The 72,089-nt window shown below is 42.0% G+C and overlaps 1 protein-coding gene across 1 annotated transcript; it reads left to right on the plus strand.

Moving 5' to 3' along the window:
• Window positions 1-28,301: 28,301 nt before the first annotated feature.
• LOC147442142 (uncharacterized) lies at window positions 28,302-56,852 on the plus strand. Its single transcript, XM_086529596.1, has 4 exons — window positions 28,302-28,714; window positions 29,533-29,617; window positions 29,914-30,011; window positions 56,409-56,852. Exons 1-4 carry the CDS (start codon window positions 28,517-28,519, stop codon window positions 56,634-56,636), a joined length of 609 nt encoding a protein of 202 aa, XP_086385722.1. The 5' UTR covers window positions 28,302-28,516; the 3' UTR covers window positions 56,637-56,852.
• Window positions 56,853-72,089: the final 15,237 nt, after the last annotated feature.

Raw genomic sequence — 72,089 nt, forward strand, 5'->3', positions numbered from 1 at the left:
CTTCCTGTTCTCATTGATATGTTCTTGATTTCTGTTTGAACAGGCAATGTGAGTTCCTCCTCAAAGATTGCATTTTTAGCTGCTTCTTGAGCTTGAGCTCAAGTCATCACGTTTAAAGGAATGGCGGGTTCTACCTCATATCTGCTTGAAGAAGGTATCACGCCTACAACATTCATTGTTGCTTATCCCTTATAGTTTGGATTTTTAGCACAGTGTTGGTGTAGATGGTTTATCCCACAACGTTCACAGAATACAAGTAAGTCTATTTGTGGACCCTTGTTTGGATAACTCTATGCCTAATGATCACCTCCACATTCATAGCATGGACCTTCTTGTTTTACAGTTGGTGATCTAGCTAATGGTTGTTCTTGCCTAGTAAGAATGTTCTTTGAACCATACTTTTGATTGGCTATGAATATGAGCGTATTTGCATCCAAGGAGTACTGGTTTTTCACGTGTTGTGGCACATGTGCTGGTTGAGCGTAGATGACTACTACTCTACCATCATTCAAAAGATGTGGTTGCTACCCTAGCATTTGTTGCGTCTTTGTTTGAGTGCTACACCATGGAGTGGGATGATCCCCTCCACAAGTATTACATCTCCTCAAATGAGGTTGTCGTACATCTAGGTTTTGTTTGTAGCCTTGGTTTATTCTTCTAATCACCCCCACAACCACTTGATCAATGATTGGTTCCCAAGGAGTTTCAACATCTCTCTTTCTTGTTGATTTGCTCTTCGAAGATGAGGCACTACTAGTCATGTTGTCTGTATCTTCACTCACCTCTCCATAGGCCTTGCAATTGTCAACTAGATATAGAGCTTCTCTAGTGACTTGATCAAATGCCGTGCATCCTTTCAAATATAGGTTCTTTTTGAGAGTTTCATTACTCAAGCCTTCTATGAAGAGAAATGACAATCTCTCATCTTGCGGTAGCTCTCTCACAGGACATCTCTCGATGTACTATTTGAAGCAAAGCAAAGCTTCCTTCACTCTCTCGTTCTTTTTCTGCCTGAAAGCGTAGATATGGGGCACTGTGTTATGTTTGATTCCCATTTTCGAGAACTCCTCCATAAATTCATGCAAGAGTTGAGTTATGTTGGGAAAATCATCTCTATTTAGTGGTTGGAACCACGTCAAAGCCGTTCCTTCCAATGTTAACCCAAATCCCTCATACTGAGTATGGAAATCTGCAATCTGTTTAGCTCTCGACACTTGTTTGAAGAGTGAGACGTGAGAATATGGATCCCCTGACCCATTGTACTTTGTCTTTACACATTGATCCACTTCATATGGTCTTAATCGTTGTGGTTCAATCACTAGTCTAACCAATTTGTGGTCTCGTGGAAAGACGTCTCTCGTTAGGTCCTCTCGTCTTGGAGAAAATCCTGGTGGAATCCTCTTAGACATGTGCTTTGGCATCATTTTTGGTTGAAAGTAAGTAGAAATTGGAGTACCCTTGTATGTATATCATTCTAAATCAATTGGATCAACAAGTATATACTCACGTCCACACTTATCTACCATCAAAACTTGCACTCCATGAGCATCTGTATACATGAATGCATAAAGATTCTTATGGGTGGTCAACTCTCGAGCATAGGGCTCTACACACTTGTAGAAGATATATGGATCTCTATCTGTGAACCTATACAAGCCCTCATGTGTGAAATCTGTAAGCATTCTCATGGATTCATTGGCTTTGATGAATCTCACATTCGGTTTGTTGTCAGAGGATGCTTCTCCTCTAGGTATTCTCCCAATCCCCATGTTGTTGGCATTGCAGCGTTTTTCATGTCTCTGAGTGAAGTAGAGAACCCTGGTGGTGGATGATTTATCATGGTCAAGGCTCACTTAAAACTCTCAAGATAGTCTCTTACAAGGCCACTTTGGCTTAGTACAACTTATTCCTTTTTGTCCCTGGTAAAGTCTCTCAAAAGTAAGGAATTTGTGACTTTTTGGTCTCTAGAAATTAGTTTTGGGTACCCTAAAAGTTTGGAATTAGGAAACCTAGAAAAATTCAACTCTATTGCCCATAAGCTTTCTTCCTGGCTATACCTGACTCAATTTGGAGTTGTCTATTAAAAGTTCCCTGGCCCTCTATCAGATATTATCTCTAGAAGTGTGCCAAAATGGCAACAAGTGTGCTCAAATATGAACTTCGCCACTTCTTGGGCTGTAATGCGTGTGGTGGCTGCTGCTTCCGCCCATCGGGTCATGTAGTCTACACCAACTAGAATGTACAGTTTACCGAATTGGGCCCTTGGTAAAGGCCCAATTTCATCTATTCCCCACTTCTCAAATGGGCCATATGAGATGATAGGAGTCTGTGGCTCATAGGTAAGCGTTCGATCACTGAATACTTGACAAGCTCTGCATGTTTCACACCAATGATGCACATCCATGTTCAAGCTAGGCCAAGAGAATCCTGCCTGTAGAATCTTCTTGCTAGTAATATCTAGAGCAAAGTGGCCACCGCAAACACCATTATGGCAACTTGAGATTACCTCTGTGATTTCATTGGAGATTGGCACTCACTTGAGGATATGGTCTTTGCCCTTGTAGTACAAGGTGCTGTTTATAAGGCGGTATCTTATTGTCTTTCGGACAAGCCATTGTTTCTAGCCCTTGGTATACCCTTCAGGACATTCTCCTGTATCTAAGAAGTTGATGATACCAGGCATAGCATCGCTACCCTGAAAGAGGGGCAGCTTCAATTTGATTGCTCCTATGGGAACATCTTGTATTCTTTCCTTGGCTAGCGCATCTGCTTCTTGATTTTCTGCCCTAGGGACATGAAATAACTGCACTGCTTCAAACTTTCTTAAAAGATCTTTAAATTGGCATAATTGGCCAAGCAAAACCTGATTTTTACAAACCCAAGTGCCATTTATTTGCTTTATCAAGAGCATGGCATCGCCAAACACATTTAGGCCATTCTTCTAATCCAAGAATTAGGGTCGTGTGCTCTGTTTCGTTGTTGTAGTGGGAGTGTAGTAATTGCCAATAGAGAAGACCTTTTCCCTTTGCTCATTGAAAATGATGATGCCAGCTGCAGCTTGGTCCACTGTTCTTTTGTCAGCTCCATCAAAGAAAAGAGAGTGAGCTCCTTTTAGCTTAGAAACTTCCACCATTGGTGTCACTCCTTTGCCTTTTGTGTTGATCTTTAGCTTCTTCTCACAGTGACAATGAGTAAGAATACCTGCTAGACTAGCTCTGGTGGAGTTGCATAGCGTAATCAAACTCTTGTAATCTAACGAGCCACTTAGAGATTCTAGATTAGAAATCCATGTGTTGCATTACATATGGAAAGACTTCTTCCATTGTTAGAATTACAAAGGGTCTAGGCAATAAATAAGAGCGAAACTTTGTAGTGGCAAACATCAATGCACGCACCATGTGCTCTACCATGGTGAATCCTTTTTCTGATGGGATCATGACACGACTAGAGAAGAAGATAGGACGCATGAAAGAGGTTTGGGGGTCCTTTTGCATTAGTACGGCTACAAGTGTATCACTTCCTACACTGGGGTTAACATAAAATGGCTCGTCCCATCTAGGGGGTGCAGTGGTGGGAAGTGAAGCCAAGATCTGTTTCACTTTGCTGAACTGTTGCTCATTTTCTTCACTCCATAGGAAGATATCTCTATGGGTGATTTGTTGTAAAGGGAGAACCACTTGAGAGAGCAAGTGAATGAACCTGCTCAAGTACCTTACCTTCTGAAGGAAAGAGACCAATTGTTTAGCTGTTGTGGTTGATGACAAAGATACTAAATCTTGAACCTTGCTTGGGTAAGCCTCAATTACTTTGGCTGAAATTACACAATCGAGAAGAGTGACCTTGCTTTCACTAATGTGACACTTATCTACGTTAAATTGGCCACCCAAGGTTTGCAGCCTAGCTAGACCATCATAGACCTTGCTCAAATGGAGGGAGCGAGAGCTGTAGATACAAAAATCATCTATAAAAACCCATAGTGACTTACCAAAGTATGGTTGGAAGACAAAAATTACATAGCATTCGAATGTGGCCGGAGCGCTGGTGAGGCCAAAAGGCATCACGCTGTAAGCAAAACATCCCCATGGTGTTATGAAGGTTGTCTTTTTCTGGTCTTCTTTTGCAATGCTAATCTGGAAGTAGCTCGAGTAGTCATGACATATTGTGTAGCGCTCATGACATGCTACCTCGTTAAGAATCTCGTCTTGGAATGGGAGGGAAAAATGATCCCTCTTTGCTGCTGCATTGAAAGGTTTGTAGTCTACACAAACTCTCCACTTACCGTTCTTCTTTGGCGTGACCACCAGTGGAGAGACCCACTCCGAGTCTTCGACGGGGTAAATGAAACCTGTCTGTAGCAAATTCCTTACCTCTTTGAGCAATGCCTCTTGCTGAACTACCCCAAACCTTTAAGCTTTTGAACTACATGCTTACTTCCTTCCTTGAGTCTTATGCGGTGTTGCACCACTGTGATGCCTATGATCTTGTCATAACCATCAATGAGAACTGTGGTGAAGTTACCCAACATAGAGATGTATTCTTCTCTCTCTTCACTAGCTAACTCACTGGAGAGCATTCGATGTAACTATCTGTATCCACCAAGGGTTGCGAACCTGATGGTCCCTCTTGGTCGTCCGGTGGTGCTTTAGATTGTGTCAATCTCTTTGGATCTCTGAGGATGACACCCATCACTTTGATGTTATTGTTGTTCTCTTCAATTGTTCTCGTCTCTTCTCCCGAGATGGTCGCACTGGTGAATTCATATTCCGATGCCTCCAAGATCATGTTGCATTGTTTACCAGTCTTCATGTCATAGAATATGGGCTTTCTCTTAGCATCCTTCATCTGGATCATTCTGGTACTCCATTCCTGCTTAGCCTCCATAGCCATGAGCCATGGCCTTCCGAGAATGATAGGGTAGCCCTCCCCTTTGTGTGGCATGACAAAAATGTCTACCTCCACTTCTGTGTTGAATGGCTTCACCTTGACTGCATTCACAATGCCTATGCATTTCACTTTGATGCTATTTGACATTTTAGCTTGGCAGGGTGCCGGCCTACTTAGCTCTAGGCTTAGATGGTGCATCATTTTCTCACTCGTGAAGCATATTTGTGCGCCACCATCTATGTAAATGTTTGAGATGTGCTACCCCTTTATGTGGGCATCCATGATAGGTAGGATGTCATCTAGATTCCTCCCAGAGATACTTACTAGTACTTACTATCTTCGTCCATTGTCTCCTCATCCTTGGTGCAAGATGGATTAATTGGGGCCAGGTTATTTTTGAACCCTATATCAAAACATCTTGAACTAGGTCATATGGTTTAGCATACTCGCCCAGCGAAAAATCCACGATGTCGATCTTCCGCCAAGGCTTAGACGCATGCTTGTTAGACTCTCCTTTTCCTTTCATCTTTTCCTCCCTTTAAGAGGCTTCTTCGTGCCTAGCACACTTTACTCCCATGGCACCTACTTCTTCTACTTTTCCTTTTCCTTTGTCCTTCTCTTTGACACGCTCTCCTACCTTCGCCTTTCCCTTAGCTTCAAGACTGATGACACTTACAACTTGGTTTCCAGTAGGTGGTGGGGTAGAGGTAGAATTAGAGGTTGCGGTGGTGGTGGTGGTTGTACGGGCTGTGAAAGGATTTGGACCAGTGGAATCGGCTCTGGTTTCCTTGGCGGTGGTGGCCTCACCCTTGGTGGAGAAATCTGATTCTACCTTACTCCTATATTGAAATTTTGCCTTCTTGGATGAAGACATGCCATGGCCGTCCTCTCCACAGTTGTAACAATGGTAGTCCTGATTCTATCTTCGCTGCCCTCTTCCTTGCTCTGGATTTCTGGCAGGTGCATGCACTTGCTGCACCATATTTACTGAAAGATTCTCTAACTGGTTGGTGATTCGGTTGAGCAAGTCTTGTTGATCTTCAGCCGGTTCTTCTGGCTGATTCCTTAGTCGGGCCCTACTCGGTTTCTCATTGGTAGTTCTGGCTTGTAGACACAATTTCTTATCTTTAAGGCAGGCTACTTCAACTCCTACCTCATACGTAGCAGGAAACCTTCCTTTCACCTTCTCTTTAAGAATTGGCCATAAACCAGTCACAAACCGGTCTTTCTTTAGGAAATCGAGTGCCCCTTCGCCCTCCCTCAGCGATGCAACCCATCATCCCCATAAATCCACAAACTTCAATTTGTATACTGCATATTCAACCATACTTCCTTGCTTCAACTCCATCAGTAATTTCCCTAATTTCTTTGATGTGGTGTCTTCTCCAAAGCGCCTTAGAAATGATGCTCTTAGCAGGTTCCACCTCTCCTTGGTGGCTTGCACCAAGGCGTTGTACCATGATCTTGCTTTCGCTTTCATTAATAGTGGAAAAATACGCAGACGTGAAGCATCGTCATCCCTTCTAGAGATGACACATGCTATTTCAAGATTATCTAGGAAACCTGAAGCATCTTCCCCCACGTTACCCATGAAGGTTGGGAAGGAAACATTTGCCATTGCAAAACACGATTTTTCAAACTCTTTTTTTTTCCTTTTTTCTTTTTTTTTTCTTCTTAAACACAAGTAGCTTAGCGGCTTATAGTGGCTTCTTATAAGGTTGGGTAGATAGATCAAAACAGAATGAAAATTGAAACATTAAAGGAGTGATGGTAATCCAACACGGGGAGGATAATGGGATTTGGGGAGCTAAGTATCTCTCCTAGCGCCGCAACACCAAACAAGAACACAATCTTCTATTGATAGAAGATCTTCCTATCTACATATATATGTACGTGCATGTGCTGCACAAATTTAAACGAAAAAGTTATTGGTCCATTATCCATGATGCACAGAGTGTAGAGTACTCAGTTATACCCTTACCATGCCGATGTTGACAAGTCGGCACATCCACAGGAGGTCTTCGCCCTTCATAGGCTCCAACTTCCCTTCATTGCTCAGCACATATGGAGTGATGGCGACGTGTTTGACCACTCCTAGCCTTTTGGCTAGCAGCAGCTGCAAGTAGTTACCGTAATCGGCTCGTTGCATGAATTCCACACCATTTAATTGTAGCTCATCTTCAGCACACTGGGTTTCACCTGTGGTAGACAGTTTCTTCAGGATGAGTTGTACGAGGAGATGAGGAAGGCCCTCTACCCACCTTTCAAAACAGCGAGGACAATAGCCAAACCACTCCTCTCTAGAGCATGGGAACCTCCTTATCACCTCCACTTCGAGGTTGTCGAAGTGAATTGGCAGCACTCGCATGCCGCGAATCGATAGGTGATCTTCCGTTGCTTTACTTTGGATGACCTTCTGTTTGGCAGCCTAGGGACGGTTCTGCTTTCCAGATCTGAACTTGAAGCACTTGAGTGGCCAGGTGTTTCTTGTGATTTAGAATTGGCCTAGCCCTCCTTTTCCCTTGGCACGAGCAGCCCCTTTGGGCCACTTAGGAGCAGAGGCTACACTTTTATTTTCAGATTCCTTGGGGAAGAGAGGCTTTACTAACCTCTTTCCTTCTTTAATATGGATGATTTCTTTGTGATGGACATTGATGTAGAGAATTTCCGCTTCTCCTTCACTTCCGTTGATGGCACTCATTGATAGAGTGCGGTGGGTGACAACAATGAGAGCAGCCTGCTGCCCTCCCTCTAGTGGCTCTTGATTTACGGTTACAATGAGAGATGCAAGATGGAGAAATTACTTCTAGATGTTGAGACGACGGTGTATTCTGGCAGCAGCACTTCGATGAAGGCTCTTAGTGCTTCTTCAATTTCTTCCTCCTCCGATCTCCAATTGGAGAATTCCCGCAACCACTCGTCCATGGTCAACGATGTGCATCATTTTTAGCGTTGTAAATTGAAGGATTTCGAGAAGCCCTCCTCCGTCGGGGCACCAAATGACAAGCACAAATGCAAAACGGAGCCCAGCTCTACGCAAGCCCGTGCACGCAGAACTCGTCACGAGGAGTGAACAGGGGCACCACCTAGCTTTGAGCAGCTAGGACGCGGACAACAACGATTCAAATAACACTGACACAACATACCACGCGCACGCGTGCACACACACATATGAAAACCCTTCGGAATGTGAGGGCAAACTTTAGAGAGAGAGAGAGAGAGAGAGAGAGAGAGAGAGAGAGAGAGAGAGAGAGAGGTGAGGGTGAGAGTGTGTGTAAGTGGTGATTATGAGTGTGTGTGTGTGTGTATGGTAAGGGAGAGAGAGGGGCTAAATTTACACAGAACGAGTGAGAGAGAAAGAGGGTTGAACGAGAGAGAGAGAGAGAGAGAGAGAGAGAGAGAGAGAGAGAGATGGAGAGAGAGCGAGAGATGGAGAGAAAGGTGTGAGGGTGAGTATGTGTGTGTGTGTAAGTGTTGATAGCCGTTTTTCGGCTTTCCATAATTGCCATAGTAAGCTACCTCACCCTATCAAATCACTCAAACATTTTGGTTATCCCTACCATTTCACTGTACATAGGCGTGTGTGAGTTAGGGGACTTTTCCCATATCTTCTTAAAAACCCTCAATTAGCTAGTCACTGGGCTAGTTGAACCAAAAAAATATAAAATATAAAAATATAAGTATATTATGGCCCATTTGTGTGTAAATATTTCATTGTATATAGGGCCTAAATATAAGGATTTTTCATAATTATTTTGGTATTTATTTAAATATTTATACTTAGGTGTGTGTTATTTATGCTATGTACATTGACTCACCATTACCATATTTTTTCTTACCATTTTGCATACTCTTTATTCCATATAAAAATAATTTCATGCAAGCTTCTCTTATTTTTGGTGTAACTCCATCCCAACAAAAATCCCAAAAAACTAGTTCTATTTATGTGTTGTTCCTCTATTTCTCATCAAGCTTTGTGTGCATCTAGTCTTTAAGGCTAAGACTGAGTTGCTCAAGTTGATTTGTGCTCTTTACCTCTCTCTGGCGTGGTGAATGTTTGTGTTTGGTGTGTGTGGCTATCTTGCATTCCCCTCTCTTTGTGCGTTTGAGTATATGGAGATATCACGTGCGTCCTAGTTCGCATCTACAACTAGGTGGTGCCCCTTTTCTTGTTTGGTTTTTGGCTGTGGGTTGTTGTTGTCTCTGATTGTGCTTGCCCCCAGCCCCAATTGAGCATCACGGGAGCCTCGAAGGGTGTTTAGAGGCCGCTCTTCTTGTTGCCCGCCCCGGACCGCCTCTAATTGGTGCCCCCACGGAGAAATGACTTTGTGCTTATTGTTGTTGTATTGCATGCATGCTTAAATTTTAGCATAATCAAGTAGATTATATGAATCATGAAAACTTGTATGACCGAATTTAATTTCAAGGCAACAAAAATTGATCTAAAATAGGGTTTGGATTAGCATAACATAAGAAAGGAAAAAAACATTTTCACATAAGAATCTAGAATTCATGTTGAAAGTTTCAAAACTTTGTGTAGTTAGTTGATGTCATGAGAGAAAATGATTGTTTGGAACTAATCTTTGTGTAGTTCTAGCATTGAGAGACTATGACACGCTATACCTTTGATGATATCCCAATCTTCTTCGGAAATCTAGAAGAAGATGTTGATGATTTTCTTGTTGATTTTAGAATGGTTTGTCGTATGCTTGGTAAAAGGGATGACATTGAAAAAGGGGATTTTCTATTGCTATGCCTTAGAGGCAACGCTGAGCAATGGTTTTGGAGTATGTCTTCTCAGATTGAAGATGGGTAGACCCAAATTTCCAAAGCTTTGAAGACCAGATCCTCTAAATTTCCAACAACGGAGAAAGCATGGGATTCATTAGGGAGACTTCAACAACATGGTGAAGACTACTATTCTTATGAGGATATGTTTTCTCGTCAATGGGGAGGATATGGGTTTAGTTCTACATTTCCAGATTATGTAAGATTGGAGCAATTTATTTCGGGTTTGTCTCCTTTCCTAAAGACTAAGGTTACTTGTAGTGGACCCTCTACCTTTGAAGAAGCGGTCACTATTGCCCGAAGGAAGTTTCACAAGTACTTCTACATCAAAAATGGTTTCCATCATGCTGGAAGAACCAACCATCATGAAAGTGTTTCTATCAAGGAGTCATCTCCTTTGCCATACTTGTCTCCTTCTACTCCGACAAATGTTGAAGAAGTTACTTACATGCCAACTGATTATTCAAGTGCTAAAGTGTGTGGCCAAGACTCAAATGTGGAATCTCTTTCTTCTACCTTTATCACAAGCATGCAAAAATTGACACAAGATATCTCAAATGGCATTGATGATTCAATAATGGATACATCCAACCTTTTGGCGGAGGATCAATTTTTGGTGCGAGCAGACGAAGCTTTTGTGCAACATGACTCTTATGGAGAATGAAGACCTTGAAGGTAACCTTGATCTTATGGAATGTTCTGATAGTGTATCTTATCTAAAAGAAGAGAGTGAAGAAGAAGATGAGATCATAGGTAGGGAGATCATAGACCACATTGATCATAAAGAGATGATTGTGTACATGGAATGCCAACTCCAAAACAAAGTAGAAGAGTGTGAGTTGAATCCATGTGAGGATAATCTTCAAGAAGTGTTTGAGGATGTTGAAAAGCATTTGTATGACCCATGTATATTAAGCATGGAGGAACCTATCATGCAAGAAGCCAAAGTTTTCACAAAATCAGACAGTAATCCATCAACCGTTGAGGTGGTACTATGTGAGGAGTTACAACCTTGCCAAAGGGGGGGCTTAGAAGGCGATGAAGAACATGGGAGAGTAGTAAAAAATAAAATCATAAAAGGAAACTATCAGAGGGGTATCATTCTCTTCAATGGTGTTTTAGTGGGTGGCTCTTCATTCATGGGACAATCTCTTAGCAAGAAAGTCCAAGCTTTTGAAGCCCAAATCATCTTCACATTGGGTTTCACCTCTTCAAAGTCAACTTCTCCTCTCTTCACATATACCTTTCATCCGGGGCACCATACCTTCTTAAGTGGAAGAGGACATGAATACTTGGTGATGAACAAATGTTTCCAAACCTTCTACATTTGGTTCTTTGGTGTATGGAGGTCACACATTGTGATGCTTCTGGTCTTCATCATAGCTGAAAAACTTTTTGATTGCTACATGTGGATAGTTCATCAATCAGTATCAAAATCTATTCTCTTCCAATGTGTTGGAAGCAATAGTAACCCTCGTCTATTATCTACTTATGTGGTGAACTATTTGCAATATCTTCCAATAGCAGCTGGAATCATGGATCAAGCTTTCCTAAATCATGAAGGTCATAGAATTTTTGACCTGATGAGCCTACCTAGGTTGAATGAATTTTATGAGCTACAGTTCAGGAATTTGCTCATACAAGCTCTTGAAGATCGTAGCAGATACATCAACTTTACACAAGAGGAAGAGCAACCAATCTTTTATATCACATTCATAGTGATAGATGCAATGATGGACAACAATAGAATCTACAAGTTTCTTCAACCGAAACCGGTAAGTGATTCCATACCATACATCTCTCTTTGGGAAAGATATTTCAAGATCTTTGATCCTGGGGGGTGCTTATGGAAACTTTCTCAATGGAGGAGTTTTACTCACTCACTTCATTACATCCTGCTATTGGCTCGAGAACCTTTCATATCACACAAGGTTTTTTAATCATACAACAAAGGTTCTTCAAAAATGAGAGCAGACAAAGACAGACGTTACACAATCTACATGTTGTATGATCGGATAAATGGTACATGAATGTACCATTATCTAAGGGGGGGGCTAATGATAGCCGTTTTTCGGCTTTCCATAATTGCCATAGTAAGCTATCTCACCCTATCAAATCACTCAAACATTTTGGTTATCCCTACCATTTCACTATACATAGGCGTGTGTGAGTTAGGGGACTTTTCCCATATCTTCTTAAAAACCCTCAATTAGCTAGTCACTGGGCTAGTTGAGCCAAAAAAATATAAAATATAAAAATATAAGTATATTATGGCCCATTTGTGTGTAAATATTTCATTGTATATAGGGCCTAAATATAAGGATTTTTCATAATTATTTTGGTATTTATTTAAATATTTATACTTAGGTGTGTGTTATTTATGCTATGTACATTGACTCACCATTACCATATTTTTTCTTACCATTTTGCATACTCTTTATTCCATATAAAAATAATTTCATGCAAGGTTCTCTTATTTTTGGTGTAACTCCATCCCAACAAAAATCCCAAAAAACTAGTTCTATTTATGTGTATATTTTTTCACTATTGTGATTTTTTCCTTCCTACATCTATTCTCTATTACTCTCATAAATTAGACCACTCTTGGAGGTATTCAAAAGAATCATCCAAAGAAGGACCTCACAAGGACCTTGTCCAGTGGAAAAAACAGTCGGTTTTGCTGAATTTTTGAAGATCACATGCTCCCCGAATTTGAAAAGGTGATACAAACAAAAGTTGTAGCTCGTGAGCTAAACTTTCACCTTAAATTTTTTCATATTTTTTTGAGCTACGAGCTGTGAGCTATGATTTTATTGGTGGACCCCAATTTGCCTATGCTATGCAGCCACACTCCCTCTTCCACTTTATCATTTTCCTCTTTCACACACACTCCTCCCTCTCCTTCCCACTCCCAAACCTGCAACTCCCATGTCCTAATTCACCCTCTTCACCATTGCCACATCTCTCACACCTTCATAGCCTTCATCCTCCATTTCTACACCCTATGTGTCCCTCTTTCTCTCTACATATATGTTCATATTACCATACTCTCTTCAACTTTGTAAAGAACTTCAAAAAATCAGCAAAAATCCAAAGATAACCTCTGCAAATGAAGGCTTTTATCATGAATTTTCCAAGGTTTGAAATAACATAGCTTCATCGACACGCGCTACTTCGCCATGCTGACTGCTTCTTCTTCCGGTGCTGTAAAGAGGTGAATGTCAACTTCCCCAAAGCTTCAACCTCTCTTTACAAGCTCATCCCTTCTCTAACTTTTCTCATCATATATCTCACCATTTGGTGAATGATTTTGTAAATATTTTTTAGTGATAATTACTAACTACTAAGCACTAACCTTATTGTAAAATGCACCCTCTACTAGAGTAGGCACTCCTAAATTATTCACTCAATCCTCTCTCCTATCATCCTCAATAATTCTCTTCCCTTGAGCCCACATCCAAGTGACTCAAAGGACAAGAGAGACCCACCCTCATTAAAAAAAAAAAGCATAATCTTTTATTCCTTCAAATAAACTTGATTAGGCCTAATCCTAATCGGGGCTTCAAAAACCTATAAATAGAGCCCTTCTCTCCCTTATAAATCATCACATGATCACACTACACCACACCATTCTCAACACATAACACACCACTCTTCAAGCGTAGTTGTGTAGAGTGTGTGCATCGTGAGTGCTCTATTCCATCATTACACATAGGTGCATGGAGAAGCTTGAAGTTAGTTATGCCATCTAGAGGAGTGGAGTGTATGCCATACTCTTCACCACACTTGTAGCCTACTCTTGTGCATAAATAAGATTTATAGTTTTGGGTGCAATTGTATGCTGCAACTACGACTCTTCTCTCCAAATTGACTTGATAAGTTGGCTCATCAGGTGGTTGAAGGTATATTGTCCTTGAAGTTTGTTGTGCCATTTCATGCTTGGTGGTTTGAGGGCTTGTTTAATTGTTTTCCTAAAAGGTAAATTGTAAGAGGGTGCTCGGTGAGAGGGCTCCCGTGACCCTAAGACAATTTGTGTATTGGCAACAAGGTCAAGTTTTGTGTTGTTCCTCTATTTCTCATCAAGCTTTGTGTGCATCTAGTCTTTAAGGCTAAGACTGAGTTGCTCAAGTTGATTTGTGCTCTTTACCTCTCTCTGGCGTGGTGAATGTTTGTGTTTGGTGTGTGTGGCTATCTTGCATTCCCCTCTCTTTGTGTGTTTGAGTACAAGGAGATATCACGTTCGTCCTAGTTCGCATCTACAACTAGGTGGTGCCCCTTTTCTTGTTTGGTTTCTGGATGTGGGTTGTTGTTGTCTCTGATTGTGCTTGCCCCAGCCCCAATTGAGCATCACGGGAGCCTCGAAGGGTGTTTAGAGGCAGCTCTTCTTGTTGCCCGCCCCGGACCGCCTCAGTGTTTGTGTGTATATGTGTGTATGGAGAGAGAGAGAGAGAGAGAGAGAGAGAGAGAGAGAGAGAGAGAGAGAGTTGGTTTTTCTGATAATGGAGGAGAGAGAGAGGGAGGATGGTTGCCGAGGGAGATAGAGAGGGTGGTGCCAAGGGTGGCGGCCCCTCTGTGAGCACAAGGATAAGGAGGGGGGGGGGTGGTGACAAGCTGTAGCAAGAAATTTTTATTTTTTTATTTGTATTATAAAGCTCCCCCTCTTGGGGTTAGTTTCCACGGCTGAGGCTTTCGGAAGCCGCCGGCCATCAATGTATACTTGTTAGTGTTCAATGGTGCACCTTATATGCTACGGCATGTGCGTTATGTTCCTAAGATTGCACAAAGTTTGATTTGAGTGAGATGCTTGGGAGATGGTGGATGTCAGGTACTGCTTAGAGAGTAGTTCTTCCAGATGTGTCGCAGCTCACTAGTCATTACAAGAGGAGTCATGATTGGCTTGGTCTACCCTATGCATGTATCTGAGGTGCAAGACGGCATGGTCTCGATTACATTACAGCCATGTCAACGAAAGACTAGAAACGTATCTTTTGCGGCAGATCTCTAGAGTGTTGTGCACGACATGTCTGTAGATGCAGAGTTAGAGCGGCTATGCTCTGGCGAGACACAACAGATTGATCCTCTTAGATCCTACCACAGAGGTGAGTGATATGGAGGTCTTTGACATGCTCATGCTAGAGGCTGATATGGTGATGCTAGGACACATGGATACAATCCCTATGGACAATGAGGGAGTGACGACTATAGTACCACTTATCAACACACATTTTCCTGGTGGGAGATTGTTGGGGTAAAGGTGGTGTGCCTCTTACCTTGGTCGGATAGGCCAAAGGCGTCTGACCGTCCATCACTTGTACACATCTTATTCGTTACTAGGTAGAAGAACTCTCACACATTGTAGGTGAGTAGCTCCACCCACATCCTCTCTCTCTCTCTCTCTCTCTCTCTCTCTCTCTCTCTCTCTCTCTCTCTCTCTCTCTCTCTCTCTCTCTCTGTGTGTGTGTGTGTGTGTGTGTGTGTGTGTGTGTGTGTGTGTGTGTGTGCGTGCTTGCATACACACCGCATTTGTGCAGTAGGTTGATTATCTGCATGTGGTCATTGAGCTTGTAGACCCTTTTCATTCGCATGATATACTAACACGTTAAATATGGCATCCCTTAAAGTTTTGGGATGCAAATAAGTAATATTATCTTTCACTTCTAGGTGTAAACCTCATAGAAAATGTTGTACCTTTTGATATTCGTCAAGGTTGTCAAGTTTAAGGATGAACTCATTAGCAGGAAACATAATTGGTGAGGGATGTTGAATGTATGGAACATTCATCCCAAGCCTACCAATTTAAATTATCTTCATTGTGGGGCAGAAACTCCTTTTGGAATATGACTTGGAAATGTTCCTAGGTTGTTGGTTTTTTATTTGATTTGAGGGACATCCACCGCTTATAGGCCTTACCTTGGTTTCTAGAGATCTAAAATCATCTAGGCTTGCTCATAGCACATGAATGTCGGTCCATTTATGTAAAAATGTGTTTTTAGCATCCTTATTGTGCTCTTTATTTTTGCCCCTATACACTCACGGCTTCAAGTCCTTCATCCAAGGAGAACTCTTCAAGCTTTTGTGCCATGGAGAAATTGACCTTGACGGTGGTAGTCCACCATCAATGCCTTGACTTGCCATATTATGGCCTTGTCACCTCTTTTGACCCATTTGCATCATAAATTTAAGCATAGTCAAGTTTGCATTGATCGCCATTGAATTATGCTCCATTTGATGGAGCAAGACATTAAACTCATGCATGTCAACAAACTCGTGGTCATCGTGGAACTCATCCCGCTTCGAAGCCCGTGCATCCTCCATAACTTCCTCCGTATTCACAAGAGGTTATGATTCAAAGCCAAAGTGGTAATTTGCCAGTAAACCTTGGTGTGGTTGCATCTTGCTAGAATCCGTTGCAAAAATTAATGTTGCATAAATTTAGGCTTCAATTTGAATTTGCTCATCGCTTGCATGATTTTTTATATAAAGTAGAGGGTAAAATCATTGACAAAAAAGGGGCAAAAAATCTTGCTTTTTTTTTTTCAAAAACCTCCTATCCAGGGGCGAGGTGTCCCATTATTGGATCCGGCTTGGGAATTTTACGGTGCCTTGGAAATTTGAATGGACTTGCTGCCCTCTGTGTGAGAAGAAACCCTAAGGGTGTCCAAAAACTCTCAAGAGATTTTTAAGCGGTCTCTCCTAAGGGTATATGATGTGAAAGAAGAGGACTACGACACTGGCTTGTAGTGAAGGAAGCGTGAGAGAGAAACTCACACACACAACATGTGATAGAGGGCATCTCAAGGCATGCTTTAGAAGACAAAAGTCTTCTACATACTTGTGCATGCAGCGATTTGCATGCACGAGTGTCACTGTTCACACAAGTCCCCACACCCCTTGCTTACATGTAAGAAATTGTTCCTCTACATGGCTCTGTAATGCCTCATCTCCATGAGATCTTTGTGTATGTGTGTATGAGAGAGAAGTTAGCTTGCATGCATGCAAGCATGCAATCACTCCATGCCTCTCTTCCTTCTCCCCTTGTTTCTAAGCTCTTATACCATTGAAAGGGCAATAGGGCGTCTGAGTCTAGCTTCTCCACCCAGCTATGTCCCTTTATAGACTCCTAGTCCTCCTCATGTAGCCCGTGAACCAGTTCAACCTTAAGGCCATTCCCCCCTCCCCCCCCCCTGTTGGCCTTACCCTTCTCATGACAAGATTGATTTTATTGAGTAACCAAATTTTCCTCATGAACCAAAACATATTCTAGGCTCTCATGTTTTACGTACAAGGCATCTTGGATGCCAGCAAGTTTTATTTTAAGTGGAAGGAAACATCTGGAGAGGGTTCCACTTGGGAGAACATAGAGTAATCAAGAAAAAAAATTCCACTTTTTCTTTGAGGACAAAAACTATTTTCCAAAGGGAGATTAGTGTGAGGGGAGGGGTCCTTGGCAAAGCTTGTGCAAGGGGCTATGAGCCCACATGGCTTGCGATAGCAAGGATCTATATAAGTATAGGATAAGCAAAGAAGTAATGGCCATACAACAAGTCTTCACACTAGGTGTGTCTAAAGAGTCGTGACAAGCAAGAGCAACAATTGTGGGTTAAGTTTCTTCATCCTTCTCCCTCGTGTGTTGGCATACTCTCATTCCCTAGATTCTTAGAAGACATATGTGGTGATCTCCAAGTTTGTTGATTTTTGTGGGAGATCATGCAGTTTGAGATCACTATACAATCCTTTAGACTAAGTCTATGTAGCCACAGTCCCATTTCAGGCATGTATCAGCCTCCATTTTGGAGTTAGAGTGTTCTTGCATGGAGGAACACAAAGGTTTATGTTTTTGCAAATCTCCAATTTTGGTGTTGCCAATAGTTCGATTGGGTGTGTGTACACATATTGTGGTCATATGTTGTGACAAACACGAGCTACTTTTGGTTCGCAAAAGGTTTTATGCAACTTTATGATTTATTGCAAACATGCCTAACAATGATGGAATCAATGCTATTGTTAGTAGACAAGAACACGTGCCATGTGTGCAAGTTCAACATTATTGATTTACATACGAGTAAAAGGGATTGGAAGTAGGGAGCATAGATTGTCATGTATCGGCTGTCAGTGTTGCAAATTCCAGGATTGGCCATCTAGAAGATGCCAATTCTGCCAAGGAGGTGTGGAGGAAGTTTCTCTCACTAGATGTGATAAAAATGAAGGTGTATGCTATGTGGATTTAGGTACATCCACATGACTAGCCACGATGAATGGTTTAGGGACCTACAAACTTTGGAGAGTCCTAGATATGTTGAGATTGAGGATGATAGAACACATCCTATAGCGCATACGTGGAATGTGCCATTGCCATTGATAGATGGTAAAGTGAATTATTTTGCTTATACCCTATGTTACAAAGGAATTGGTGTTTTTCGGGCAAATGGTTAAGGTTTGCAGGTGAGGTTCAATTTTGTTGGTGAATATGTAGAAGAATACAAGAATAATCAAAGGTTCGTTGCACAAGGTGAAAAGGTGGGCATAATTTTCACTCGATGTTCCTAAGATGAAAGATGCCATGCTTGCATAAGGGACAGGTGTTGTTGTAGACATACACATTTGACAAAGCGTTTTGGACATGCAAATGTGGAAAGGTTGAAAACTATGCAAAGCTAGGAGCTCGTGACAGGTTTGCCAGTGTTTAAGTTGGCTGAAATGTGTAAGGCTTGTGAGGCTTGTCGGTTTGGAAAGTAGACCAAGGCATCATTTCCTCGTGACAAGCATGTAAGAAAATATTTGTTAGAGATAGCGTAATCTAATTTGTGGGATCGTGTGATGATGCACATTTTATGTTACTTTCATCGTTGGCCACACAACAAAGGTATAGGTGTAAAGTGAAGAAGTTTGGTCATCTTTGTCAACAAACCATAAAAATTTTGATGGGAAAATTTTAAGGATTGTAATTGAAAGCCTTGAGTCTTCAATTGTAAGCTTTCGAGGATGTAATTGTTTTTTTAGTGGAACGTTGTGTAATTTTTTCAGGAATATTTGCACTTTTTCATCTTACAAAACTTTCTATATTGACTTTAGTTCAAAAAATTGAAGTCTTTTTGACAATGTTCACTGTTGTTTTTTTAAGTTGCTCCAAAAATTGATGTTTTTTTTAGATTTTTGAGAACTTTTGGCCAAATTCAAGGTGAGGTGTATTTTTCACGATTTAGGTGTACTTTTTGATGACCAAGTGTTAAAGCTACATTGGTAGAAAAAGGGTTATGCACATACTTATGGCATTGATCAAAGATATTCAACCTTGTGGCCAAATTGGCTACTATCCATACCATTATTGTAGTTGTAATGGTATTTTATTATGACGTATATTTGTTGTATATAAGTGACAAGCAAGCTGAGAAATGGCAAGCACAATTGGTTTATGGAATATGAAATTTAAGCATAGTTTATGGACATTTTGTTAGTTGAGAGATCTTTACAATCAATAATCATTTTATGTCCAAGTGGATGGTTGTAATCATTCTGAGCATTGATTAATATCTAAAAATGAATATGTGCAAGAGGGAAATGCTCACTCTTGCATGGGGGGAGATTGTACCCAATGCCCCGCGTCTTTCTTCTTTGCCCTGAATCTCTTTTATCTACTCTCTGTGCGTGAATTATAGCACTTCACTCTAGGAAGTGCACATGCACGCAGTCTCGTGCTCTCTCTCGCTCTCTATCTCTCTGTTATGCATCCCATCAAATCTTTTGTATGCGCGATTTGTTAGGTATATAAATTTGTCAACTATGTTGCTCGTATGCTATGCTATTTTGTGCATATGTAGGGACTCCACAAAATTGGTTGCTACAGTGGTATCAAGAGCGCATCCTACGTTTTGATTCAAGATACCATGGCTATGGGGATCTTTAAAAAATTTCAGCTAAGCCTTCAAATTAGTTATGGAAATAGATGCACCGATACATGAGTAATGTAAAACACGTTTTGTGTTGTGGTGATGCATAAGAGCCATAAGAATTACCTTGTATTTTAAACAACTCTACATGGATCACTTGTGTTGTTGCAATGTAATGAAGAAGAAGAACTTGTTTATAGTTTTTGTTTGGATGGAAGTTCATTAGTTTGACTGTCTTGAAGGCTTGAATTCTTATTGAAAAAGAAAGAGGGAGAAATAGAGACAATCTCCTTCGTTGGTGAGAGTATTAATTATTAGTGTATAAGTATTGAGCATAGAATGGCATAGACATTGTAAGATTGCGTAGAAGAATAGTGTGTGGAAGTGATCATATACAAATTAGGAAGGATATGTCGAGAGAAGAAGAAATAATTTTAATGTGGTAGGAACAATCCAAAGGACTTCCAAGATATATCCACCGAGATCTATACGATAGGGCTGTTGGAATTAGGGTTGCAGAGAAACACACACAGCTTGGAGAAGATGAAGGAAGCTCAAGACACACAACTGAGAGTATATTACTTAGTGTGCAATGGAAAGATAGATTTCCCTAGAGTGATGGGCCTATATACAATGCATGGGGGAAAAAACCTCCTAAAGAGGGAAAAAATGCCCCGACGGTCCCACTACCACATGTATATGGTAACAAATCCCCCCTGGAGTGATGCCGTGAACGAGAGCTGGCACATGAGTAAAGGGAAGTGCCATGCCTTGAGGACATGATCAGTACACAAAAGGGAGTAAGCCCAAAGCTTTGCGGGAAGCTTCGAGCTTCTCACGAGACAATGCCTTTGTGAAAAGATCTGCAAGGTTGTCCTGTGTTGGCACATAAGCCAAGTTGATGTCTCCTGTTGAGAGCCTCTCCCTGACATAGTGGTAATGCACCTCAATGTGCTTTGTATGAGCATGAAAAATTGGGTTCCTCGCAACTGCCAATGCGCTCTGACTGTCAGTGTAGATAGTGTTGGCAGTGTCCTGTCCAACACCCAAATCAACCATAAGGCGTCTGAGCCATACACACTCAACCGTAGCTGTGAAGACTACCTTGTACTTAGCCTCACAACTAGAAGTGGCCACAGTAGGTTGCTTCTTGCTCAACCATGATATACATGAACTGCCAAGCATGAAACAAAAGCCACTTGTGGACACTCGTGTGTCAAAACAACCAACCCAATTTGAGTTCAAAAAAGCATGTAAGTCTGGCGGCAATGATCCCCCCTTGGGATAAAACAAGCCAAGATGTAAAGTGCCACTAATGTAGCAAAAAATCCTCTTGACAACTTGCCAATGCTTAGAACCTAGGCTATGCATAAATCTGCTGACCTGTGGGACTGCAAACTGAATATCCGGCCTCGTGTTGCATACATAAATGAGGCATCCAACATCAGTTTGGTAAAGAGTGACATCTACAGGATCACCAGCATTATGAAGACTCAATTTTAAATCTGTTTCCATGGGAGTGGCAATAGGTTTGCAATCCTCAAGTCCAAACTTACATTGCAATATCTCTGTAACTTTTATGACACAAAGCAATACCACCATCACACTGCTTAAACTATATACCCAAGTAATGATGCAACAGCCCCAAATCTTTCATCATGAAAGTAGCATTCAAATCAGCCTTAAATTCAAAAATATGTCTCTTATTTGGTCCAGTGATAAGCAAATCATCTACATAAAGAACCACAATGAGAAGTACATCACCCTCACGCTTTACATACAATGTGCTTTCTATTGGACTGTTATGAAAGCCTCGTTTGACCAAATGAGTGTCAGCTTTCTCATACCAAGCACGAGGAGATTGCTTCACCCATACAAAGCCTTCTTACATATGCACACTTTGTCCTCTTGTCCTTTCTTGACAAAACCACGAGGCTGCGTTACATAAACTTCCTCAAATATGTCACCATTCAAGAAAGCACCAAAATGAGCTGCCAATGCACATAGAAAATGTACAGTAGTCATACGACAAGTGGGAGAAAAAGTCTCTTCATAATCTATGCCTTTTTGTTGTGCATAACCCTTTGCAATAAGTTGAGCCTTATGGCAATCGATCTCACCATCCGGCTTGCGTTTCAACTTGTAAACCCACTTTGTACCAATGGCCATTTTGCAATGAGGCAAATCACATAAAGTCAATGTGTCATTTTCTATAAGTGCATTATATTTTGATTCCATGGCAGCCATCCAATTTTTTGAATTCTGTGCTTCATCAAAAGACAGAGGTTCCTCAACATCATGTAAGCTAGACACAACCAAAGCATAACAATCTGATGCATAAGATGCATGGCCAGAGCCTGAACGAGTACGACTAGACAAAGGTGCATCCAATTTACTCTCATGCAATGTATGCGCCATCCATTTTGGCATACCTCTAGCTTGCTCATTTTTAGCCCTTTCCTCATCAAGTACATCATGTACATCTGCATCAATAATAGGCTGATCTGTAACATTTTTGGAAACCCCCATAGGCTGTACATTTGCCTCATTGGAATTTATATTCGAACTTCCACCACTGAAAAGAGGCAACAAAGTGTCATATATGTCATGTGAGCTTACATTACTATCTCTAGTACATGACAACAAGGGCTGAACAAAATCTTCCACAAACACTACATCCTGTGAAACCAAAATACGCTTTGTTTGCGGATGATACAACATGTAACCTTTGCTTTCGGCACTATAACCAACAAAAATACATTTGACAGCCTTATCATCCAATTTTTTGCGTTGTGTTTGTGGCACCAAAGCATATGCCAAAAAGCCAAAAAACACGCATGTGCTCAATAGAAGGCTTTCTATCATACCATGCTTCATATGGAGTAATAGACTGCAAAACTTTTGTAGGACACCTGTTAAGTACATAAGTGGCACACATGATGGCCTCAAGCCAAAAAGAATGCGGCAAAGCTTGAATTTTGACCATACATCGTGCCGTTTCGGTAAGTGACCTGTTTTTCCTCTCAGCAACACCATTTTGCTGAGGTGTATAAGGCACTATACATTGCTGTTTTATCCCACGACTAGCTAGAAATGCATTAAATTCATGAGACATATACTCCTTCCCTCGATCGGAATGGAGGTTGCCCATACTGCATTTCGATACATTTTCAGCCATAGCCAAAAATTGTTTGAAGTACATAAAAACTTTGGACTTCGCTTTAAGCGGAAATACCCATGCATGCCTAGAGTAATCATCAATGAAAGTCACGAAGTAAAGGTAATTACCCAAGGACGGAGTTTGCATGGGCCCACAAACATTACTATGCACAAGCTGCAACCTGCATGTGGCCCTAAAGTGAACCATCCTTTGGAAACTTCGAACGCTGCATCTTACCCAAAATACAACCTTCACAAATATGTTTGACAGGTGCTTCAAGAGGCGGCAAAGAAGCAACCATATGAGATTTTTGCAAACGCAGCAAACTGGAAAAATTCAGATGCCCAAAACGTGCATGCCACAGTTTTGCATCTGAAACAACCCTTGAATCTACAATTGCATTTGCAAAATTTTGTCCACACTTGTCATACAAAGTGAGCTTATACAGCCCACAGCACAAAAGGCCAGATGCAACAATTTCATCACCCAAAATTGAGATCATGAACTGTACATCTGTCATCCACAAATTTGACTACAAGTCCAAATCTAGCAATGTGAAAACTGCCCGAAATGAGGAGAAACTGAGTGAGACTAGCACGTGCTATATAGCACAACCCACAGTAGACTATATGGGACTTGTTATACAGTAATTGGCACTTACAAAAATTTTGCACAAAATGACGAAATTGCCTGTGCAGACTTAGCTGAAGTGGAAACGGAGGTCGAAATGAGCCCGAATCAAAAATCTGAGCAGACTGAGCTCTATGAGCACTCCTGAATTTATGTCGAACTGCGAACGCTTGCCAAAGCTCACAGAAATCAAAGAAAGTGAGTAGGCGTGTGTTGGAGATGCTGGTGACTAAGCCCGGGAGGACGCAACCTGGCTCTGATACCAATTGTTGGTTGCAGAGAAATGCACACAGCTTGGAGAAGATGAAGGAAGCTCAAGGCACACAACTGAGAATATATTACTTAGTGTGCAATGGAAAGATAGATTGCCCTAGAGTGATGGGCGTAGATACAATGCACGGGGGAAAAAAACTCCTAAAGTGGGAAAAAAAGGCCCCACCGATCCTAGTGTGTCCACACGCATCACTACCACATGTATATGGTAACAAGGGCTTGAATTCAATCGGCTAGTCAAGTGGGAATTGAGATAAATAGGAATAATCCCAAGAGTTTTAATGTTGTAGTAATAATCCCAAGAGTCAAATTTATGAACCTGCCTTGAAGAGAAGAAGAACAAGGAGAAGAAGTAACATAACTTTCTATTATTATCTTTCTCTCTCTCTTTTGTGGTCAAGAACAACCCCAAGAGATCATTGTAACATGGGAGACAACCCCAAGTTAGCTCTTCCATTAATATTCCCTTGTCACCATCATGCATCGCCTAGAAAAGTGAGCAACATGTAGCATCAGACGTGTGACCTCAATAGGTGGCAGCACATCAACAACATAGAAATAGTGCCGAAATAGGTTGTGAAAAGGCCATGGCATGACAAAAAAAGAAAAAAATAGCAACAACAATAGACATAGGGTGAGCATAAAAAAAATATTGGCACAAGCGTTAGGGGGAGCAGGCGACTGGTGAGGTTGGTGAGAGAGCTCCACAATGGGTGCAACTAAACCTCCTCAAGTTCTACTCACACAAATTTCCCTCCTTATGTGACAAAGTTGCCAATATTGAAAAAGCTATCTTCTATGGCCTCCTTAGGGTTATGAAAGAAGCCATGGTTCCTCATCACCCAAATGGAATTGATTTGTAAAAGGAGACTAACCTTCTTTCAACCGGATTGGACTATCTTGTTTCCCTGTGTATTGCTTCGGATGAATTTCTCTTGGCCTCACATGGCAACCCATCATAGGGTCTGCAAACAAATGCCATGATAGCCTGAGTTTCCCACTGTCCAATGAAACCGATTATTATCGTGCAACAACGAGTGGTTTATGATCATGTAAGCATGTGCCTCTTGTGCACCTCATGACATGCATAAGGCAATGGAATCCTCACCTCAACCATCACATGGCGGTGCCACTCCTCCACCTTGCCTACCCAAAACACTCGCCTCAAGAAATGTTCCTTATTTTGAACAAACATTGTCAATCACCAACCCTTTCCTGTAATTTACTTTAGACCCATATTCTCGGGTCTCCAAATTCTTTTGGATCCCTACTTTCCACTTTAGTCTCCCACACTTCTTCTCCTCTTTTCTTTTTTTTTAAAGAACGCACGCAGCCCCCCCCCCCCCCGCCTTAAAACCCATCTTTTGCCAATAACAAATCCACAACCACACCTTTTCTTCCAAAATAGATGGGCACCCTCTTCCAAGCCTCAAATTTTGTAATACAACTCAACACATCTCTCCTTTACCTTAACTTTCCCCTAGCAAATCCCAATCACAACCACTCTTTTCCAAAACCTGTTTTGAGTGCCCACCTTATAACATGCCAAAAGCTCGCTTTCAAACAGTTACAACCAACCCCTTTTGGCAAGATCTCTCTCTCTCTCTCTCTCTCTCTCTCTCTCTCTCTCTCTCTCTCACACACACACACACACACACACACACACACACACACACACACACACACACACACACACACACACAAACAGAGATTCATGGCACTTGAATGAGTTTTTGCAAGGCTTATTCGTGATCGAAAAGGGTCTCTCTTGCTCAGTGATTACCCGCAACATTGAAGCTCACCATATCTTACACGTAAGCTCTCACTCTCATAAGCTCTCTCCAATAGCATCCTCAAATGAGCTCGTCAAAAGATAAAGCCACAACACCGTATCCCATCCTCACTATCTTGAGGACACAACTACCATCACGAAGCAATGGCATTGCACGATATCCAAACAAAGATCCTCAAAGAATATGTAGTAGGAGATGAAATCTGTTGGGGAGTTGAAGTTGAGTGCACCCTTTCAGAAGGACACACAACCATTGATTATCTAGTGCCGAATACACTACGAGTTTGGCATGAATATGTGGAGGGCCAACCAGAATTTGGGACCGACACCTAGCCACGTAGGAGAAATCAAAGTCAATAGTAAGTTTAGGCAGCACAAGTGCAGATTCTTCGATTTAAACAACACATCTAATTGGTGTTGATTTTCCAACTTAGGCAACCTTAATTAGAAAATTATAATGTAGTGGCTGGCACCACTGCTACTAGTGTGACTTTGTCAAGCGGGGTATATGATGGAAATAATTTGAATTATATTGATGTGACATTGGATTTGGTTTATGATGTTGATGGTGACATTGCTATGGATTTTGGACTTGGTATTGATGGACTTTGGATATTGAATGATGATTGTGAGCCATGATATGTGTCAATATGTTGTACATGAGTGAGTGAAGGTGATAGGAAATTTAAATTGTTTAAGTTTGTAATATTTTATTTTTATATTTATGATATGTAATTTTAACTAGTATTATTGATAATTTATGATTTGAACATTACTAGCATAGCAACGAAAGGTAGTTGCTTCCTTAACGAAGGGGAATGTAATGGTATTTAATTATGATGTATATTTGCAGTATACAAGTGGAAAGCAGACTGATAAGATGGCAATAATGGTTTATGACATATGCAATTGAAAGATAGTTTATGGACATTTTATTACTTGAGAGTTCTTTACGAGAAATAATTATTTTATGTCTAAGTGGATGGCTATGATCATTGTGAGCATTGACTGATATCTATAAATAATATGTGCAAGAGGAAAATGCTCACACTTGCACAAGGGGGAGATTGTACCCAATGCTCAAGTCTCTCTTCTTTGCTCCTCTCTCTCCTTCCCTCTCCGTGCATGTGTAGCACTCTGCTCTAGGAGGATGCATGTACATGCTCTCATGTTCTCTCTTGCTCTCTCTATCTCTCTTTGTCTCTCTTTGCTATGTATCATGTCAGATCTTGTGTATCCATCATTCGTTAGGTATGTAGATTCATCAATTGTGTTGCTGTATGCTATATATATTGCAAGGACTCCACACATTCCTCTATTGCAGCAATGGTTGAGAAAAAAGGCTAGGCGTTACATAAGATTAATGTGAAGAATGTATTCTCCCACAACGACTTGCAAGAAGAGGTGTATATGGAGCAACCACATGGATGTGAGGATGTGAGACATCTCGAGTATCTATGTAACCTCAAGAAAGCATTGTATGGGTTGAAGCAAGCACCTAGAGCTTGGCATGAGAATATTACAACCTATTTAATTACTATATGTTTTTGTATGGATGATGAGATCAATCCTTGTATCTATGGGAGAGTGAGGTAGATATTGTACTTTTTGGGCTTTGAGATCATACACATAGAAGAGGGCACATGGCTATCACAAAGGAAATATGCATTGGATATGTTGTCAAAGTATGAAATGGTTGATTGTAACCCTATTTCTACGCCCTTGGATCATAATTTAAAGGTGCAAGTTGATGTGGGTGATGTTCTTGAGCATGCCACAATGTATAGGGAGACTATGGGTAGCTTAATCTACTTGACAATCTCACAACCAGATTTGAGATACACTGTTGGGCTTGAGAGCCAATTTACGAAGCTTCATCGGAAACCACACTGGGATGTGGTCAGGTGCAAAGTGTGCTATGTGAGGCACAAACAAACTTATGATGATATGTTAATCAGGGGCTATAAAACAAAGGGGATGTACTCAACATATTTTGGTTGACATATATGCGAAGTGTGCTTTATACTTAAAAGCATAAAAGAATTCTCATGGGCTTATTGTTTGGGAGTGGTCTCTTGGAATGCATTAATTGCAAGATATGCCTTGTACAGGTGGTCCAAAACGCTCTTTGTTAGTTTCAATGGATACAAAACGAGGGCATCACTTCATATGTGGTCACCGTAGCGGTATGTGGCATTATACAAGATGATTGGGTGGGCAAATAAAGCTATGCTAAGATTATTACTTAGGGGTTGCTGATAAATATGTTGACGTGGGAAGACAAAGTGATGACGAGATTGTTAATCAGGGGCTGTTGAAAAAGACATCATGCTTGGGAATGTTTTGGTTGACACATATGCCGACTGCAATGGTGTAGTTCCTCATAGATTATGCTACTGTTTGAGCAATTGAAAATGGACAACGTCGTTCATGACTATATTTGCCTCCAATCTTGGAATACTTATTTCATCCAGCTATCACACTACATTACGCATCTCCTCTTGTGTACAAGGCCACCCACCATACTAGTTTAGGCCTTCATGAACCTCACAATTCACATGAGGGACCTATCAAGGTTGATACCACCACTTGGACTTCATTTAACACAATGTAGGTAGTGTTTATTAGTGTTGTGGCCTCGTGACATTAGGAGCAGTGTTCAGGAAAAGTGTGCCTCAGCTTAGCCTTGAGCCGGTTGAAAAACCAAATCAGTCGGTTGAAGGGAGGGAAGAAAGAGAAAATTCGCTTGGAAAATTTCAAAAAATAGAGTTAATATGCAAAAAATACTGGTTATTTTGCAAAATTTCCTCTTTGAATCTATCCTAAAGGGAGTTTGTATGTTTCTGAAAATGATTTTTCTCGAACACTATTACAAATTCTTTTGATTGTTTCAAGCCAAAGTTGAAGTTCACAGAAGCTTCAAACACCTCTCCATCTGTCTGCGTTCTCTATATGCCGCCACTTGCAGGGCGAGCTCTACGCATGGAATCGCCCGCGCGTGAAAGTTTTTGTAGGAAGCTTGCAATCTTCATTGCCACAGCCTTCTTGTTTTGAAGAAATTCTTTTGGTTTGGCGAACTCTCACCCTCGCCCTCAGCGCGCCATGAGCCGTCTCGACACAGGGATCTCCTTGTCCACTGCAAGAACATCACGAACACACAGCTATGAGCGGCGCAATTCTCTTGTCTCTGAGAGTGCAAATGCGCGTGAGGCTGGAGGAAGTGGTAACCACAAGGTCACTGTTGATGTCAAAGATGACGACGATGATGTTCAGATAATCTCCCCACGATCTGTAGCTCAGGTAATGATTGTTTCTGCATTTTTTGATGAGGATGATGTCAGGTTATTGATAAGTTTGAACCGCTCCATTATTGCTTGAATTTGAGATACTCGATACACGTGTGTGATGTGTGGCATGTTTTTGTGACACTGGCAAGGAACGAGTGTGCTGAATTTGATTAGGATCTCTGCGGTTTCTATGCTCGATGTCTGTTGCAAACTGGATTAATACTGACACATAAACTAGTATAACATGTAAAAGTGCATTCAGTGGCAAGGGGCTTTCTAGGCGGCAAAAAGAGAGCAGTGCCTACACAAGGAAACTCCAATGAAACCTTCACAACTTCACTAAGTGCAATCAAGCATTGTTTGGGGGGGTTGTTGCTATCAAGCATTGGTTGGGGTTGTTGCTATCACCTCTTCTGTGACCAGTATTTTTACTGCTGTAGTTCTGACTTTGTAGAGCAGTCGAAATGTCTGTCACCACAGCTTGGGGTGCATTCTTAGGGTTTAGAATATGGACATGTATCAGAAATGAATAGAGGCGATTGGGCTGAATGTAGGCTTCAGTCGGGTGATTGGAATCCTGGTAGCTTCATGAATGCTGGTATGTCCTTGTATCCATCAAGGGTGAATGTATGCAATTGTTTACACGGCCTTACCAGTGAACAAAAGCATTTTTAGAATTTGTTATGTAAATTTTCGTTTTTTCTATCTTTTAAACTATCTCTTTACTCTGATTTCTTTCGGCGTTCAAGCTTGCTTGTGCTGATTGCTAATGTTTAAATTCACGATGAATTATACTGTTGGCTAATTGGTCTTCAACTATTACTTCCGTAGGCAAGGATGGCTAAGCGTAATCGACGCAGAGCAGCAGCTCCTTCAAGTACTCATATGGACTTGGAGCTCTCTCTTGGATCGTCTGGTACAATGTCAGAACTTTCATTGTGAAACATTCAAGTAGATTCTAGAACAATTAGGGACTTTGATGCCTTCATAAAGGGAAAAACTAACAGGCAGGCATTTTTTCTCCACCACCTTCGTCTGTATCTTGAATATGCATTTTGTCCTCATACTTCAGGAATCAGAAAGCCATAGTTTCAACTTGTGATGTTTAATCTTGACTTTCTTATAGGGGACGTAACAATTGTACTTTATGCAATTGTGAATTGGCAAGGATTTTGTTTGTGTTTTAACCCCATGTTTCTTTTTATCTTGTAGCTGTGCCATCTCGAAAAGCTTCTACAAGAGCTTCAAGGAATGCAGTTATTGATCTGACTGTGGGTAACGATGATGAAGTGGTTCCACTGGCTTTGGGGGTGAGTCATTGTTTGTTTCTTTCTTATTGGAAATGTTTGTCCTTGTCTAAGCTATCTAGTGTTCAAAGGACAAGGAAGCATTTAAGATGATCAAGTGATTATGGGCCTTTCCTGATGTGTTTTGTCCTTGGCTTTCTATTTTCTGACATTGAGTGGAAGCTCTGGGTTGAGGTTACATTGATAATGGCAAGGTAAGCAGCAACTCGTGCCCATGCCAGGGCCAAATTGACATGGCTGCCTCTAGATTGTGATTGTTTGACCAGGCTACACAATTGACAACCAGAAAACTTGTATTTGCTGCTTTTCGTAAACAATTTTCTTCATTTTAATGAGCAATGTTTGTTTGCTTATACCTGGTTTTAAGCGAAACCATGAGCCAGCGAGATATTATATCTGCTGACCACCTAATAGGCTATACCAAGGACATAAGAATACTCCAAGTTTCCATATAAGCAGGATCCAGGGCACATAGCTCTATGATGTGCTTCACATGAATGAAAGAGGTAGTCCTTTTGATCCTCAGGGAGTGGTGACAATGTGCTGAGCGTATTGGATGACCTTGTAGTCTAAACATAGAATAGTGCATGACGCTACTCGTCTTTGGCTGATAATTCTCAGTTAGTCGATACGATATGAGCCTCATGTATCCATTAAAATGAGATTAAAGTTGTGGGACACATCTGCAGGACGCAGATGATTATTGCAAACGCTCAAGGCTGGCCAGTGATGTGCATTGCTAAAAAAACGATATCTTCTAATATATGCAAGGACTCTAATTTTCAACTTGGAATAAACATATTTACATGGGGTGAGGAATGAAAGAAAGCAACACTATGGATTGGGGAATACGAGGCAAGAGAGTTCAAGCTGCCTACTTCAACAACAATGTCTTCTTATATACGCAAGGACTCTGATTTTCAGTTTGGAATAAAAGTATTTACATGGAATGAGGAATGAAAGAAAACAACACCATGGATTGGAGAATAAGAGGCAAGAGAGTTTAAGCTGCCTACTTCTTATATATGTGTGCGTTATATGCTTTTATAAAATATAGTGTGCGTGCGCATGTGTGTTTTCTTTATATGTATGTGTGTGTGATTCAACAAACTTCAACCACCGTTTCTCTTTTCCAGGATAATTCTCTCGTTCATCCAACATTTGAAATTACTTTTGCCAACGATAACTTCTCAAAAGTTTGAGACATGTGAGCAGGCATTTGTAGGGTATTCCAAGCATTTGGTGGCTTGCCAAGACCTTAGAAGGTATTCAAGCAAGGACTTGTATACAATTCAAGGTCGAGTTTTTTCTATAGTTTCTCCCTCCCAATTCAGAAAAAGATGTCAAAATAGAGAGGGATGTGCTCTCATAAGGAGTATGAGGGAGTCATAGCCTATTTGGAGAAGTTTTGGTCCATTCACTTGAAGGTGACTCCATTATATACATGACTTGAAAAGAGAAGATCAGGAAGTTTGGAGTACTTCTACCTCCACTTTGCAAGAGCACTAAGGCGTATCTACCCTACACACTGTAGAGGATGATGGAGTACAGATGAAGGCTTGTACTTCGATGCAAGGGCCACTTAATCCGCTTGGGCTTGCGAGAATAAAGAGAAATTTTTAGTGGTTTGTGTCACAAAAGTGATGACGTGTCATGCTACCACCCAAACATAAGAGAGTGCTGATGTGGCTAGTGTACGGGCAGCGAGCATTATGCGGCACGAAACGCGGGATTTGTACGGGTAGGATGTAGCAACTTTATGGTAGCTTTTTGGGGCGTGAGTTTAAGCAGGTGATAGCTTTCGAGGGTGCCCAACTCTTGGAGCAGTTGCTTTTGTATCAATTGCTTTTAGGCCGCAACGCCTTTAAATATGAGCCATGGGGGTTAGTTATGTCAAATCAGTACATGGTTGCACATTTGCAGAGTGACTCCTTGGCAGCTGTACTCTGTGGATTGTTTAATATAAAAAGACGTATCAAAAGGGGTGCCAGACTTTGGGGCCAGTGCATCTGAAGGTGAAACTTTGCCACTTCGTGTCTTGACTACAAGTGTGATATTCACTTTCAAGTTTAAGTGTTTGCTTTTTCAGTTTAGCTGGTGATTGTTGCAGTGATTTTACCGCCTTGCTTGTTAGAGTGGTAACAGAGCTTAGGTGATTGTCCTTCTCATAACAATCTGGCCCAAAACTGTAGCAATCGATTGTTGAAGACGAAGCTTTTGAAGAAGCCTTTTACAAAAATTGCTTTTTAAAGAAGCATCTCTAATAGAAATTTCTTTTGAAGAAGAAGCCTTTTACAAAAGCTGCTTTTCAAGAAAGCTGCGTTTTAGAGAGTTTCTTTTTGGAATAAGTTTCTTTTTTGGAAGAAGTTGCTTTTCGGAAGAAGCTTCTTTTAGGGAGAAGTTGCTTTTGGGAGAAGTAGCTTTTTCAAAGAAAGAGCTTTTTTGAAGAAGGTGCTTTTTGAAGAGATTGCTTTTCTAAAGAGGTTGCTTTTCGATAAAGTTGCAAAAATCGACAAAGGAAAAGAGGACATTGAGGGGAAAACAATTCCAAACTTGGCAAGGACTACCACTAGGCTTGCAGAGTGCCTGACCAAGGGGAAGACACGAAGTAGAGGATTGAAAAGCAAACAAAGCCAAGAAAGGATGTCACGTTTGCATTGCACTTGAGCCACGTGGACAAGCTTTTATTACAGGTTACCATCTGTCTTAGGTAGCTGAGGATCTAGCCTCGCACTTTGTGAGCCTCTAGAAGGACGTGTAAAACCGGCCTGCAGCTTTCACCTAATCTATACGTTGTTTAACTTTACCTGTACTTTATGACATAAAATATTTTCACGAATATACCTGTGACTGGAATTCACCACTTTAAACAATTTATGACCAGGTAGTAGAGTGCTCTCAAGTAGACAGCGACACCCTGTTGGCCCCAAAGGTTGGGGCCCTGTCACGTGACACATCCCAACCCTATGTGTCCGTGGACAAGCTACACCACAGCAGGGTTCAGTCAGTCCGATCAAGTTTAGATTAGCAGTGATCTGGCACTTTTGTGAGTCTATTCGTAGACCGTGCATGCCCAGTCACTTAGCATAGATGCATATCCTCCGGTTGCACACAACATGATCATCAGAATTCCCATCAGAATCCATTCGCATCGGTTAGGGGAATTTTCTAGTGCATTTAGCGTATTTACCTATTTATTGGGATTTTCACTTATTATTTTTAAGTGACTTTCCTACAAAAGTAGGTAGGGCAATTTTGCTAAGTTAATATATAAGCAAACCCAAGTTAGCACTTTCTGGCAGAAGAGGCAACAGGAGCTTCCCGCTCAACAGGCAACTTCTCAGCAAGACCCTCTCCGTACCCTCGGCGAGGCCACTCCCACCAAGCCAGCGTTTTCTTCACAGACTACCTCTCCCTTCTGGGCGTTGTCCACAACCTGCCATCGCCATCCTATGCTCCTCATACCTGGCGTCTCCATTACCCATTGGCAGCAGCAGTAGAAGATCACTAACGCTAGCATCTAGTGCAAATCTGCAGCGATTTCAGCCTTTGTAAACGCAAGGAAACCCCCATGCAGTTCAGCGTTTTAATCACCAATCACTAATGCTAAGGAGTACTGCTATCCAGCGTTCTCAGCAGCGAATAGACCCCCAGATTCAGCAGCGTTTTCCTTCTCCAAAATGCCAGCAGATCTCTGTTTGATAGCGTTTTTACAGAAGGACTTTCAGCCTTGAAGAAAAGCAGTTTTCAGCCTATGAATCGATATCAGAACCACCCCATTCAGTTGCAGATGATCCCCCAAGTTTAACCAAGGAAAACGCAGCCAAAACAGTCCATTTTCAGCCTTGAAACAGTCCCAGAAATTCAGCATCTAGAAGATCTCAGATTTCAGCCCAAGTCGCCGTCATCATCACCGTCGTCGTCATCGGCATAGTCCAACTTGCATCTGTCCATTGCATCTGCATTGTACGCATTTGTGCAATCAAGTAGACCACTCTCGCCGACGAGAGTAGGGCCTTCGGAGGAGGGTTTTACAAACCTCTTGGTGTCGTATCTCTTCTCTCTCCTTCTCTAAGTCTCATTCATTTGCACGCACAATCCATTCACTTTGTTCGTGACCATAGCATTCTCCATAAGACGGAAAGCTCTCTCTTTCCCTAAGAACTAAAAGGAACCTTGAGCAATAAAGATCACTAATCTTGAGAAAATACAACATTCATTCCGCTGCACCTTACATTGGTACAGAGCTTTGGAAGTGTTCTGTATTACTCAAGGAAAGAACCACAAGAATTTTTTGCTTGTTGCGATCGCACGAACCCAAGTTTACTTGGGCGTGGCGATTCCTAATCGTGTTTTGTTGAAGAGTGACAGGAATCCCAAGAAAGAAGGGCTTGTCCAGCCTCCCCTTGTGTCTCTTTTCACTTATTGAGAGCGGACCGTGCACTTAGCGGCCGGCCAATCGACGTGAGGTGGGAAAAAGCAACCTTGGTGTGAGCGCAAGGCCGCCAAGGGGTGCGCCCGCAGAAAAGGGTAGAACTCGGGTGAAGAGAAGATCCTTCTCAACGCGATTGGCAAGCGAAAGAAAACCTCAAGAACCCCAAGAACCCAAGCCCCTCAAGAACCTCAAGAACCCTAGATTCTCACGAATCAAGGACCTCAAGAACCCAAGTTCCTCGCAAACTTCAGAACCCAAGATTGTAGTGCATGGTCGTCACCCGAAGCGGAATGGATACTTCGCATACAGGTGATGAGCATGAGAGAGGCGGCGAAGATTTTCCCCACCAGGAGACTTTTTCGACCCTCCCCCTTCGCCATCTACGCCACGAGTTGCACTCACTCCTATGGAGATGATGGTCAAATCGATGTTGGACATGATGGCACAACAACAAGAAACGAATCGAGTTGCATTGGCACAACTCGCAAGCAAAGCAGAAGCACAGGAAGCCAAGGACCGCGAGCGCGATGAAAATCGCCTTGCTCAAGAACGTGAGCGCATTGCTCTTGCCGCAAAACAAGAAGAAAATCGGCTTGCTTTCGAATGCGAGCGCGATGAACGAGAGGCTCAAAGGGAGATTCGTCATCAAGAATTTATTTCCCACATCCTAGCCTCGAAGACCGAACCACCCAAAGATCGTGGGAGTTCGTCAAGTGGCGCAAGCCACGACGCGGATTCCAACCGTTCAGTCACAGAAAAGTCGACTTTCAGTAAGTATGACGGTAAGATGGATGCTACAGTTATTGATTCTTGGTTGCATCAATTTAATGCTTATTTTGCGACAACTAAGAAGACAGGGAATAGCAAAGTTTTGACGGCAGCTATGTACCTTGCCGGTGATGCCATCAATTGGTATCACGCATGGCAAGAGGCACAGCTAGCCGCGCACCTAGAGGCAGCCGACGATTTCACGCCCCTCTTTTAGTTGGACTGATTTCCAAGACAAGCTAAAGGCGCGGTTTATGCCACCTCAGTACCTCGCACGGTTGAAGGACGATTGGCGTGCTCTTAAGCAAAATGGTGTGCCGGTTATGTCTTTTTCTAATCGTGTTTTGCAGCTAGGTATCCAACTTCGCATGTTGGATGATGAACGCAAAGAGGCTTTTCTCTTTGGATTGGACGAGTATATCAAGTACGATGTCGAGGTATTCGATTCAATCGATCTCAACAAGGCGGTAGCGATTGCTCTCGCGCAGGAGATGAAACACAACAAGGGAAAGCCTAAGGAGAACAAGACTTCCACAAGTACCTCGCAGACTCCTCAGAACGGTAAGAATGATAACTCTTCTAACCACTCTACCAACAGTATCTCATCAAAGAATTCTTCCAATGACTCTAAGGGTAAGGCTAACGCAATTGCGAAACCTAAGCTTACTCCAAATGAAAAGGTAGCACAAGGAATTGTAGGAGGTTACATCACTTTGGAAGAACAAAGCACTTATTCTAAAGAAGGTCGTTGTTTTCATTGTCACATTAAGGGTCACATAAAAAGAACATGTCCTAAGCTTGAATCGAATGAATCTAGATTCTAAAGAACCCACAGCACCCACTACATCTGTCAATGCAATGAATGATAACACGATTGTGCCCACAGTTTCTCAGGACCCTCCCATTGATGATTCTCTCATTAAATGTTACGGTCGCACGTCAGGGCACCGTTTTGTCATATTGTTTGACCCGGGTAGTATGCATGATGTGATCAGTCCCTCTCTTGTTGAGAGAGCCCGCCTCGAAGTTAGTCCGAGATCTCCTATCGAGGTCTCTGGCTTTCGTCTGGTATGGACGCTCTCATCACGAAGGAGTGCCTTGATGTGTTGTTTGCAATTCAACAGACTTCCTTCACTAGAAGATTTGTTGTTTCTCCTCTCTCAGGATGTGATATGATTTTAGGCATGAAATGGTTTCGTGAAATTAACCCTCGTGTTGATTGGGAGGCTAGCACTTTAACTATCAATGCCAAAAGTGATTCTCCTACTGTATTTCATGGAGTGGACATTGTTCCTTCTCCATCTCTCATTGCTAATATGCAGGACAAGGTTGAAAGGATTCGAGATAAGGAGACTCTCTCAGTCTCTTTTTCTCCACAGCATGATACACAGGATTTGCATGATTGTGTGAAGCATGATGATTTGAAGGATAATGATTTGCATGATGATTTGGATGACAATGACAAGCATGATGATTTGCATGTTGATGGTGTGATTGTTCACAAGGATGATGTGTTAGTGGATGCTTTTACTAGCGAAGCTAACCTCGTTGTAGATTCGAGCAGTCACGAAGATCTGATCTTGGCTTTCGAGTCGCGGTCCAAAGAATCCCCACAGGACGATTCGATCATTCAGGAAGAACCGATCTTGGCTCTCGAGCCTTGGTCCAAGGAACCATCACAGGAAGTATTAACACGCACGCATGGTTCGAGTGTTTCATTCGTGAAGGTTTCCTGTATATTAGTAGACCTTTATGAAGTTTAAGTATCGCTCGACCCACACAGCAGAGTGGGCCGGCGAAGAGTCCCTTCCAGGATTCCGGATGCTGTTGGCGATCTCCTTCGACGCCATACAGTTTGGTACCAGTACCTCACTTTGAAAAGGAGGGGATGTCACGTGACACATCCCAACCCTATGTGTCCGTGGACAAGCTACACCACAGCAGGGTTCAGTCAATCCAATCAAGTTTAGATTAGTAGTGATCTGGCACTTTTGTGAGTCTATTCGTAGACCGTGCATGCCCAGTCACTTAGCATAGATGCATATCCTCCGGTTGCACACAACATGATCATCAGAATTCCCATCAGAATCCATTCGCATCGGTTAGGGGAATTTTCCAGTGCATTTAGCCTATTTTCCTATTTATTGGGATTTTCACTTATTATTTTTAAGTGACTTTCCTACAAAAGTAGGTAGGGCAATTTTGCTAAGTTAATATATAAGCAAACCCAAGTTAGCACTTTCTGGCAGAAGAGGCAGCAGGAGCTTCCCGCTCAACAGGCAACTTCTCAGCAAGACCCTCCCCGTACCCTCGGCGAGGCCACTCCCACCAAGCCAGCGTTTTCTTCACAGACTACCTCTCCCTTCTGGGCGTTGTCCACAACCTGCCATCGCCATCCTATGCTCCTCATACCTGGCGTCTCCATTACCCATTGGCAGCAGCAATAGAAGATCACTAACGCTAGCATCTAGTGAAAATCTGCAGCGATTTCAGCCTTTGTAAACGCAAGGAAACCCCCATGCAGTTCAGCGTTTTAATCACCAATCACTAACGCTAAGGAGTACTGCTATCCAGCGTTCTCAACAGGGAATAGACCCCCAGATTCAGCAGCGTTTTCCTTCTCCAAAACGCCAGCAGATCTTTGTTTGATAGCGTTTTTACAGCAGGACTTTCAGCCTTGAAGAAAAGCAGTTTTCAACCTATGAATCGATAGCAGAACCACCCCATTCAGTTGCAGATGATCCCTCAAGTTTAACCAAGGAAAATGCAGCCAAAACAGTCCATTTTCAGCCTTGAAACAGTCCCAGAAATTCAGCATCTAGACGATCTCAGATTTCAGCCCAAGTCGCCGTCATCATCACCGTCGTCGTCATCGGCATAGTCCAACTTGCATCTGTCCATTGCATCTGCATTGTACGCATTTGTGCAATCAAGTAGACCACTCTCACCGACGAGAGTGTGGCCTTTGGAGGAGGGTTTTACAAACCTCTCGGTGTCGTATCTCTTCTCTCTCCTTCTCTCAGTCTCATTCATTTGCACGCACAATCCATTCACTTTGTTCGTGACCATAGCATTCTCCATAAGACGGAAAGCTCTCTCTTTCCCTAAGAACTAAAAGGAACCTTGAGCAATAAAGATCACTAATCTTGAGAAAATACAACATTCATTCCGCTGCACCTAACAAGCCCCTTTTGGTATTTCTTTATTCCAATTAAACTTGGAGAAGAACCTGCAAATTTCTACGAGCTGTCCCACTCTAATTGGGCGGTAAATTCCCCACTCTAGCCCAATTTTGGCAGCATAACGACAATAGAAGGCTTCACAGACAAAATCCCCATGTAATAGGTGAGTTTCCTCGCGCATTAGAGCACTTTTACAAAACCGACGAGAAAATACAGCACGCTGAATTCTCTGTTTTTAGCCCTCTAAAATGCACTAGAACACCTGTTTGGCAGTTTCCTAGCTTCCCCGAAGCTCTTGGGACCTTTAGGCATCAATAAGGGTCAAAATCATAAACCTGCAAAAAATTACAGCAAGCCGTAATTTTCTGTTTGGGGCTCCGTTTTGCGTGCCGAACACACATGTAGGTAGCCCTTGGGTTCCCGCACGTGTAGGGCTAATTGCCCTTCGATTTAGCCGAGATTTCTCACAAGAAATCTCTATAAATCAACTACCCTAATTCTGCCCTAACCCTAACCTAAAAATCTGAAACCCTAATTTTGCCCTAACGCTAACCCTCATTCTGGCATGGCTGCAAAAATGGCTGACGTGATTGGCCGTAAGCCTGCTGACGTGGCAACCCGCAAAACACGACGAAAATTGCGGAATTGAAAGCATGCGGGAGTTTGCTTTTTGGCCTGCTTTTTAGGCTACGCAAATTGAAAGAGAGAAGGAGAACTCTTTTGTTTTATTTTTAGGGCAAGAGAGAGAGAACTTGAGAGAGAAAAGTACAAGCTTTTAATTTTGCAGCTTTTGGAGCTTTTGGGGCACTGCTTTTGGCATCCCTTGTACTCTTTAAATAAGTAGGTAGGCCCCTCACAACTTAGAGCGTCTGGACGCAGAGTCTGAGTGTGAGCGCCTGTCCGCACTCTTGTACTTTGAACTCAGATTAATACAAAAAGAAATACCGAAAGGGGCGCCAGTCTTTGGGGCCAATATCTCTAGGCACGGAACTCCGTCGGCCCAGTGTTGAATCAATTGTGAACTGTGAACTGTTTTGAAGTGGTTATTTGGTGCTGTCGTGGTAGATTCTTGAAGTGGAGTGTCCAAGTCTGTTATAGTGGTATCAGAGCACGGCCGATTTCTCTTCTACGAGAAATCCGATCCCAATTTTGTGTTGAATCAATTGCGAACTGTGAACTGTTTTGAAGTGGTTATTTGGTGCTGTCGTGGTAGATTCTTGACTTGGAGTGTCCAAGTGTGTTACAGTGGTATCAGAGCACGGCCGATTTCTCTTCTATGGGAAATCCGATCCCAATTTTTTTTGTCCACGGCACCTATGGCTTCACGCAAGGATCAGTCGACTCCCTTTGCATCCGGAGATGCGGCAAGGGATCTCAACGAAGATTCCGGCAAGGAGTATGGCCCGTCTCGGCCTACCCAGGCGGAGCGTCCAGAGATGGAGCGTCGTCAATTGATCAGAGATGCAACGAAGATGATGCTCAATTTTGCGAAGGACCCTAAATTTGCAAAATATATGAGCGAGACTTCTTTTCAGGAAGTGCATGCGTAGTGGCAGAAAACCACACCACCATCCCCAAAACCACCTCTCAAGAAACCTTTTGCTCACAAGAAATATTCAGAGAAGGAATTAGAAGAGGTGGTTGATGCACGGATTGCACAGCTTTTTGACGCGCAAAACAAAGCTAAAAAGCACGGCAAAAAGCAGAAGAAAGGCACTGACTTCCCGGGTTATTTGGGTCGTCAGTCGACATTTGAAAAGGCAAAGAAACAGAAGAAACGTGTTCGATTTGAAGAAATACTTCTTATTCTTCTTCTTCTGTTAGTTCTTCTAGCTCATTTGAGTTGAGCGAAGAAGACCGCAAAGGCAAAAAGCGAAGCAAGAAACAACGCTTCGGAAAGGGCAAGAAAAAGGCAAAGAAGTCTAAATCTCGCCTAGTGAGAGACAGTTCTACAAAGGACTTGTCTACAGATAGTTCAAACTCTGACAACAGCAACTTTTATGCGAAGAAGAAGAATTTTTATAAAGCCAACCAGTATGACTTTCTAGAAGACAAAAGCAAGAAAGTTTGAGAGTTTAAGGAAGGTGGACAGTCAATTAAATTTGACACGTTTTTGGGATATAGAGATGCTTCGAAGGCTTTGTCTTTTGTACAGCAATTTGACATCGCTTTCGCAGGAGGACGCTACTTAGTGCACTCTAAGATTCGGAGAGCTACCTCTTACTTTAAGGGGAGCTTTTTATTTCTTCTTGGTTGACTCAAGAGTATGAACGCGATATAGGAGCTGCTTGGAACCATCTTCGGATGATCAAGAAAGATACAATGGACGCTTATTGCGAGAGATTCTGGAGCTCTTTTCTACCAGCCTCTTCATTCAAGAAGATCTCGTTCAGAGAACAGATTGAGCGGTTTACCTTGGGTCTACGTACAGAGATCCGAGATCACTGCTTGGAACAGAAGTCAACTTCTATTTAGGAGTTCATGAGTCATGCGAAACAGGATTTTGCCATTCACTAAGGCTTTCTGACCTACCTCACCTATGAGGTCATGACACAAAGAGTTGAACAGACTTCTACAAATGAAAATAGAAAGAGAAAGAGCAACTCAAATTGCACGACCCAAGCTTATTCCTCAGGAGAGAGCTCGCTTCATCAGGGAGAGGAAGTGCTTTGGATGCGAAGGCACAGAAAGAACAGAAAGAACAGGACGACGAAAGGCCTGAGAGTTTGAGAGCAACTGAGGAACGTGGAAGAAAAGGCAAGATGAAAACATTACTGGTTCCAGATTCCGTGGGTATCGATCCCAGCACGATGGACGAGAGTACTTCACTTTGCCGAGCTTGGGTCAAAGTGAAAGACCAAGAGGCCGTGATCTTCTTCCAAGGCCAACTTCATTTCACCGGAATTGGCGGCGCGGCTCGAGATCACTCCCAATCGGATGGGACCACTTGCAGAGGCAATTCTAGCGGCACCTGGTAGGGACGTAGCCATTACACTTATCATTGGCAAACTTCGGTTGCATTGTCAGGGGTATTGGGGCATGAGGACTTTTACATAATGCCTTTGGAAGGTTGTGATGTTCTCTTAGGAATTCCCTGGTACCACAAGAACAACGTCGTGGTCGACTATCGGATGAGGAAAGCAACATTGACTACAGAGAAGGGCAGAACCATTGTACTTGACATTAAATTGAAGGGGGAGTCTGTCCCTAGTGTATCGGCTTCGGCCATTTCTAAATTAATGAAATCCAGTCTGTTTGTTTACTCGATCTTTATGAAAGAGTTGAGTGATGAAAATAAGACAAATATGTCTGAACTTGATAAAGAATTTCTCCACTCTCATGCCGATTGCTTCTCAGGGGGCCTGCCCGGCGAGTTACCACCTGCTCATCCTGAAGATCATAGCAGTGATCTGATACTTGGAAGCACACCACCGAACCGGCCACCTTACCGTGTGAGCCGAGCACAGAATGAAGAGATTATGAACCAAGTGAAAGACCTCTTGGAAAAGGGTCTTGTCCAGCCAGTACTTCAACGTATTGCTCTCTAGTGTTGGTCTTGAAGAAAGACGGATCTTGGAGAATGTGCATCAATTATAGAGCTCTCAACAAAATCACCATCAAGAACAGATTTTCGATTCCTAGGATCGATGATATACTCGACAAATTATAGGGATCCTCGTGCTTTAGCAGGATTGATTTGAAGAGTGGATATCATCAGATCAGAATCGCGTTGGGAGACGTCTACAAGACAACATTTCAGATGACTTTTGGGTTATTTGAGTTTTTGGTGATGCCTTTTGGCTTAACCAATGCTCCTGCGACATTTAACCGAATGGTGGACAGGGTTTTTCGAGAGTACAGACTATTCGTTGGCACTTTCTTTGACGATATCATTGTTTTCTCCAAGAATGAGGCGGAACATAGAGATCATATGCTTCGGGTCTTTCAGGCATTACGAGATCACAAGTTAGTGATTAATGCAAAGAAAAAGCGATTTTTTCCTACCAGAGATACACTTTTTCAGACACATTGTGTCAGCAGCAGGAGTGCAAATGGATCCGTCCTAGATAGAGACTATCCGTGATTGGTCCGATTTGAAGAATGTCCATGAAGTTAGAAGCTTCTTGGGATTGTGTTCGTACTACAATGGTTCATTAGAAAGTTTGCAGAGGTTGCTTCGTTTTGCATATCTTGACACAAAAAGGATTCCCTTTCTCGTGGGGACCCACAGAGATGACTGCCTTTTAGACATTGAAAGAGAAATCGACTACGAGACCAGTTTTGACTTTGCTGGACTTGTAGAAGTCATTTGCAGTATATTGTGATGCTTGTGGTCGTAGTCTGGGTGCAGTCTTAATGCAGGCCATGTCATTGCTTACGAGAGCCGATTGTTCTCAAGGCCGGAAATGACAACACAACTTTATGAGAAAGAGCTTTTGGTGGTTATCGATGCTCTTACTCAGTGGCGGCATTACCTACTCGGAGCAGCTTTTACTGTCTTTACAGACCATCAGAGTTTGCGCTACTTCTTGTCACATAAGCAGCTTTCGGAAAAGCAGATGCGGTGGGCAAACATCTTGTCACAGTTTCACTTCCAGATTGTCCATGTTCAAGGACAGAAGAATGTGGTGGCAGATGCTTTGTCTCAAAAGCCATTTGTTCCGGCTATTTCCGCAGTAAATCATAGGAGCTTCGTCGACTAGTATGCCACAAATATAGATTTTGCAGACGTTTTCACACGGATACGGGATGGGGAGACAATTGCAGGATATTCCATTTGGGATGGCTACTCGATGAGGAAAACCATGTTGTACGTTACATAGCCGTTGAGGGAAAAGGTTATGACCAAATGCCACTATCCATGGGGCCTTCGGAGGAGGGTTTGACAACATTCTGGTGTCGTATTCTTCTCTCTCTATCTCTCAGTCTCAGCACCTTCATTCACAGTGTTCACCACTTTGTTTGTGTCCATTGCACTCTTTCACTAAAGGAACGGAAGGCTCTCCCTTCCGTAAGTAAAAGGAACCCTTGAGCACAGTTCGGAGCACTCATCTTGAGCAAAGTTCAACATTCACTTCCGCTGCACCTTGCATTGGTATTAGAGCTTTGACAGTGTTCTGTATCACTCAAGGAAAGAACCACAAGAATTTTTTTTGCTTGTTGCGATCGCACGTAACCCAAGTCCTCTTGGGCGTGTTGATTCCTAATCGTGTTTTTGAAGAGAGACAGGAAACTTAAGAAAGAAGGGCTTGTCCAGCATCTCCTTGTGGCTCTTTTCACTCATTGAGAGTGGACCGTGCACTTAGCGGCGGGCCAATTGACGTGAGGTGGGAAAAAGCAACCTTGGTGTGAGCGCAAGGTCGCCAAGGGGTGCGCCCGCGGGAAAGAGTAGAGCTCGGGTGAAGAGAAGATCCTTCTCTAACACAGATTGCAAGCTAAAGAAGAACCTCAAGAACCTCAAGAACCCAAGACCCCAAGAACCACAAGAACCCAAGTTCCTCGTGAATTTAAGAACCCAAGACTTCAGTGGATGGTCATCACCTGAAGCGGAATGGATACTTCGCATGTGTTGGGGTATAAAGCCCAATGTGGTCGCCCAGGTAAGTGGACGGGCCGCCAGGTATGTACACATATTCTTTTGTAAAAACCTAATAAGAACTCACTATGCTCTACACATTACAGTAGAGCGAGTTCACCATATCGTCGTGCTCTTCTTCTCGCACTCTCTCTCGCGTCGCACTTCCGCTCGTACTCCTTCAACTGGTATCAGAGTTTAGATCGAGGCTCGGGGCAGCACTGCAGGAGGCTAGAGTCACCAACTCAGATTGGAGTGAAATTCGACAGGCGAAGACATGGCCCCAAATCTCGTGGGATAGCTCGAAGGGCTTGGTGTTGTCAGAATTTCATTCTGAGGTCATTTCGGCCACCGTTCGGCTTCGACAAAGGTCTGCGCAGGCCATTTTCGACTACGTGGTCTCGACAGGTGCAGATCCGACTCTGCAAATTTGGGGTTTTCGGCCTACGACTGCAGGTGTTGAGGATATGGACACTCCCAGAGTGTTGATTTGTGGCTGTCTACACATCGAAGGACGGCTCACAGTTCTTGGAGGCGTCACATACGACACGGGCGTATCTACACACAGACTGTAGGCGACATCCACTAGTTCATCAGGTAGCTTGTGTTTGCTGCTTGATATTCCAGATTTCATCCTGACATTGCAGGTACTTCCACATGGGATGTATTGTCAGAGATGATGTATGTCTGTTGAGGGTTTGCTGGCTGTGAGTCACGCAGCAAACAACTGCCGCAGCGGTTACAGCATATAGTGGGAAATTTGTGGATGTATGACTTTGTGGAAGTCTATGTACTGTCAGATTTACTGCAGCCTTTGTTGAGGGTCGAGTGAGGTTTTATTGAGCTGGGGGATTCTCGAATGTTGAGATTCTTTCGGTGATACAGGTCTTGGAGCGATCCCTCGAGCACCCTTAGATAGGTAGCTAGGATGTATTGACTGTGAGTTAGACAGTTGGGATTGCATCTTTGCTTTACTGCCGTTGAGGCATTGTCGCAGTCTATGCTTACAGGACAGTGACAGGACAGTCAGAGACAGTACAGGTGCAGGACAGATTTACCCACAGCTTACAGTGTCAGAGAGACAATGTTTTTTGAGCTGTTTTTGGTCTGTTTTTAGTACACCAGAGCCATTTTACAAAGGAGACTCTGCCAAAATTTTTGCAGAATCTGAAGCTTTCTTGGTTCATTTGACAGGTTGATATTGGTTCAGAGGTCAGTTTACAGGGGAAACTTTGCCGAATTTTTCCCAGGAAAGTAAACTACTGTGAAGCGTAGCTATGGCTGGATCACAGGACACTGCTCTTTACAATATCAAGAAGCTGGATGGAACCAATTTCCCATTGTGGAAGAAGCAGATTTGGCACGTGTTGGACAAAAGAAGGAGATAAAACCTATAAAGCTCAAGGGGATAAAACCTCAAGGGGATAAAACTAGAAGATATGGACGAAGATGAATGGAGCGAAATGGGTGAATTGGCACTTTCTATCATTATGTTGACTTTGGCAGAAAGCGTTTACTTCAATGTAGCAGACGAGATGTCGGCTTATCAAGCATGGTTAAAGCTGAGTGATCTTTATGAGAAGCAGAGTGCAGCTTCACATGTATACTGGCTTAAGAAGCTTGTTGACTTGAAGATGAAAGAAGGGACACCTATGTCCAATCATCTGAATGAATTCAACACAATCTATAGTCAGTTGTCAGCTCAAGGTGTCAAGCTTGATGAACCTGTTAAAGCTATGTTCCTGTTGATCACATTGCCGGAAAGTTGGGACACTTTTCGCACAGCTTTGAGTAATTCTGCACCTCCAGATGGTTTGAACATAGCAGGTGTAGAAGGAAGTCTGCTTACTGAAGAAACCAATAGAAAGACAATGGACAAAGGCAAAGGAACAGCCTTAGTTGTCAGGGGAAGGACCAAAGAAAAGTACAAAGGTGGAAAGAGGAATCAGTCTCGTAGCAAGTCCCGCAGTGCTAAAGGCAAGAGTGACATAGAATGCTACCATTGTGGCAAGAAGGGTCACATGAAAAGAGACTGCAGAGAATGGAAAGCAGAAAAAGGCAAAGAGAAAGCTGAAGACCATGGTGAGAAGAACAAGTCCTCAGTGAAGATTCAAGAAATAAATGTGACAAACACTGTTGCAGAGGATGACAGTTTAGTGTCAGGAGACATCTACTTCTTGAAGAATACAATGGACTCGGCTCTTCTTACAGCATCTGATGGAAATGCACTGAGTGACTGGATTATAGACTCAGGGGCATCACTTCATGTGTCTCCAAACAAGGAGTGGTTTACTTCTTATGTGACCACTAAAGATCATGTTCGGCTAGGCAATGGGTAGACATGTGAGATCTTAGGTGTTGGAGATGTTCAATTGAAGTTTCAGAATGGCTCTTCTTTCACGCTGAAGAATGTGAGACATGTTCCCGCAATTACAAAGAGCTTGATCAGCACAGGTTTACTTGATGATGCTGGCTACGTCACCACTTTTGGACAGAACATGTGGAAGATATCCAAGGGTTCTATGACAATAGCACATGGAGTAAAGTCTGGAGGACTTTACATGATTTATGTATCAAATGTCTCTAAATATGTAATCAATGTAACCGAGCAGCCGAACGTTTCTTTGTGGCATAGCCGGTTAGGACATATGTCCAAGAAGGGAATGGAAATCTTGTCTCGTTTTGGTTATTTGCCTGGCTTTTCATTTAATGATTTTGAATTCTGTGAACATTGTCTGTATGGTAAGCAAACATAGCAGCCACATAAGCATAGAAGCAGTAGAAGAGATACACAGTTTGCACTTGTTCATAGTGATTTGTGTGGACCTATGCCTAACCTATCTCTAGGGGGAGCTTCTTACTTTATGACATTTATAGATGATTACTCGAGGAAAGTATGGGTTTACTTTCTCAAGCACAAGGATGAAGCGTTTAGTGTTTTCAAAACGTTTGTGACACTTGTGGAGAATCAGAGTGGCAAGAAGCTTAAATGCTTACGCACTGACAATGGTGGAGAGTATGTTTCAAAGGCCTTTCAGGACTTTTGTGAGTCAAAAGGTATAAAACGTGAACTTACTGCTCCTTACAATCCTCCTCAAAATGGTGTTGCTGAGAGGATGAATAGGACCATACAAGAGAAGGTCAGAAGTATGTTGTCTAATGCACAGCTGCCAAATGGGTTTTGGGCTGAAGCTGTATCAACAGCTGTTCATCTTGTAAATAGATCTCCTAGCAAGGTTTTGCAGAAGGATTCAGTGCCAAAGATGGTATGGTCAGGCAAAATGCCCTCATACAAGCATCTCAGAGTCTTTGGCTGTGAGGCATATACTCACGTTCCAAAGGAATTTAGGAACAAACTTGAGCCAAAGAGTAGAAAGTGCATCTTTCTAGGCTATGGTAATTCTGGTGAGATGGGGTACAGACTTTGGGATCCCGAATCCAGAAAGGTTGTCCGCAGCAATGATGTTCACTTTAATGAATCCAAATATCATTCTAAACCAGAGAGGGTTGAGGAGATTAGAAGAGTTGTCTTCCAAGAAGATGGACCTGCACGTGCAAGACAAAATGTCAGGGCTCACGAGAAGCAAGGACAGGATAGAGTGGAACCACAGGTTGTGGCTGAGCCTGAGCCACCTATTGTGCGTAGATCTGGACGTGTCACGCGACCTCCTGATAGGTTTGTTCCATCTATGAACTATGTCATGTTGACTGATTGCAATGAGCCTTCATGTTACAAGGAAGCAGTGCAAATGAAGGACTCCGGGAATTGGCAATTGGCCATGCAGTCAGAGATGACAGCTCTGCATAAAAACCAGACATGGAAGCTAGTTAAATTACCACGGGGCAAAAAGGCTCTACCCTGTAAATGGGTTTACAGGTATAAGATCACCGCTCATGATAGTCAGCCAAAGTACAAAGCAAGGCTTATTGCCAAGGGCTTTAAGCAAGAACAAGGCATTGACTTTGATGAAGTCTTCTCTCCGGTGGTCAAGATGACTACATTGAGATGCTTTCTTGCATTGGTTGCCATATTAGATTTGGTGTTGCACCAAATGGATGTCAAGACAGCGTTCTTGCATGGTGATTTAGATGTGGAAATTTACATGCAGCAGCCAGAAGGGTTTGTTGAGAAAGGCAAGGAAGATTGGGTATGCCAGTTGTTAAAGAGTCTTTATGGCTTAAAACAATCACCGAGGGCATGGTACCATAAATTCCACAAGTTTATGCTTTCTCAAGGCTACAAACGTAGTGAGTTCGATCACTGTCTATATACAAAGAAGGCTAAGGATGGTAGTTGGCTGATCCTTATTTTGTATGTGGATGACATGTTGATTGTTGGCAAGCACTTGGAAGAAATTTCAGCTCTGAAGTCAAAGATGGCAAAATCGTTTGACATGAAAGACATGGGTGAGGCAAGTCATATACTTGGTATGCGCATTGAGAGAGACAGATCAAAGAAGTTGATTTGGTTATCTCAAACAGAGTATATTGACAAGGTTTTGCAACGTTTCAATATGGAGAAGGGAAAGGCATTGAGTGCTCTATTGCCACCATATGTGAAACTTAGCAAACAAGATTGTCCTGTGTCTGAGGAAGAACAGGCTGAAATGGATAAGATTCCATATGCGTCTGCAGTGGGTAGTTTGATGTATGCAATGATTGCTACTTGCTCAGACATTGCATTTGCAGTGGGAGTAGTAAGTCGATACATGTCAAACCCAAGCAAGAAACATTGGGAGGCAGTGAAAGGAATATTGAGATACCTGAAAGCTACAAAGAGTATGCGTATATGCTATGGGAGTCAGGAGCTAAGTGTAAAGGGTTTTACAGACTCAGATTATGCAGGTGACTTAGACAACCAAAGGTCTACGTCAGGGTATGTTTTTACATTGTCTGGTGGAGCAGTATCATGGCGTTCTAGATTACAAGATTGTGTTACTCAGTCTACTACAGAGGCTGAATATGTTGCAGCATCAGAGGCATGCAAAGAATCAATTTGGCTTAATCGACTAGTAACAGATTTGGGAATCAAAGAAGAGATGCCTGTGTTATATTGTGATAGTCAAAGTGCTATACAATTGGCTCGCAATCCAGTTTATCACTCAAAGACAAAGCATGTGGATGTGAAGTATCATTTCATCAGGGAAATGCTCGAGGATAAGCAACTTCAGCTTGTCAAAGTTCACACCACAGAAAATCCTGCTGATCTACTTACAAAAGGACTTCCCTCAGAGAGCTTTGCGCATTTTCGCAAGCAATTAGGTGTAGGGTAGTACATCACTTCTCTACATCTCTTGTATACTAGCTTGTATAGTAGCTTCTCTCACACTTAAAGTACCACATTGGACTTTAAGTGGGAGGTTGTTGGGGTATAAAGCCCAATGTGGTCGCCCAGGTAAGTGGGCGGGCCGCCAGGTATGTACACATATTCTTTTGTAAAAACCTAATAAGAACTCACTATGCTCTACACATTACAGTAGAGCGAGTTCACCATATCGTCGTGCTCTTCTTCTCGCACTCTCTCTCGCGTCGCACTTCCGCTCGTACTCCTTCAGCATGGAGGTGGTGAGCATGGGAGTGGCGAAGAAGAATTTTCCCCACCAGGAGGTTTTTCCGACCCTCCCCCTTCCCCATTTACGCCAAGGATTGCACTAACTCCTATGGAGACTTTCGACAAGATGATGATGGACATGAAGTTAGAACGAGAAGCAAGAAATGCAGAAATAGAGCGTGAACACGAAGAAAGAATGGTAGCCATAGAGCATGAGCACAATGAAAGGAAAACCGCCTTGTTCCGATTCTTTTCTCATGTGCAAGCACAGATGCAAGAGATTCGGGAAAAGGAGACTCTCTCAGTCTCTTCTTCTCCAAAGCATGACACACAGGATTTGCATGATGATAAGCATGATGAATTGCATGATTATGATAAGCATGATCATTTGAATGATAATGATAAGCATGATGATGTGATTGTTCACAAGGTTGATGGTTTAGTTGATACTTTCTCTAGTGAAGCTAACCTCATTGCAAAGACGATCAATCACGAAGAACCGATCTTGGCTCTCGAGTCGAGGTCCAAAGAACCCGCACAGGACGATTCGACCAATCAGGAAGAACCGGTCTTGGCTCTCGAGCCTAGGTCCAAAGAACCCCCTAAGGAAGAACTGATCTTGGCTCTCGAGCCTAGGTCTAGAGAACCACCACAGGAAGTATTCTTTGTTCGAGTGATTATTCAGCACGCATTGTTCGAGTGTTTCATTCGTGATCGTTTCTTGTATTTTAGTCACCGTCGTTATGTGATCCCTTTTCCTAGGCATGAATATTGTACGTTGAGCGCGATTCACTCATGAACGAGCACGGATGTATGCGGATTACTCATGGAAAGATGAAATGTTTGCAGTCACGAAAGTCACATTGCATGTCTCTTCCTTGGCATGACACAGTCATAGAAAGAGCACAAGAAGATTGAGCATCAAGCATAGGCATTTCCATTGTGATTTGCCACAGTTGATTGATTTAGATCAAAAAGTCGAGATTCGACCCCATCGTTTGCGTGTGTTTGATGAACGGTTTGGCACTCCGTCACTTTGTTCATCTGCATTGCATGCACAATTTTTTTGAAGGAATAGTATTTTTCCAGTCACTTTACATGGAATGGGTATGTTCATGTTTTGTGTTGGAAGTGGTTTCATGAATTTTCAGCCTTGGAGATTCTTGAAGAAGGTAGACGCATGACTCTAGACGAAGTTGAAGCATTGAAGGAGCCACAGAAGACTTTGTGTCGCTTTCGGCGCGGCCCAAAGAAGCAAGCGTTGCAGACCTTTATTAAGTTTAAGTATCGCACGACCCACACATTAAAGTGGGCCAACGAAGAGTCCTTTCGAGGATTCCGGATGTTGTTGGCGATCTCCCTCGACGCCATACAGTTCTGTACCAGTACCTCACTTTGAAAAAATGGGGATGTCACGTGACACATCCAACCCTATGTGTCCGTGGACAAGCTACTTCATGACATGGGTTCAGTTCAGTCAAGTCAGTCTAGAATAGGAAGTGATCTGGCACTTTTGTGAGTCTGTTGGCAGACCGTGCATGTCTAGACACTTAGTTTAGATGCATATCCTCTGGTTGCACACAACATGATCATAAGCATTACCTCAGAATCCATCAGAATCCATTAGGAGCATTTTCCAGTGCATTAAACCTATTTTCCTATTTTTGACATTTTTCACTTATTATTTTTAAGTGACTTTTGTTGGGAACTGGGTAGGGCAAAATGAGTAAGTTAATATATAAGGAAACCCTAGCACTAGTGTTTCTGGCAGAAGAGGCAGTAGGAGCGCTTGCTCACCTGCAACTTCTCAGCAGGACCCCAAGATTCTCTAGCGTTTTTGCATCACAGCAGAGGAGCTAGCGTTTTTGGATCAAGAACCCAGATCAGCTAGCGTTTTTGCATCTGCATTAGCCTGGCGACAACAAAGGACAGATCAGCCCTAGCGTTAGTGGTTTGCACCATCAAATTCACAGCGTTTTTGCAGCAGGACCCATTTTCAGCCCTAGCGTTTTTGGATCAGCATACCATCCTAGCGTTTTGCAGATCCTTCACGACGGAATAGTTAGAAGCATCAGCGTTTTCAGTTTTCAGCACTTAAGACACCCTGAGAATGTTTCAGCCCTGAAAACGCAGATTTCAGCATCTGCATTTTCAGCGCGGCGTCGCCATCAACATCGTCATCGACATAGAGTCAGAATTCAGCAGATAAAGATTTGCAGATTTCAGCCCTTAGCATTTTCAGATTTCAGCCCGCTCTTGCCATAGAGAGTGGGGCCTTTGGAGGAGGGTTTGACAACGTTCTGGTGTCGTATTCGTCTCTTCTCTCTCTCAGTCTCAGCACCTTCATTCATAGTGTTCACCGCTTTGTTTGTGTCCATTGTACTCCTCACTAAAGGAGCGGAAGGCTCTTCCTTCCGTAAGTAAAAGGAACCCTTGAGCATAGTTCGGAGCACCCATCTTAAGCAAAGCTCAACATTCACTTCCGTTGCACCTTACACATCACTGGAAGCTCATAAAGACCAAATGTCGTTCTAAACGCAATCTTGTGCACATCCTCTGGCCTTATACGAATCTGATGGTACGCACTCTTAAGGTCTATCCTGCTGAAAATTGCAGCACTCTCTAAACGATCGAGAATATCATCAATCCTAGGAATAGGAAACCTATTCTTGATGGTATTCTTGTTCAACGCACGGTAATCAATACACATGCGCCATGAGCCATCCTTTTTCTGCACTAGGTGCACTGGGGAGCAAAAGGGTGAAGAACTAGGTTGAATCAGCCCCTTCTTTAATAACTCCTTAACTTGGCCCATAATCTCTTTCTGCTGCGCCGCACTAACCCTGTAGGGAGGTCTATTTTGTGGGCTACACCCTGGCACCAAATCTATTCGATGATCCTCACGTCTCTCTAGTGGCAATTGCGACGGTTATGAATCAGAGAAAAAGTGACTAAACTGTCGCAAAAATGTTGACCTTTGTTTATCTAACACAGATAAATTTGATTGACAATTATCTGAGACATCACGTGCAAAAATCAAGTACACAGAAAGATGATTCTTTATTACAGAAGTGATGGCAGAAGCAGATACAATAGGGACAGACTGAGCTTTACATCCAAAACATGAGTTTTGTCCCTCTTGTAACAGACTTGGACACTCCAAGTCAAGAATCAATCACGACAGCACCAAATAACCACTTCAAAATAGTTCACACTTTGTCAATTGATTTTGGCACATAAGGATACGAAGAATAAAGGTAAAGTCCGAAGGCGGTTCTTGGTTGAGTTCAAGAACTATCTTGCATTGGATGCGAAGTGGATGGAGGAGGAGGACCTAGCAGATACTCCTCAGATTGTGAAACTTTACCTCGAGGCTTTTGGTTTAGCATAGTCTACTCCAAATGGAACCCAGAATTCAGCTTGGCCGGAGATCTGGTGCAGTGGGATGCACAAGAGGGGAGTTACTCCGCTCCTTTGTCAACAGATGCTGCGATTTAGATACTAGTCACTGATGTCTCTTTGAGCTTCAGGGATACTGAGAGCTGACAGTATTCTGCTGTATGACTTTATGAAATGGAATTCTTGATTATGATATTGATTTGTTCTTGACTTCTTTTAAGTGCAGGAACTGATAGACGAAATGACTGCCACATTTTGGTAGGATTGATCTCGAATAGACATGCTTGCAATAGGCGTTAGTCAATCGGACATCGATGAGGTCTCGATGCGATTGCTAGCTACATTGCCGATAAATCATGGTCTAAGATCCGAATGAATGTTGAATGTCATGTGATGTCCTGTGATGTGACTGTCGATTTGGTACATGTGCTAGATGTGTGTTCCTAGTACGTAGGTACTAACAGTCAGTGTCTGCTAAGACAATTTATGGCCTCTGTCTGTTTTGCAGGCGTAATCGAGGGCGATTATAATGCTTTCAAGAGGGGGGTATGTCACAAAGTGATGACGTGTCCGCCCGAGAGTATGCTGGAAACCCTATTGGAAACCCTAACCCTAAAACCTGCAAACCCTAATTCCTGTCATAAACCCTAACCCTAAAACCGCTCTCTTGTACTGTGAACATTGATTAATTCATAAAGAAATACCGAAAGGGGCGCCAGTCTTTGGGGCCAATATCTCTAGGCACGGAACTATGCCGGGCCAGTGCAAATCTATTGTGAACTGTGAACTGTTTTGAAGTGGTTATTTGGTGCTGTCGTGATTGATTCTTGATTGATGCTCTCCAGAGTGTGTCCAAAACCGTTTATTTAAAGTTTTACAAGGGATGCCAAAAGCAAAGCCCCGAAAGCTTCCAAATCAAAAGCAAAGTGTTCTCTCTCTATCTCACACAAGCTCTCTTGAGTCTTGTAAAATAAAAAGCAATGTAACTCTCTCTCTCTCTCTCTCTCTCTCTCTCTCTCTCTCTCTCTCTCTCTCTCGTTGCTATTGCGTAGAGAAAAAGCTGACGCCCAAAAGCTGAAAATCAAGTGCCGCAAATTCTGGGCTGCCGTACTGCCACGTTAGCATGCCAGTGCGTTTCACGGAAATTCAGTCCTCTGCTTTTTAGGGTTAGGGTTAGGGTTATGTCAGGGCAGATTTTAGGGTTAGGATTTTTGGCAAGAATTAGGGTTTGCAGGTTTTAGGGTTAGGGTTTCGAGCAGGGTTTCCCGCATACTCTCGGGCAGACACGTCATCACTTTGTGACACTATGCTGAAGGGTGATCGTCTTGCCGAAGGCATCCAACACGTCACGCACTTTGAACATCCATGGAATTCCAGGTAGCGTATCGCATCCTTCCAATGGCATGATATAAAATTCTTTTGTGTCCACATATGACTGAATATGCAGACGCAACTTTCCAATAATGGGAGTAACACACTCTGATTGGCCAGGACATATCAACCTTGCCTGTGCTGTGTATCCCATTTCTTCAGCTCTAATGCCCAACTTCATAGCTAGCTCTGGTGAGATAAAGTTTGCTTTGGCACTTAGATCAAAGAAGATCTGTGTCGTCTGATCTCTAACTTTACCCCATGCCTTGCATAACTCACTGGCATCTGTATTGGGCCTATCACCCACCATATCTGGCACCAAACCTGCCATGGGTTTAGACTTCTTGCCTTTCTAGTCCACTTTATCATCTGAGTCAGCTGGTCTTTTCCTTTGTGGACAATTGGTAGCAAAGTGACCAGGCTGCTCGCATATAAAGCATTTATTTTCAGCCATTAGGACCTTCTTTTCCTCGAGTGACTTGTGCACAAAAGGCTTCCTCTTGTGTTTCTTTGCCTGCGCTCCAGAAGTCCCGGCTGAATCCTTGTCGTTGGTGGCCTTTTCTGAGCCCTGTGACGCTTTAGGAGCCGTTTTCACAAAGGGCTTCTTCGCTGAATTTTGCTTTTGCTGCCTCCTTTCTCGTTGCTCGGAGACCCACCGTCCTCTCCTTTCAACAAGGCAAGACCAGTGTTAGCAACTTCCATAAGCTGAGTGAGGGTAGCCTCTCTGTTCTTGGTATAGTAGTCCCGAAGCCCTTTAGGCAGCCCACAACAATACTTCTCTATCTGCTCTGTCAATGGCACAAATCTGTAGGAGGTCACTGAGAGTAACGCTTTACAAAACCTCTAATTGTACTCCAGCAAGCTCTTGCATGTAGCTGAAGTAAGCTAGTGCCAATCTGTCATGACGTCGGCTTCAAATTCATTTGACAGCCAAGCAGATGCAAATATTTGCTTGAAGTAAACCGAAGTGGCGGGTGCCTGTCCTTGCATTAATAGTGTCGTCCACCATGTAAGCGCATTGTCCTTTAAGAAAGTGGCAGCTTTTCTTACTTTAGAGGCCTACTTAAGTGACCCGAGGGGTGGTTCACACCCAAAAATTAATAGGTATGTACAAGAGGTGGCGAGAGGGCCTTTAGACTCAACAAACAAATCCAGAGACATGCCCATAAGAGTTTCTCCACACTCACGATAAAAAACCTTATACGTTATGATAGCTACATAGTTGTCTTTGGAGCAGGGTCATTGCAGACATTCTGTAATACATACATGATTGTATGTAAAAATATAGAATTTGTAAAAATAAAAGGGTACGTATTGTTATGCACCTTAAAAGTTTATCAGTACAAATCCGAGCCGTATATTATGTACCTTGAAATTTTATTAGTACAAAGGTACGTACCTTACGTATTGAATCGGAACCGTATATTATGTACCTTTCCACCTTGCTCCACCACACAACAGCTTGCATCAAACAAATCCTGATGGACTGCTACATAAGATGGTCAACACTAGAATTCGAAGGTCAGACAACTTGAATGCTTTGCTGTAGGGGGAGGTTACACTTCTCAATGTGGTGATTGTGCGTTGGAGTACAGGGAGAGTCAGATGCATTGAGAGCTTGATTTACGCGATTGTTTTACGAGTACAAAGGCGTAAAAAAATGGCTAATCAAGGGAGGAAAGTGGTTTGCTACAAACAGAGTGTTGATTCTTGTTTGTTTTCAGCTTGTCAAACTGTCTAATTACAGTCAAGTCTCCAAGAGAAGTTTGCATGATAGCAAAGTTTATTTTTAGCTCTTGGTGTGAGCCTCCTCGTTGTGTACATATTTTCATGTTCCTTGCTTCCCAAGCAAGTAACATTTTTGAAAGACTCATGAAAGCTCTTGTGAGCATGCCATTGATTGCCTTTTCTGTGTCAGATGCCTCTGGGTATTGTCTTTACACACCCACACATCCATCGTAACCTGACCCCATTGTTCCTTATATTTTTTGTATTGCGTAAACACATACTTAATGAGCCTTAGCTGTCGGACTTCTGACTTAGTTTATGAACCTTAGCTGTCGGGCTTCTCTTCCATGGTTTCAAAGTTTGAATAATTATGGTTTTCTTTTTGTTGCAGAAGCGAAAGGCTCCACAGGTTTCACCAGAGCCATCTAAAGATGTCCAGCTGACGTGCGCCATTTGTATGGATACAATGAAGGAAGAAACTTCAACGGTCTGTGGTCACATTTTCTGCAGGCCTTGCATTCTGGGAGCTATAAAATCACAAAAGAAGTGTCCTACTTGTCGTCGTAAATTGACTAATACCAACATACACCGCATTTATCTGTCAAGTGGGACCAGGTAATCTTGTACAATGGGTAATGCCAACTGATTTAAACAAGGTCGAGGGTTCTACTCCATTCCTTGGGATATATTTGTTTCTTGAGTCATTGGATGCTCATTTGGCAGATGTTTTCAACAATCTCAAGGGTTCTTGGTATTTTGTTTCTCATGTATATTGTTTTGAAGTGGGGCAATTGATGCTCTTGCGCGGGCACAGTCAAATTTGTGGTTTTGCTGAGCTTTATTGTCTATCACAAAGATAAAGTGTTCAGCTTTTAGTCAAGGTGCCAAGGTGGTGAAGTTCACCTAGGTTGAAATTATCGGATAGAATGTGGTCACTGTGAACATTTATTGAAGTGATATAATAGCCAGTGCTCAATGCATATAAGCCTATCTTAAGCGTGTTTTTCTAGTGATGAAACAGTGCTAGTGCCATGGACGCTAGACGATTAGCCTGAAAATTGTGCTGGGGATGGTCCTGGTGCAGTAGTGAATACAATGTACCAGCCTCACGATGGTCGAACACAATCTAGGAAGTGAACTAGTGAAGTCTAAAGTGCATACTCTATGTGAACTGAAAGAGTGAATTGTGTAGACCGAATGATCCCATGTGCTATCAATAAAACTCTATGTGAACCACATGCACAATACATGTGAATGCTGTCCGCAAATATACTGTAAAGTAACAATTCCGCCTTTCATCCGCCAGCACTTGGGGCCCTTTGGTTTGGCAATGGCTTCTCCCGGAGGAGGTAGGTGGTTCAAGCCTCTGGTGGGTGGTGGGGGATCCCTTTTTTGATACCCTTATAATCAAGGTCGCATAAGCATTGCCGATAAATGTGGGTCTCCTATCCCTCCCGACCTTGGTGCTGTCGAATTGTCCAGTGAGCATACACAAGTATGCTTTAAGTATTGCTCATAGTGCGTGTTTTTATTAGATTGAGGTCAGTGTCATTTGGATGCCTCTTCAAGGTGCTTGAACCTTCTGATGCCACCTTTGTCTCGTAATTTGGCAATACAATTACAAATTCACAAGGTTAATATTTTTAACCTGCCAAAAAGCCCCCATTGTTGCTCTGTAAATGGTTATTTGAATTATTGGAGCTTGGCAGCTATCGCAGGGTTCAGTCTCTTGTCTCTTGTTTTTTGCCCTTTGCAGATAAATATGGAAATTGTTTTGCTCTGCCTGAGCCATCAAATGCTGCTGTCTAAGGAGGTAAGAACTGGCTTTCTTTTGCGTATGAGAGAGAGAGAGAGAGAGAGAGAGAGAGAGAGAGATCTTAACACTACTAGAACATTCTTAGAGGGAGAAGAAGCGAGCTCTTTAACACCGTGAAAACAATCTTGAGAGAGATGGAGAAACCCTGATCATTAAGCCCACGATCATTAAGCTGCTGTAGGAAGAGAATCCCAATCAAAATTCTCACAATGAAAAAACACAACTCTTCTCTATCATCATGCCATATGGATTAAGCTATTTTCCAACCAAGGACTAATGACATCAATGAATAATCGCGATGACAACATCACAATTCATCTTAGCAACCACGCATCTCTAATCAAAACGAGTCTCTGGCCCAAACAACACAAAAAATAATGCATTTCATTGCTCATTATTTGTATCTTAAAGTCGCAAATCAAAGCTACACCAAGTTGCTCTTTTCTTTTGCTACAATACAAGCCTTCAGAGTGGCTATCAATAGTGTTCCCTCAAATAGGTACACCATTTTCTTTCATCTTAGATGCGCAATTGCATTTGGTTTGTCACACTAGTCCACATTTACACCACAAAGCCACGATCCTTGACCTTTGTTGTTGCTCTACCCTTGAATTTGTGGCCACAAAATTGTCCCAGATTGATCGGGTTTTTCTTGGCTTTCCTTGATCATTTTACTACGCTCCAGCAACACATGAAAACAAATAAAGAAAAACATTATAAACAACGGAACTGTATGAAATATTCAGCCATATATCAACTTCAAACATACTCGAGCAAAGCTTGAAAATATAAAACCTTGCATGGTTGAACAAAGGAGAATGATGGGTAGGAGCACTATGATCTAAGATAGCAGGGGAACACCGAAGAAGAAATCCGTCAAGGAGATGATGGAAAAGCTAGAGCCCTACCACTTAGAGGATGAAAGTATCCGGCAAGCAACCGCATGTTGGATAGATAAAGAACACGTAAAATTGGCCTCAACTAAAGTTTTCCATGCAAATTCAAGGACTCCTAGGGCACATGTGTCGATGTACGTATCATGCCCAAAGAGAGAGGACATCCCGAAGGCTCTGGAAGTAAAGATGAGCTCCCAGAGAATGGGCTTGCAAACTTACTTTGAGCTACTTAAGTTCGGCATTATTTGTCTTTCCATTATTGTTGTTACCGTACAATTCCTAGGATTATGAACCATTCAAGCCTTAGGGTTAAGAACTTTGTTGTTGTTAGATTGAGGATCCTTTAGTAGACATCCCTTGAAAAATAAAAAATTCACCTTTTTCATAATAAATCATGACACCTACATATGCCTTAATTGTGTTTCCATTATTGTTGTTATTGTACAATTCCTAGGATTGTGAAACATTCAAGCCTTAGGGTTAAAAAATTTGTTGTTGTTAGAGTGAGGATCCTTCAGTAGAAATCCCTTGAAAAATATGCTTTTTTCACCTTTTTCATCATAAATCAAGACGTCTACATATGCCTTATCCACCTTGCTCTTGTAGGACTAAATGAATCATCCTCCCAGTGCATGGTAAAACCAAATTGGTTGTAGATGTAAAGATTTTGTTACGAAAATGTTTTGGTCAAAACCTCTTGAAAAGGGGTTGACACTACCATGAATATATAGCGTTTATGGTAAGACTTCCCTATAAAATTTGATGGCACTGTTTTGTTATTGGCTTTATTCCTTTATGTTCTGCAAATGGTTGTGTGTAACCATGCAACATCCAAAAAACAACAATACACAATGGCCACTAGATCTACGTTAAGAAGAGTGGTGATGCTAGATATTTCTTATAAATCAATGCAAAAACTAAAACATCATGCATCACAAAAAATGACCAGCAACCATGAGAGAGCTGTAGTAAGAGAAGGCATACGGACTTTTGCCAAGTTGTATTCATGTAGGTTATAATACATTGCCATGCTTGGGGAGAGCAAGGGTGCAATGGCTACTTCACAAGATCATTTTGCCATATGGTCCATGAAAAAATGCTTGTTAATAGGCTCAAGAAAAGTGATAATGGTTGGTGCACCATGCTGCTCATAAGCAAATCCTTGTGATGGTGAAGAGAGTGTGAGTGCCATGACACATCCTTTCTTGTGTTTGTATGCTCTTAAATTGTAGTGCATTTCCATAGAGCAAGCAATACTTTTGTGCTTTTGTTAGCGTACCCTTCTCTACTTTGCATTCCTCTATCTTGCCCATGTAACCTTCTCTCACTATTTATCCTTCTCTCTCTCTCTCTCTCTCTCTCTCTCTATATATATATATATATATATATAGATATCCTTCTCTTCCTCATTTGATATAAATGTAGCACATTTGACAGTGTTCTAATCATTTTTTGGGTATGCTTCCCTCCTTTTGTGTTTTCAATAGGTGCCTTATATAGGAGTGGAGAGGCCGTTTTGGATTATCTTAGTGGTAAGCATGATCACCATGCCAATTTGGATTACATAGTGTTGATGGTGCTCTTTGGTTCCACATGGAAAAAGTGTGGCGATGATACATGCTAGGTGCCCCTAGCATGGCCCATGCAATGCGCTAGCTAAAGAGAGATGATCTTATACAAAGGATCTCGGAGTCTTAAAGTATAACAACAAGTGACGAAGAAAGATAGGATAGATGGTGCTTGAGCTAACGATAAATGGTTTTATTGTCAAGGAAAAAAGCTAGGTTGTATACTTAAAAATGTGTAGATTGGTATTTACAATGCTTATGGTGTAGCAGATAGAAGCTACCCACTTCTCATTACTAGGTGCTGCATGGCACCAGTTGGTGGTAGATCTGATTGACTTGAGGAAGTTTTGGAAGATTTAAGGTCAAATTTGTCCAACAAATAGCTATTGAAAAGTAATCTCATAGTCGTTGGTTCATTTGATGTATGCTCGAGCTAGTAGGGAAGCGTGTTAGTTGTTGTGAACTATAGGTTTTTGTGCGTTATTATTATATGGGTGCATGCATGGGGAATATGCGCATGAATTTGTATTTTCTTTTGGCAATTTTGTTGTTTTTATGAGATTATACACATGTAAGCAAGTGGGTGACTGTGTGTGCATACACATGGGATACATACATACATACATGTATATATGTGTATATATATATATATATATATATATATACACACACACACACACACACACACACACATATTCAACCACTTTCCAATCAACATCAGACGTTATTAGCCTTTACGAAAATAGTATTCTTTTTCAAACAACATTGATGAATTCCTGCATGATGCATAACTAACTCGACTAGCATCAATCTTTAGGTTATTCCTATGATTTTTGGCTCTATATTCCGATCGAGAGATTCCATACCGAGGGGACTATAACACCATATTAGAGAGTTTGAGACTTTACAGCCAATTTGGGAATCACCAATGGCTTAAAGATTTCACCATATGAACAAGTCTCAAACTATTTGTTAAGGTCTGCTCCTCCCATAAGATAGTACTTGAAAAGCTCTTTTGAGCCATGCTCTCAAAACTTTGGCTAAGATTTGGCGATGTGTTCAAATCTTAAGCTCATTTTGAAAGTGGGAATTGAGAAATTCTCAAATTCACTAGTATGTTGTTCCATGCAAGAAATATATAATTGAACATCTTTCATTGGTACACAACTTAAATTACATCAGAGTGGAGGGGAGGAAATTCTCACGCATGAAATACTATGGATTTTAAGCCATCATCTGGATTGCACCCAGAGGTAACTAGCGTGTAGTGCTATTCCTAAATGTGAATGAATAAAAGAGGACTCAAAAATGACCAAGTGGAGGGTGAATATATGTAAGACAAAAGAGAAGAAAGAGAGGAAATAGTGGAGGGTGAAATAGAGTACATATATGGACATTGGAGAAGTATGAGAGAACATTTAGTCCTTCAACTGAAATGAGACTTGCATGAATCATGAATTAATGCTATAAAATATGAGTACATCATAAACTTCAACAAAAAATGTTTTAGATGAGCCGATTCAATAGTGCAAGAAAATCCAACATTAGTTAATCCCTCGTACTTAAACACAACATAGCTGGCCCCTATATACCTCCCCTTTATTGTCGTGTAGTGCAGATTCCTAGGTGGTTGTCCAAAGATTGTGGATATCAATAGAAACATTAGTCCTATTTATGCAACCAGAGTATCTGTCAAATAGTTTCTTCCAAGACAATCAATCATATTGTGTCTCTACCCTTAGCATGAACCATAAACCGTTTGTATGGCTCTCATAGCTTATACCAACATATGTTGCCAGCGCGGCCAAGAGACAAAACCATCAATCCTAATAAAAACCATGAACCATGAATCCATCATTACATCACATGATGGGTGAGGATCCACCTCTCTTTGGGTGATGCACAACCATCCTTGCAAGTCCATTTTAGTACAACATATGGTTGCAAAAATTTTAGTAGTACTTGGGTAGCATAACCCTATCTAGAAAAATAATCCAAGAGTCACATCTAGTGATTACAACCATAACTCAATAAAGGAAATTTAGTCCTTAATCAAAAACAAAAATCATCCCTAAAAGCTAACTCCCACACTTGGAGTTTGACTGTATCCATAACTATCAAACTTATAACCTATAAGAAACCTATGAACCATAATCTTGATGCAAACCAAGTTTTTGATCAGAGAGTAAAACCTTTTCAAAATTCCAATTTAATCATTGCTAATCATATGCGAATGACATATCATACCGTACCTTATCCTCCTTTCACATAGAACAAGTCGTAGAAAGATGAACGACACTACATACATGCACACGAGACATCCGCATATGATTTTCAAATTTCCAAGCATAACAATGTATCATCAATAAATGACCATAATCATGATACAAAACAACCTCATCACTTTGGGTAAGTATATGCCATAAATCAATCTTAATGCAAAAATAAAAATTTTCCTATTTTTGTGAGCATTCATAACACACAAGAGAGAGTGTATAACCTTGTCCCGGATGCAGCAAGCTCAGATCTATAATATAGACTATCACCTTGTCCCATCACTTTAATCGTATAAGACTCATACCAATTCTATGATACAAAAAGTTGTTATATGTACAATCGACTGTACAACTGGTGTAGGGTGACTATACAACTTGGTGTAGGTTGACCATCCACCATAAACACATATCTTGATGGGCATCGAGAAATTGGAATCAAATCACCAAAACAAGTTATAAAAGATATATAAACTTCACATCAAACGTACAACCCCATATGGTACTACTCCTTGGTAGCACCCCTACATGTAGCCAATCCCGTACCCATAGCCATTAGTTACACTCATGACTTGATAACACTGAATTAAATTTATATTTTAGCATATCTAATTAAGGTTATGACTTATCTATGTGGGCTCTTCATCGAGCGAGTACATACAATATCCCTCCTTAAATATTGAGTCCCAAAATATGCAAAAAACAACAAGCTCTAAATTGACCATAACTCTTTACACAAGTGGTGTATGGAGATGAACCATATAAGACAAATCGCTCTAAACAATGTGGTTAATTCTAATTCAAAGGACTTGACCTAATTTGTAGCGGTTTGGGAAATATGACCAAAAAACAATGTCCCTACCAAGGATGGATATTATACACTTCCGACACTCCCATGCAGACCTCTGTGTACATATAATCATCAAACTGAGTGTAAATTTCATGTATGGAATGGAAAGAAAATTAGAGAGAGAAAGAGACGATGACTTTGGAATTGAGATCTCTTTACCATAGTCCGAGAGTAGTTTTTGGTTGTTGAAAGGCTTCTTGCATTGTTGCAAGAGAGTGCTGATGAGAGCTATGTAGAGACACCAAGATGTTGCCGACGAAGAGCATAATTTCCATGAAAGAAGAAGAGAGAGAAGCTTCTTCTTCTCTCATGTGACAAGTAACATCTTTTACGAAGAGCATTAAGAAGATAATGGACAGCTTGCTTTGTCATTGGTAGGTGTATAGATGTAGGTATGTATATAACTATGTGTCTATGTAAATGTTTCTACTGTTGTATGTGCCCCTCATCTAACTTATGTAGGTTTCTTGCAAGTAGGAGAGATAGAGTCTGGCTCCAAAATATTTCCCAAAAGAATTCTTTGTTTTAGAAAATCCTCTCTTTTCTTAAACGTAAGCCATACTTTGCTTTTGCTTTTTTACTCAACACTTACCCCTTAATTTAAATCCTAACATTCAATTATGGACATTTCAAATTAATTAAATGGAATCTTGGCAACTAATACAATGGTGGCCTCACCATAGCACTTGAAATAATTAAAATGTAAAATTCTTTCCATGAAAGTTTTCTTTTTATCGTTCATATGTAATGCGACCATTTTGCGTACATCTAGTGGTAAAAAACACGACTTTTGAGGGTTGACTGTTATTAAAAAGCATATTGCATTTTGGAAAGCACTAGAAAGCATAACAAGCAAAAAAAACACAAAAATTGATTTTTTTTTTTCTAAAATCGAACCATTCTCCATTAGGTCTGATAGCACTATAGAAATTGAATTTATTTTTCTAAAATTGAACCACTCTCCATTAGGTCCGATAGAACTAGGAAAGCACCATAGCTTCATGGGATTTGGTAGTAAAGAATTTGGCTCTCCTTTATGCTAAAAAGCACCAAAAAGAAAAAAAAACAAGAAAAAACATAATTTTCCAAAACCAAACCGTGAGTCCATTGGGCCTAGTAGAGATTGAAAACAATGATGCTTTACTTTTTAAAACACTACTGGATTGTATAACAAGCATTCATGTCACAAATGATGAAGTTTAAATCATATGGATTTACAAAATTATTTATCTCATTTTTAAAAGAGATCTGAAGATGCGGGATCTTACAATGTGTGCACAAACCCAACCCAAAGATGAGCAAGCCTTTGGGATAATTACCACTACATTTCATGAAAATTATGTACATTTTTCATATATGAGTGCACCTTAGCCCCGGGGGTACAATTTTCAAAAATACCTATAGCAAGTGTGTCCGAGAGGTATTTTTAAAACCTCTCCACACACACACACACACACACACACACACACACACACACTTCATCATGAATTAAAAAACTCCGCTTCCTTCATAAACCTGTAACTTGTTTTTAATTTTTTTATTTTTAAACCCCTCTTGTACATGTGATTCTCTAACTCTTTGGTATATAAAAAATCTCTCCAGGTGAACTCACGTGCTACACTTATGTATTTTGAGGTGAACCCCTCGGGACCTTAGCAATCTAGGCATGGAAAATACTAAAGCAAAACTTTGGCATAAGAACTAAATAAAACAAAATTAGCCTAAATAAAACTTGCATAAAGTGACTATGGTTCAAGGGGAGGATATTTCCTATTTAGTCAATAGACTAATAAGTATTATCACTCAATTCACATACACCAAATGTGGGGCTTTCGAAGATGATAAAGTCGTAATTCTCTTAAGTATTTTTCATTCATCATCATGTTATCAGTTTTTGAAAGAGAAGGAACCAACCTGCATCAAATATTCAATATGTTGTCAAATTCATTGCAGTAGGAAGAGAGAAAGTAATTGAAGAGATCAAGCTCAAATGGAGGAGGAGCTTTAGTTGTATCTTTATTAGCAATAGTTGCTTCTGAAGGGGATTGGGGAGCACCACAGACGGAGAGTGAGAGAGAGAGAGAAGGAGACACACACACGATGTGGGTGGGGAGACTGTGACGTGACAGCTCCCCCTATAAAGTATACTCACTATAAGTATAGGGTAACAGTGGGCGGGCGCCCATGACCCGGGCGACCGGTCAAGGCACATAGGCCTTAACCCCAACAACCTCCCACTTAAAAGCTAATGTGCCTTTAAGAAAGATCTACTAGTGTACAACTAATAGAAGGTGAGAGATTCTCTCAACCTATGCCCACTGACTCTCGATGAGCTAGTGCATCCGGCTCTACTTATAGACAAACATCCCGCTGCGGAAGCCACACAGAGCTAGCTCCAAGCTCTGCAAAGAGTCTACAAGAGCTCATGCACTCCTGCAAGTATCGGTCCAATACTTGCAAACCTCTCCTATGCTCTATGTTGAGATCAGTCATCGAACAACTAATCAACCCTGCTGCAAATGCTCCCACTGCAGCTGCTATGGCGGGCCTTGAGATCAACATCTCGTACATGAGGACACGGAACGTTGATGCAACCCTGGCAACCTCTGCCACCTCCAACTCAGAACTCAACTCATGGCAATCCTGTCCCCTATCATAGAGACCATGGCACTCTGACTCCGAGCTCTGGAGTGACTCCTCGTGCCCACCACATATCACATGTGTACCAAGAGTATCCATCTGTCTTGAATCTGCATCAAGCTCTGGCATAAGCATATCAAGAAATGACTCCACAATAACCGACATCTCAGCATCCATGTGAGTTATCTCTGTCATCACCTCTGATGACTCATCCTGCTGTGACTCACTAGAGCTGTCCCGCTCTACCTGTGCATCCGTAGACGCAACCTGCACAACAAGGTCACTGCTCTGCACTCCATGCAAAGCATCCTACAACCCACAATCAAAAGAGACTCGCCTGCTCTCTCGCTCTCTACCTGGCTGCATGATCACAGAGACAACACCGTCTCTCCCGTGATCCACATGCAATAGGTAACCTGTACCACTCCTAGCACCTCTCGCAATCACTAGCGAACCCAAATGCATCACAAAATCTCGCTCTCGTAGCGAAATTTGACATCCACAATCTCTAAGCTGACCAATCGAGATCAAACTCACTATCAAATCTGGTACATAGCGCACATGTCGTAACAAGTAAGATGCACCACTCGATAATAACAATCTCACATCTCCTGCACCTGCTATCGCATGCACCGATCCATCGGTCAAACGTACACTGCCAAGCATCCCGCTAGAATATCTACAAAACCATTCACGATGCGGCGTGACATGAAACATAGCATCTGCGTCTAGCAACCACGACACTACATCTGCCTCAACTGTCAAAGCAACTGAGTCCATGGCATCACTACATACATCTCTCAGACAGCCATGTCTCCTACGATGTCGCATACGACGAAAACAGCGCTGTCTAACGTGTCCAGAATGACCACAATACCAACATGTCACCTGTCGGCATGTTCGTGAATGTACATGTCTCACACGAGTCCTTGATGACTCAGATCTATCATACATATCATGTAATCTGCGCCAAAGTGCTCTCGAAGTAGTCTCATACATAACAAGAGCATATACAGATTCTGCAAGGTGCAAAGAGAGTGTAGATAGTGCCATCTCCTCTAGCTCCTGCCACTGATCGTCAAACATGTTTGAACGTCTACCTGCATCACCGCTCAATGGTTGATGCAACCCTCGCTGTGTCAATGCATCAAGCATACACTCTCTCCATGCTGCAAAGTCTGACCCATCAAACATACACATTTCAGAGAGATCATAATCTGAGCGATCACCTGTCTCTGCCATGAGCAGAATGTAGCAAACTAGAAAGCAAAACCACCTCACCAACAACACCTGAAAACTGTCTACAAATATGGCCAGAAACACAATGTAAAACCTGTCAGACACACTCTAAAATAGAGCTCCCGCAATGTCAATACAAGCCTCACCTGCTCTAGTATCACACTGCAATCTGTGAGTTAATCACCAAGCCCACACTGTGCGGTATCGATGCATAGCATACACATGCACAAATCTCCCACCTGCAGAGAACACCGCACGCAAATGCTGAGTGCAACCCGCAATCTCTACCCAGATCGCATAAATGATACGCATAAAACTCCTGGGAAAATTTCGCGAGAGTTTCGACGCACAATGGCTATCAACACAAAATAACCATTGTCCTGCAAGCTCAATACAATGAGCAATCAATGCGCATCAAACTACACTCAACATACATGCATAAGCTCTGCAAAACTATGGCAAACAATGCTCGAGATCACAAGACTCTCCCACCTGAGAGCAAACCACTGTCTCAAGCAAAGAAAGATACAAAACTCCTCACTCTTGCGAGAGTGGATACAAAAACACAAAACTGTGTCCAAACTGACAAAACCTGTCAAAGTGAGAGTAAACACTCGATCACAAACTATGGCGAGAATCTGAGAAAAATCCGACAGAATTTTCCCTGAAAACTGAGCAAAAAACTCAAGTACAAAATCTACCATAAACCATAACACTACTCAATGCCAATGAGTAGAAATGCCAAAATGGCTCCACATTTTCACATACAATGGCAATCCGCACTCAACTACATCAACGGAGTGACCGCGCATAAGCGCCAAAAGATTTGCAATCCGAAAACTTGATCAATGCGAAAACAATGCTCTCAAGAGAGCTCACTGGCACTTGAAAGTGCTCGCCAAAATGCATGTATAATGGGCATCAACCATGCGCCATAACCATATGCAAACCATCCGCAAAGACCATGAATCCAAGCACAAAATCACTGCCAAAGTATCCTGTGAAAACTAGTGAAAGAAGCTCCACCTGTGTGCTCCAAAAAACTGTCTCTCAAGAGATCGCTTCGGTGGTGTGTAAACGCCTCTGTACTTCGTTGCCGAAGTCTACCAAAAAACCCTCAAACCACAAGCTTAACACAAGCTGCAATTGCATCTTCAGCTCAGAATTTATGCACTCAACTTCAAGCATCTCCCGTGCTTCCAAAAGTGCATCAAACTCGCACACAATGCGACAACAGAAAATCTGGATTTTATGTATACAGTCAGTCTGAGCTGAATATCAGCAAAACGGTGAGAAATTTGTAAAAAGTTTCTTCTGCAAAGTTGTAGACCACGTCGAAACGGATGGGCTCTCCCTAAAGAATTCTCAGATCTGCATTCTACAAGGAGAAAAACGAATATGAAAACAGTGCTGCTGCACACACAGTTTTTTAGGGTAGCACCTTCACTTACACAGTCTTCCACACTTCTTTCTGAGCTTCCACAAGAGCATACATCACTCTCAACTGAGATCACAAGCTCCCATTGCATTCTCACAGCAAGTCTTCTGCACAGAATTTTGAACTCAATCTTCTACTGCTTGTTGGCTCTTCGTTGTCGTCGTGACTGTGCACACACGCGCTCCCTCCGTACCTACGCTCTGATACCAATTGAAGGGGATCGGGGAGCACCACAGACGGAGAGTGAGAGAGAGAGAAGGAGACACACACACGATGTGGGTGGGGAGACTGTGAAGTGACAGCTCCCCCTATACAATATACTCACTATAAGTATAGGGTAACAGTGGGCGGGCGCCCATGACCCGGGCGACCGATCAAGGCACATAGGCCTTAACCCCAACAACTTCTTCACCTACTTTATTCAATAAAAAGAAATGTTACGAGTGTGGTAAGCTAGGACACTATTCCAAGGATTGCTACAAAAATGCATTTTGTAGCAAAAAAAAAGGGTCATCCACCAATCAAGTGTCCAACTAAAGGTAGTAGTTGCGGCCGGTTCAAGAGGAAGGAGCAAGTCAACATTCCACATCACGAAGAAGTAGAAGAAGAAGACAAGGAGGAAACGTGGAGCAATCTCCATGTTTACACTACATAGAATGGTTTGTAGTGACATACTAATGATGTACTATAGAGGATACGAATGATTCTCGACCTCATCATCGAGTTTAATTTTGGAATAGCTGGGATAATTTGGCCCTAGATGATTCATTGTTTGAGGGGAGGGATCTTTAGTGTCTGATACCATAGACACTTTGTAGCCAATCTGGCGTAGTTTGTGTGACTTTATTAGTAGTTTAATCTCTATGGAGTTGGTCACTAGTCCAATCCTAAGGCAAGGTTGTTGTGCATGTTGGATTTTGTTCTATGTACCAAGTTATGATGTGTCTCCTCTCTTGTCCAATCAAAGCATGTGTGGCACTTAGTCATGTGAATTTTGTGTGAACATGTTGGTGTGCATATTTTTCCAAATGGGTGTGTGCTAGATGCTCAATGAATTCTCTAGCTTCACGGTTGACCCCCCCCCCCCCCCCCCCCCCCCCCCCGCCGGGCCCCCTTGTGGGGTCTCAGCTAGGTTCATTAAGAGAGAACTTTCAATTGGGAATGTTTGGCCGAAAATACTTTTATCTTCTTTGATAGACACATACACCATCTACCTTTCAATGAACAACTACAAGCTCATGAAGAGGTAAGAGATCCGACTTTCCTCTTGAAGAGCACAACTTGCACCTCTCTAATGTGTACTGAATGTAAAACTCATGTTTGTGACACCGTTGGTGATGGCGATGGGGATTAAAAGGAAACTTACGCAGATCACATTTGAGAGCAGTAACATATTGAATGGTTGAAGGCTTCAAAATTCAATTCATGCTTACACTCTTCTCATTCTAGAGATCTCTGATAAAGAGCTTCTTAAAAAATAATTCACCGTCATGTGTGAAATTTCTTGTTAAGGAAGTCATCGGGTTGAGAACGACAAGGTTTAAGAGAAGAAAGTGTGTGAGTGTGCACACATGCACAATGATCCATCCCATCAAGCATACTTGCCACATGCCTTCTTGAAGCATACAAAAGAATACACTCAAGAGTGAGGAGGCAAGGTACAATTTCAACCATTATTAGAAGGGTTGAAAAAAAGGAGAATATTTGAAAGAATGGCTAAGGAAATAGATTTAGAGGTGTCTATGGTTGTAAAAGGGGTGGAGATGATGTACAAAGAGTTAAAGATTGTGAAAGAACTTCTAAAAACGCAAAGGGACAAGGTTGCACATCAAAATCAGTTGAGTGTGTGTGTGTGTGTGAGAGAGAGAGAGAGAGAGAGAGAGAGAGAGAGGCAGGGAGAGATTTTGATAGGCAACCGAAAGGAAAGGTCCTTAACTTGCAACCAAGGCTTTTAAAACACACTCAAAAGCTCAAAAGCTATCTCACAAAATATTAATGGATGTATGCTAAGTGTCCTCCCTACTTTACCAAAATGATGAGAAATGAAAGTAAGTGTTTTGAAAGTAAAGCAAAGCCTATGGGAAGACCTTTACAAGGTGGGGAGGTGTGTGTGTTTAGAGAGAGAGAGAGAGAGAGAGAGAGAGAGAGAGAGTCACAAGGTGTGTGTGTGTGAGAGAGAGAGAGAGAGTGAGAGAGAGAGAGAGTGTGATGACCAACGTTGCCCCCTTACGCCTAACCATAAAGTCATCATCTTTGAAGGAGTCCAAGACAAAACTTATGATGAAAAGTCGTTAGCCCATTAGAATCACGTAGGTTGCAATGTGCATCATGTCTCCCCTCCCTTAACATATTACTCCCTCTTTTCCTCCCCAACAGTGACCACACATTTCAATTTGCCACCTTCTTCTTCATCTTCATTTTCATGCACTCTACGCTTGCTCATCACCAAAAGTCTTAACCTCCCTCAAGTTCAAAGTTGCTTTCTCATCAATTGTCTCCTAATGTTCTCATCCCTCTAAAAAACCCACAATACGATGCGATTCTTGCAAGCCCCCCCTCCGCCCCCACAAGTCCAAGGGCTCCACTTCAAAATATGTTAGTGTAGCACATGAGTTCACCTGCAGGGTTTTTTCAAACTTCTACGAGTTACAGAGTTACATGTACAAGACGGGTCAAAAATTGAAATTTTGAAAACGTTAGTTTTAAAGCAGGTGTCATTTTAGTCATGGTGAAGTGCCCGTGTAGATTGATTTTAGAAATACCTCTTGAGCATACATGCTATAGGTGTTTTTGGAAGTGGAACCTCCCGAGACAGCAAGACATCGCCTCTATACAAGTTATTTTTGACAAATTTTGCATTTATGATGGGCGATGCTCTTCGAGATATTGCAGGCAATCTTTCTCATATACCATATTCATCATGCCCAACCAATTGCTTATCACCAATGGTTAACCAATGTTGTTTAGAAAGTTTCTCTTTTACACCACACGTCCTTGTAAGACCATTTAGAGAAGTCTCATAGATTTTAATAGGGAATGGCATAGTGCACCCCTTGAGTGCCACATGCCACCTTGTGCAGGCGACTTCTAGATGCGGTAACTAGGTCCTTCGTATTGAAATGGGCACGAGGTGGAAGGTTCAACCCCTTGACCCTATTCACATTATTTGAGTATCGTTTGCCATATTTCTTTCTACTATGCTCACATAATTAGGTGCTCTTGGGAGAGGGCATGTGCAACTAAGTGTATAAACCTCTCTTTTCATGTCTTATACACTGAGTTAGCCAATGTACAACCATGAGCTAACTATGGCCAGGTAGCCAATGCAATGTTCGGGAAAAGTGTGTCTCAA

The sequence above is a fragment of the Adiantum capillus-veneris genome, chromosome 14, assembly GCF_014529385.1.
Source record: "Adiantum capillus-veneris isolate H3 chromosome 14, ASM1452938v2, whole genome shotgun sequence".
In the NCBI taxonomy this organism is placed as follows: domain Eukaryota; kingdom Viridiplantae; phylum Streptophyta; class Polypodiopsida; order Polypodiales; family Pteridaceae; genus Adiantum; species Adiantum capillus-veneris.

Bases quoted from the DNA above. Each gene is read 5' to 3' on its own strand.
- LOC147442142 (XM_086529596.1), top strand. From the start codon at position 28,517: ATGAGCCGTCTCGACACAGGGATCTCCTTGTCCACTGCAAGAACATCA. The intron at 28,715-29,532 runs GTAATGATTGTT...TTACTTCCGTAG, and splicing joins CCCCACGATCTGTAGCTCAG to GCAAGGATGGCTAAGCGTAA. The intron at 29,618-29,913 runs GTACAATGTCAG...TTTATCTTGTAG, and splicing joins GCTCTCTCTTGGATCGTCTG to CTGTGCCATCTCGAAAAGCT.